Below are 72,089 nucleotides of genomic sequence, written 5' to 3'. Positions count from 1 at the left end.
CCATAACACTTCCACGACCTTGGTTCACCGGTGGTGTCAGGTTCTTCAGATGGAACACTCTCTTTGGTTTCCGCCAAGCATGTCTTCAGGAACTGAGGCCAAATAACTGTTTACCGCGTCAATCCAGAGCACATTGTCCCCGAGGTCAATTTTAGTCTTGACCTGATGATCTTTTGGGATGGTAAAATTGTCCTCCTGGCACCTCCCATGTAGATGTAACTTATGCAGCGTCTTTCTAATGGTAGACTCATGGACTTAGACATCAATAGTGGTGAGATCTCCCTGTAGGACTCGTTAAGAAATTCTAACGTTCTTGAGTTCTGCTCTTGGGCTGAACTCGCTGGAATGGCATTGGCATTTATTGGAAATCTCCTCACATGTAGAGATATTCTTCCAGACAGTGGAATGGTTCATTTCTAATTGTTTGGTGTTCTTATTAAATCCCTTTCCAAGCTCATAGACAGTGAAGTACATAGAAGAGAGCGGGCCCATAGCAAAGATCAAAAATGGATCCCCCATTATGGTGCCGGTTTTGCCACTCAGGACAAGGGGGTTAATGTTTCCGCGTCACGTCCTTTATGACCTGTGGGCTGGTTCCCCACCCCCTTATTTGCTATAAATCCACTGATGACGGGAGTGCTGCACAGGTTCTCGCCCCTCCGTAACAAAGAAGATGAGACCAAGTTGGGCTTGGTCTGCCCCTGTGGTAGGTATGCCCTTGCCCATAGGCATCTATAACATTCTTCCTGAAGCCTTAGAGAGATCTTTGGATCTAGGTCTAATGTTTAAATTAGAGACATCCCTCAAAGTCCCTCTGTAAGGGTGTATCAAGGCATGCCGGTGTTGTGCTGTTTTTGGGTTTTATTGTAGCAATGTGTGGAAAATTGTGGCAAAAAAACAAAAACAGCACAAAATGGGCACTAGTAAATACACCCTAACCATGTTATACCTGATCTGGTGTATGTCATCTTTTTTTGTTTAACCTTTTAGTGACCAGCCTATTTTGGCCCGTAAAGGAATTATCCAGGACTTCGTAAAATTGGCAGCTGGGCAGGGGTTGGCACAACATAATAAACTAGCAGATACCCAGCTCCAGCGATGAGGTCCCGCTTCGGTCCCAAATGCCCCTGCAGCTGTAACTCTATCCATTACTTTTTTATTTTTCCTGTCGATTTAGCCATATTAGGACTCGTTTTTTGCAGTACGGGGTGTATTTTTTAATGGCACCATTTTGGGGTACATGTCATCGGCACCATTTTAACCCTAACCGATTGTGACAAAGGGGGACCCTGTTCCTCCTCACTGTTCGACCACATGGAAGAGAGATGCAGTCAAGCATGCTATATGGGTCGTTCTTTTCAGATCTGGTGCTCAGCCCAATACAGTTGCTCGGGCGAGCCCGATAAATGCTCTGAGAGCTCCAGGTCGGAGATGGCTTCACTCGGGTTCAAATTTTCCATCAAATCTATTACACTACCTCTCAATTGTTTAAGATGGGCAGACTTGCCTCCCCTATTTGCCATTGGTGTCTTAGGGTGGACGGCTCTTTTTTGCCTGTTTTCGGACTCACCATGTGTTTTGGTTACTCAGATCTTAATAAAAATTACCTTTGGACAAAATTTATTGTTTATTGTTACTATGCACGCACAGGACACATAATTAATAAGGTGTCGTAGGTTCTTTGTGAATCATCCCATAAGAAATAGACCATCCTTCCAGATTAATCGGCAACACTTTGGCTCCAGGAGGGTTCTACTCCAGGAGGAGCCCCTGACGTCACTGTCCATATATAGACAGTGACATCAGGGGGTTCCCCGGGCTCAGTGCTCAGTATCCGGGAATCCTCTTGCGAGGGCCAGGATCAATTTATAACGGCCGTCACAAGGATTGATCCCTGAAAAACCTCTGTTAAAAACTGATCCATTGAGTTCTATGGGGGCCGTCTGGCCATTAAACTGAATAGAACTCTATTGTTCTGAAAATGGCCGTTAAAAAAACAGCAGTTACACGGCCATTTTTCCCTGTCGTGTGAACGTAGCCTAAAGTGGTACAAGAAAAAACACCCAATAAAACGCGGATTTAGATATTATGGAGGAATATATATTTTTCCACTTTGTGTTGTAGTTCGAGTTTCTTGTGTTTATTATTTTAGACGCCATTTGCGCATCTCCAGAAATCAGGTGGTACCCGCTCTGCCGGCCTACCGAAGACTCTGAGTGACCTCCGAGCTTGGTTGGTCCTAGCTCCGACCCCGGTCTTTCTTGTGTTTTTGCACGCCATACCTGGGAACATTATGTGCTTCTCGTACGTTAGATAATCCCTGAGGTAACATTGAAGGCAAACGGTATTTCACTTATACAAATGCAGACGGCAAATAGTAGAAGGGATTTCCATGGTGCCGCGTGTTTTCCTTTCCTACGCCCGTGTAGAATTTAGTAAATATAGCTTGTAAAGTAAATGTACAGATCTTCAGGTGCGTCCGTGCGCTCGTGTATTACATACCGGGATCTGTACATAGCAATGATACCAAACAAGAAGATGTATTATCTAAACCCATGCAGAATATTTTAAGTATTAGGACTGCATTACGGCACCGTGATTTGGGTCTCTTACGAGAAAACCGCGTTATTCTATGTTGTTTTATTGTTATAACGATACTGGCATTGTATGGCAGTATACATTTTTTGTCCCCCTTAAGCTCCTTTTACACAGCCCGACATAGGCCGTGAAAATGATTCCCGCTTGACGAGACAGCTCGTCGATCGTTTGGTCCAGTCTCGATGATCAGTGATATATGGGAACCAACGATTGTTACTACGATCGCTCATTCCTTTTCATCAAATCGGAAGCACATCCCCTGTTTACACAGGGAGATGTGCTGTCGACTAGCGACCGTTTATAGGCCGAGTAACGAGCAGATCAGCCGATGAACGAGCGGCAGATCGTTACCCAGTTTACACAGATCTATGATCGGGAACGATCAGGAAGATCAAACAGGATCAGCTGCCCCCAGGCTGGCTGTTTCATACATTTATTATCTCCACCCTTACATGTGATATTTACAAACTATTAGCCGATGACCATAGGTATTCTATTTGTTATGTATTAAGGAAAACCTACACTGGCACGTCTCAGCGGCAATTAAAGGTACAGGTCCTCCGGTCAAGAGCCCCCAAGCTCATACACCCAGTGGGCTCAAAAGTACTGAAGCTATTATGGCACATAACGTCATATACCCCATCTATCTGCCTAACTAAGCACTGACTCTGAGACAACCGCTGTGATCGTCGGGGATATCGGATATTTCTTCTTAGGTCCCCAGTAAAGTTATGATCCTTGTATGATACTTGATGGTTAGTTAATCATTTAGTAACACCAGTCCCTGACTCAGTTGATCAGTAGTACATCACATGTCCTGTGTACTGCAATTTAAGGGGCAGTACACACTGAGTATGTTGACGCTGTTTTTGACACGAAAACAGCGCCAAAAAACACCCAAAATTGCCTCCCGTTGATTTAAGTGGGAGGCGGATGCGTTTTTTTCCGCGAACGGTAAAAAACGCGCGTGGGCAAAACAGGTGTCATTCCCTATCTTCAGCCATTTAACTCTGACGTCAATGGGAGGCGTATTTCGTGGCGTTTTTTGCCCACGGCGCTCAATGGCCATGGCTGAAAAACGCAGCGAAATAAAGCAACGAAAAAAAACGGCAAACTGCATTCCTGAAGGAATTTTGAGGCAGATTTTTCCGCCTGCAAAAAACACTCAGTGTGAACAGAGCTTAAGGCTTCTCAAGCTTTATTTTCTGAAGATTCACTAGTAGAACCATAGAGTCGCACATCCAAAACTTTATTACAATATAGAAGAGAAAGTACAAAGAGCAGAAGTCAAAAGGGAAAAAACATCTAAAAACAATTAAAATCGAAGAAAAAAAAGAGACCACACGTCCCCAGCCTGAATAATTGCCCAGGTGACCCCCCCACCCCCTGTTACCCTATTATAATGCAAAGACAATGCATATAAATAAAGACAGTGAGCAGGATAGGAAAAGACGCGATCACCGCACCACGCTGGCGGAATAAAAGACTGGGTGCTGCGAGGGCTGAGACCCCCACGTATCGCTGCTGGTGCGGCCTCATCAGGGGTAACTCTCTTTGGACATAACGCTGTATATTATATCCCTAATGGATACATAGAATTGACAAAGGAACGGAACTAGTGGTGGCTGTGATATATATGGACAAGACGCCCCTCAGCCCAAAGGACTCCACGCCTGGTTTACAAAAAGCACTCTCCATCCCATACAGTTTAGGTGCCAAATCTAAACAGGAACCAGGATGTTAACACAGTCACATGACACACTGCCCCACTTCCTGTTACAGAGATAGACACACTGCCCCACTTCCTGTTTCAGGGTTAGACACTGACCCACTTCCTGTTTCAGGCACACTCACTGCCCCACTTCCTGTTTCAGACACACACACACACACGCGCACACACGCACTGCCCACTTCCTGTTTCAGGCACACACACACTGCCCCACTTCCTGTTTCAAGAACACACACACACACACTGCCCCACTTCCTGTTTCAGGGACACACACACCCACACTGCCCAACTTCCTGTTTATGGGGGACACACTGCCCCACTTCCTGTCTATAGGGGACACTCTGCCCCATTTACTGTTTCAGGGCCACACACACTGTCCCACTTCCTGTTTCAGGAACACACACACACACACACTGTCCCACTTCCTGTTTCAGGGACACACACTGCCCAACTTCCTGTTTATGGGGGACACACTGCCCCACTTCCTGTTTATGGGGGACACACTGCCCCACTTCCTGTTTATACGCCAACTAACAGCAAGGCAATCGCTAGTAAATAATGGAAAATAGTATGCGCAAATGAGTTGTCTCCCCGATAAGGAGTCAAACTCACAGAGACAAACGGGATCACGTCCCAATAGTGACGTGCCCAGGTCTCGCTCTCGGGAAGTCACCAAAAGAGGCTTCAAGGAGTGGCGATATAGCGGATAGAGCGCATGCAAACAAGATAAATGCATATGTCCTTTGAATCTACAGTGCAGCCACAGTGCCCTCATGGTGCCTAAGAGAAAACGAAACACGGCGCCACATGGTGCAAGTTACCCAAAGGGATATGGATAATTGAAGAAGAGAGATGCTCACCTTGAAGCAATGAAAAATAAGCGATGGAGAGATATGGTGCTGCTGCTGCCGGGACTCGAAGCCGGTGATCCAAGATGAACGACCGCAAACGTTAAGCCGGGTGAGCTGGAAAAAAGAGTCTGCAAAGGCGCTGCTGCACACAGATGAAAACGAAGTTGCAACTTCGAAATGATATGATAAATCAATGATGGATTGATAATGGTTGAATAAAATATTGATTTATTTGTATGACTACGCGTTTCGATGCCGCACCGGCATCTTCATCAGGTCATAAATGAGAACAAAACAACACTGTTTAAATAGGAAACTAAAGTCAGAAAAACCCGCCAATGTGAACGAGGCCAGAACGCCCTGCCCTCGTTCACATTGGCGGGTTTTTCTGACTTTAGTTTCCTATTTAAACAGTGTTGTTTTGTTCTCATTTATGACCTGATGAAGATGCCGGTGCGGCATCGAAACGCGTAGTCATACAAATAAATCAATATTTTATTCAACCATTATCAATCCATCATTGATTTATCATATCATTTCGAAGTTGCAACTTCGTTTTCATCTGTGTGCAGCAGCGCCTTTGCAGACTCTTTTTTCCAGCTCACCCGGCTTTATGGTGCCTAAGAGTAAGCCACCATCCCCCCAGTACTAGCCACAACCACCGAATAGCATCTTGTACTGGGACAGCAGGACTGACCTTTTAAAGCCTCCTCAAGAGCTGTGGGGCACCTCACCAGTGGGGCACCTGACAGTTTTCAGTGCTGTAAATGGTGGTTAACCATAGAGTTTAGGTTATGTTCTCGTCTACATTGCAGACTCCATCATATTTGACAGGAAAAGGAACACTCAAGCATTGCTATTTTTTCCGATAAAATGGCTGACACAATTAAAAGTCAATGGGGTGCGCCAAGTGCAGGTGGTATCCAGGGTACGTAGGATCGGGCAGAAGATTTTGACTTCCGTTATGAAAGGAAAGCCACAACGCAAATGTGAACGGTGCCGAATGTAAGGAAACGAGCGGGAAGTTTGATGAACTATGGAGCAGTAGCTGGGGATAGAGAGAAAAGTGACTTGTTTGACCCTAATCCTCAGGTGGGAGTTTGGAGGGCGTTCTCATGACTCCTGTTGCAGATGGGCCCCTTTGGGTTCTAATTGTGCCATGGGGCTTTGTTGAGGCTGAATAAAACACGTATTAATAACTCACTGCGTCACAGCCATTTTTGTTTTTGGTACCTGACCCACCGGCACCCCAGAAAGTCAGGTCAAAATTGGCTGGTGATAAGAAAAAGTGAAGCACCTTGTATGGACTGTACAATGGTCCCAATCTTGTATACGCAATGGACAATGACCACAGATGATATGGATCAAAATAAAAGATCGCACAACTCTTGGCAATCCTTATCGGCAAAGCTCCCAAGCTCAACGTCTGGGCGGTCAGAACCCGTGCTGGACTCCCCTCACCAGAGGAACTAAATTCTAAGCAAACAAGGCAGCGGGGAACCGGCCCGAGGATCATTAAAAGGGCATGGAGAAGGAAACAAACACCAGGCCATTCTGTTCTAGGAGGCAAAACTTGGCACCATATTTGAGACCCATTTCCATCTCTCAAGAAGTTCCACAGCCATGTCTTGGCCCATGAAATAGTTGCCTCCCTGCTTCTCTAATGGTCCTCTTCTTGGTCATATCCACATTGGTCCCTCAAGCACTTAGATTATAACTAAGACATAGTCTTGTCTCCCTTTTCTATTATTTGACCCATTGCCACATTTTTGCGTAAATCTACGCTCTTTTTTGGGGGTATTTACCCCAACTGGACAGACAAGTGATGACTAGTGGGAGGAACTCCTGCTCTGATGGCCATAGTCTTGACCATTACCCCTCAAAACACAGCGATCGATAATGATCACAGTGTCAACAAAAGGAGGATGCCAACCCAGTGAACCTTGGCATCACGATTATTGGGGTTCATGGTTTTCTAGTGACAGTACAGGGCCTAAGTTAGACCCCCGGGGCTTTCCTGTGGTAACGCCCGTTAGGGTCTATAGATACTGTCTTTTTTTCATTGTAAATCTCTTCAAACTATGCTGGCGCCATATATATGGAATCAACACGTATTAAATAAGGCATTAAATTTCCCTAAGTGCCCTAGTAAAATCTATCAAAACATTGATAGCATTTGGCCGGCCCATCTGTCGGCCTCATGTACGTGTAGTATCACATTTTTAATGGCCCTTTCACTAATGATTAAACATTGCAGCTATTTCCTCCATGTTTGTTCTGCTCACCGCTTGCAAAAATACTAATCTGGAAGAGGGGAATCGAGATAAGAATGGCGGTCGTGTCCCGGAACAAACCGAGGCCTCACAATAAGGAGTCGTTATTACATGGAGAGTCTTTTGTGTGAGTTGAATGCCCAGTTGGAGCCGTTTCTCGCTGCGCTGGGTTCTGTCTCTTCACGTACTCCATGTTTACTGTGGAACGCAATGCTCCAGCCAGAAAATATTTACTCTGCTATGGAAACAAGTATAATAGTCTGCACAACTTCTATGTGTACGCTGCCATGTGATAAAATAAGTACACCCCATGTCGAGTTTTTCATTTGTTAACATTGAATATTTGATCTTCATTGACACAGTATATGAAGGTGACGGAGACGGAATTGAATGAAGAATACTAATACATTGACGATAGAATAATTTATTAAGCCCTTAAGGGGGTTTTCCCATAATCAATATTTATCACCTATTTATAAATATCTGATCAGTGAGGGTCTGACCACTGGGACCCCCACCGATCGCGAGAACGGGCTTACTGTGCCGTTCCTGGGAGCTCTATAGGAATCGAGAGGTAGTGCGCATGCTCGGCCACCACTCCATTCATTTCTATGGGGCTGACAAATATAGCTTGATAGGCGGTCGTGCATGCGCGGTGCCGCTCCTTTCAATATCCATGGGAATAACGAAAAAAGAAGAGCGCTGTACTTGGCTGTTCACTCATTCTCATAGTCTTTGAATGGAGCGCAGCGCACAAGCTCGAGCGCTGCTCCATTCAATGTCCTTCTCACATGGCCGAGCAGTGAGGAGGAACAGGGGGTTCGGTAAACCCGTTCTTACATTCAATGGGGGTCCCAGCGATCAGAAAATGGTCACTTATCTTGTGGATATGTGATACAGTCGTCAATTCTGGGAATACCCTTTTGAAGACCACAATATATATATATATTTTTTTGGCTCCCTGTATTCTCTTAGCAATAACTTTTCTATTTTAAAGTTAATTTGACTATTTTTGGGTCTTGTATTTTGCGGAACGAGTTGGAAACTTTTTAGCATTTTCAGATGCCTATAAGTTACAGCTAATGGGGTATTTGCAACTTAGTCATTTATGGCATGTCCACAGGATAGGCCAAAAATGTCTGATAGACGCGGGACCCCGCTCTGGAATCAGCACCTATATAAGAGAACGGGGTTCGCCTCATTCCAGTTTTACCTGGTGCGGCGGACCAGCTTCAGATTCCAGACGGGGACTAGCAGAGAGAGGACCATGCATGCCCGCAGCTCTTTCCATTCTGGTGTAAGGGAGTTACGGAAACAGCCAAGCAACACTTTCTTAACTGTTTCCGTAACACCCATAAAACAGCAGCCACCACACCAGGGGAAATGGGGTCGGCTGACCACCAATGTCAATATAGGAGTTGGGACCTGCATCTATCAGACATGTATGGCATATCCTAATGAATGTCTAAGATGGGAAAACCCCTTTATTTGTGAATTTTATGATTTTTTTTATAATGGCAAAATGAAAAAACATTTACCCTTTGTTGGCCTCCAGACTCTTCGTAAATCCACCAAGGAATGGCTGGGAAAAAAAAGGAGGGTTCTTGAATGGTCAAGTCAAAGCCAAGATCTAAATCCTATCGAGATGCTGCGGGGAATAGGAAATGGGCTTTACACACAATAAACATCGGCGTGAAAACGGATCTGGCGTAGCTGTCATGGCTTCATTACGGACAGAAGCCATGGTGCTAATGTGAACAGAACCAATATGCATCCGTTTTTAATAGAAATATATACTGTCAGACTTGGATATCACACGTTGACTCCCTATCTGGAAGTCTTACTTTTGACCCAATAGTCCACCTCACGACTGATGTCTGAATTTATTTTAAACCTTGAGACCCCTCCAGTAGAGCTCCCCATTGGGAGGACCGCCTCTCATCTAGGCCAAACTTTCCATTCCCTTATATCCTATGTACAGTGACAATTCTTCGAGACTATGAAATTTAAGTGAAAATTTTATTCCGGAAGGGTGGTCCTCTCGAAGAACAAGAGAAAATCCATCACATATGACTTGGGTTTAGATGGGGGTGGTCTTCTTAAAGAGGTGAACTTTTTTCCAAAGTTCCACTGTATATTGGCGCTTTTCTTTGAGAAGACCACCCCTCCTGAAGATCAATTTCCACCAATTTTAGGCAGTCCTGTAAAATAAATGTCACCATATATGAAAACACGAGATATTTTGTGGTAGGAAGAAGGTTCATGGAGCAATGTAGTAAGATGACAATATAGGTCACTCGATGGACAACCTTTTCCTTACTTGGATAGCACCAATTCTTCTCTCCATTATCAAGACTATCAAGTAGATTAAGAAGCACGAGGATTAATGGCAATCAGACAGGGATTTCTCATTCGACCAGTCCGTGCTGCCAATACAGCAAGAACTAGATAAGCCCAGGAAAAAAAATCTAGTCGACCATACATAGACCAATTTCTAAAGGAGACACAGCAGAGGAAAATGTAAAAGACCTTTCTACTTAATTGATAAGGACTTAGCAGTTATTTTTGTCTCACTGAATCCCGACAACTTTTTTATTTTTTCCATTGACATTTAAATTGGCTACTGATGGGGTGACAAAGAGGGCCAACCCCCTGGCTTAAACTCTTGGGTACTACAATCACTGTTGACTGCCTATCACTACCTTCGGATCCCACAAAGGATGATCCTTCTGAGCCTGTGCCATACATGTACGGCACTGTGTTGGAAGGGGTTAAAAATATAAACCATATACAGGATACATTTGAAGCCCTCAGCAGGAAAAGTACTGGTGTGTATCTCACATAGTTTGTTAAGCAGGGTGAGATCAAGGAATTTGCAAAAGCTGGGCTTCTAGGACTAGATTTCTATGGAATGACAGGTGGGATTGGTAGTAGGACCTGTCATTCCCTCCCCCACTCTAGTAGGGACATTACCCCTAGTCCATTTAGCTCGGGTGAAGTTACTGAACCATAAAAACTCTGCAGTTAGTGGAGAGGGTCAGAGCTTGGGAATCCACACAAGGATAGTACCCATGGTTTACCATAGGTGAGGAAACCTGCTGTTTAGTTAGCGCCCAGACGGGCAAGGTTATATAGTTACATAGTTAGTACGGCTGAAAAAAGACACATGTCCATCTAGTTCAACCAAGGGACGGGAAAAGGGAAGGGAACAATTTTTACTCATATGAGCTAATATTTTTTTGTTCTAGGAAATTATCGAACCCTTTTTTAAAGCCATCTACTGTCCCTGCTGTGAAGGCTCCTGCGGTGTCTACTGTCCCTGCTGTGACGGCTCCTGCGGTGTCTACTGTCCCTGCTGTGACGGCTCCTGCGGTGGCTATTCCATAAATTCACAGTTCTCACGGTAAAGAAGCCTTGTCGCCTCAGCAGGTTGAACCTTTTCTCCAGACGGAGGGAGTGCCCCCTTGTTTTTTGAGGGGGTTTTACATGGAACAGGATTTCACCATATTTTTTGTATGCGCCATTCATATATTTATATAAGTTAATCATGTCCCCCCTTAGTCGTCTTTTTTCAAGGCTAAATAGGTTTAGTTCTTTTAATCTTTCCTCATAACTTAGATTCTCCGCGCCCCTAATTAGCTTCATTGCTCTTCTTTGTATTTTTCCTCCTTTCTATGAACTGGAGCCCAGAACTGGACTGCATATTCTAGATGAGGCCTCACTAATGCTTTGTAAAGTGGTAATATTACATCCCTGTCCCGCGAGTCCATGCCTCTTTTAATAGCTCCCCCTAGGACATATGATGCTGCAGGTTGTTGGTACCCAGATGCATAACTTTACATTTATCTACATTAAACTTCATTTGCCAAGTTGACGCCCAAACACTCAGTTTGTTTAAATCTGCCTGCAATTCACAAACATCTTCCATAGACTGAACTATATTGCATAGCTTGGTGTCGTCTGCAAAAATAGAAATCGTGCTATTAATCCCATCCTCTATATCATTAATAAATAAGTTGAATAATAGTGGTCCCAGCACTGAACCCTGGGGTACACCACTTAGTACCGGGGACCATTCAGAGTAGGAATCATTGACCACAACTCTCTGGATACGTCCTTGAGCCAATTCTCAATCCAATTACAAACTCTACTGTCTAAACCTATAGTCCTTAATTTATCCATTAGACGTCTATGAGGGACAGTGTCAAATGCCTTTGCAAAGTCCAAAAACACTATATCCACAGCGGCCCCTCTGTCTAGGCTTCTCCTCACCCCTCATATGAACACTATATCCACAGCGGCCCCTCTGTCTAGGCTTCTGCTCACCTCTCATATAATCACTATATCCACAGCGGCCCCTCTGTCTAGGCTTCTGCTCACCCCTCATATAATCATTATATACACAGCGGCCTCTCTGTCCAGACTTCTCCTCACCTCTCATATAAACATTATATACACAGTGACCCCTCTGTCCAGACTTCTCCTCACCTCTCATATATCATTATATACACAGCGACCTCTCTGTCCAGACTTCTCCTCACCCCTCATATAATCATTATATACACAGCGGCCTCTCTGTCCAGACTTCTCCTCACCTCTCATATAAACATTATATACACAGTGACCCCTCTGTCCAGACTTCTCCTCACCTCTCATATAAACACTATATCCACAGTGGCCCCTCTGTCTAGGCTTCCCCTCACCTCTCATATAAACACTATATCCACAGTGGCCCCTCTGTCTAGACTTCTCCTCACCTCTCATATAATCATTAGATCCACAGGGGCCCCTCTGTCTAGGCTTCTCCTCACCCCTCATATAAACACTATATTCACAGCGGCCCCTCTCTCTAGGCTTCTGCTCACCTCTTCATAAAAACAAATCAGGTTGGTTTGACAACTTCTGTCCTTGGTAAAACCAAGCTGGCTGACACTTATAATATTATTTATTGTCACATAATCCTGTATATAGTCCCTCAATAGCCTCTCAAACATTTTCCCCACGATGGATGTTAAGCTTACTGGTCTATAATTACCCGGGGAAGACCTAGAGCCCTTTTTGAAAATAGGCACCACATTTGCCCTGCGCCAGTCCCTTGGCACTATACCAGTCATGAGAGACTCTCTAAATATTATGAAGAGGGGGACAGAAATAACTGAACTAAGCTCCTTAAGAACTCTAGGGTGTAGCCCATCTGGTCCCGGCGCCTTGTGTACGTTTATTTTATTTTATTTAACTTGCACCATATCTACATTCATCCAATTCAGTATATCAACTGATATATTAACAGCACCGGCAGCGGCTACATCAGCTCCTCAGCACTGGCACCGGCTACATCAGCTGCTCTTTCTTCTGTTGTATATACAGAGCGGAAGAACCCATTTAGTAACTCTGCCTTCTCTTGATCCCCTGTGACCAACTCCCCATTACCACTATCTAGGGGTCCTACATGTTTAGACCTTGGCTTTTTAGCATTTATATACTTGAAGAATTTTTGGGGATTTGTTTTACTATCCATGGCCACCTGCCTTTCATATTGTATTTTTGCTAATTTTATTACATTTAAACAGATTTTATTACGCTCTTTATAATTTAAAAAGGCTACAGCTGTACTGTAATGACGGGGGTAGGGAAACAGACAAGTGAGCCCTAATCTACCCGCCACTCAGTCCCTGCCTACTTGCAACGACCCGCCCTAGGTGACGGGGTACAACTGGGCGACGGTCCCTACGCTCAATAAGTGCACGACAGACAAACAGACAAGGGTACACAGAAGCAAAGGGAAATGGGGAAGTTGCCCACGGAAACACCGTGAGCAACAAGAGTGGTGAACGAGCCGAGTCAAACCAGGAGTGTACGAGGTACCAAACGCAGAGCAGGAGAGTAGTGAACAAGCCGAGTCAAACCAGGAGAGTACAAGGTACCAAACGCAGAGCAGGAGAGTAGTCAGTAAGCCAGGGTCAATATGAAGCAGGGTCAAATAGTTCAGAAGCTGCAGCAGGGCCAGGAAACCAAACGAGAAGAATCACAAGCCAGGAGGAACAGGAAAGGCAGGTATAAACAGACAGAGGGCGGGAGCTAGCTCCATCTGGCCAGGCTGTGATAGGCTCTCCCACTCCTAAGCCTGCCATCCTGAGTGGTGGAAGATGGAGTCAGTCTCACAGACATAGAAGCAGGTGCAGACTGATTACCTATGGGCGTTGACACAGAAGCTGTGCCTGGCAGATCCTTTACAGTACCCCCCCCTTTTATGAGGGGCCACCGGACCCTTTCTAGGTGGACCTGGTTTATTGGGGAAACGAAGGTTTGAACCTCCTGACCAATACCCCAGCGTGAACATCCCGGGCGGGTACCCAAGTCCTCTCCTCAGGCCCGTATCCTCTCCAATGGACCAGGTACTGGAGGGAGCCTTGGACCATCTTGCGGTCCACAATCTTGGCCACCTCGAATTTCACCCCCTCAGGGGTGAGAACGGGGACAGGAGGTTTCCTCGAGGGAGCCAAGGACGGGGAGCAGCATTTAAGGAGGGAGGCATGAAACACGTCGTGTACTCGAAAAGATGGGGGCAACTCCAGTCGGAAGGAGACAGGATTGAGGTCTTCAATGACCTTGTACGGCCCTATAAACCCGGGAGCAAACTTCTTGGACGGGACTTTAAGGCGCAAGTTCTTTGACGAAAGCCACACCAGATCCCCGACCATAAACAAGGGGTTAGCAGAATGTCTTCTATCTGCCTGAGTTTTTTGTATGCTCTGGGACGCCTCTAGGTTCTTCTAAACCTGGGCCCAGACTGTGCACAGTTCCCGATGAACGACCTCTACCTCGGGATTGTTGGAACTACCAGGTGAAACGGAGGAGAACCGTGGATTAAACCCAAAATTACAGAAAAAGGGGGAGACCCCTGACGAGTTACTGACCCGGTTATTAAGGGAAAATTCGGCGAGGGGAATGAATGAGACCCAATCATATTGACAGTCAGAGATAAAACACCTTAAATATTGTTCTAGAGACTGATTAGTCCTCTCAGTTTGGCCATTAGTTTCAGGATGGAAGGCAGAGGAGAAGGACAGATCAATCTCCAACTTTTTACAGAAGGCTCTCCAAAACAATGAAACAAATTGTACCCCTCTGTCAGAAACAATATTGACAGGGACCCCATGGAGACGCAGGATGTTTGACAAACAAGGTAGCTAACGTCTTAGCATTGGGTCGTTTCTTGAGGGGCACAAAGTCGCACATCTTACTGAAGCGGTCTACTACGACCCACACCACCGACTTGCCTTGAGATGGAGGCAAATCGGTGATAAAATCCATGGAGATATGGGTCCAAGGTCTCTGGGGAATGGGAAAAGAATGTAGTAAGCCCGCTGGTCGGGACCTGGGAGTCTTGGACCTAGCACAAACCTCACAAGCGGCGACGTAGGCCTTAACGTTTTTAGGCAACCCAGGCCACCAATAGTTTCTGGCAATGAGGTGCTTGGTACCCAGGATGCCTGGATGACCAGATAGTGCAGAGTCATGATTTTCCCTAAGTACCCTTAGCCGGAATTGCAGGGGAACAAACAGCTTGTTCTCAGGAAGGTTCCCGGGAGCTGAACCTTGATCAGCCGCAATTTCAAAGACTAAATCAGAATCAATAGAGGAAATGATTATACCTGGAGGCAAAATACAAGCAGGATCTTCCTCCGAAGGAGGGCTGGCCATGAAGCTACGCGACAGTGCATCAGCCTTAATATTTTTAGACCCAGCCCTATAGGTAACCAAAAAGTTGAATCTGGTAAAAAATAACGCCCATCGAGCTTGTCTCGGGTTTAGCCTCCGGGCAGATTCTAGGAAAACTAGATTCTTGTGGTCGGTAAGGACCGTTACCTGGTGCCTAGCCCCCTGAACCTGATTAAAGAGATCAGGAATCAAAGGAAGGGGATACTGGTTCCTTACAGTGACCTTATTCAAGTTACGGTAGTCAATGCATGGCCTAAGACCACCATCCTTCTTCCCTACGAAGAAGAAGCCAGCACTTACCGGAGAAGTAGAGGGGTGAATGTAACCCTTGGCCAGGCATTCCTGGATATACTCTCTCATGGCTTCACGTTCGGGACAAGAGAGATTAAATATCCTACCCTTAGGGAGCTTAGCTCCTGGTACCAAATCGATAGTGCAATCGTATTCTCTATGAGGAGGTAACACTTCGGAGGCCTCCTTAGAGAAAACATCAGCGAAGTCCTGAACAAACTCAGGTAGCGTGTTCACCTCCTCAGGGGGAGAAATAGAATTAACAGAAAAACATGACGTCAAGCATTCATTACCCCATTTGGTAAGATCCCCAGTATTCCAGTCAAACGTGGGATTATGCAACTGCAACCAGGGAAGGCCTAAAACCAAATCAGACGATAATCCCTGCATCAACAGTACAGAGCACTGCTCCAAATGCATGGAGCCAACAAGGAGTTCAAAAACAGGGGTATGCTGTGTAAAATAACCATTAGCCAGAGGAGTGGAGTCGATACCCACTACCGGGACAGGTTTAGGCAAATCAATCAAAGGCATAGCTAGAGACATAGCAAATTCCACAGACATGATATTAGCAGAAGACCCTGAATCCACGAAGGCACTGTCGGTAGCAGACCTACCACCAAAAGTTTCATATTTACGGGAAATACCTGTGCGCCCAAGTGACCTCCCCGATGATCACTTAGGCGCAGAAGTTTTCCGGCTGCTTATTCTTACGCCTAGGACAGGTGTTCACTTGATGCTTGTCATCCCCACAATAGAAGCAGGACCATTCTTCCTGCGGAACTCTCTACGTTGTCGGGGGGACACGGAGGCCCCGAGTTGCATAGGTACCTCCGAGTCTTTCGTGGAAGAGCGAAGCAACGGAACCTCGGGAGGCATCATGAGGGAGTCAGAGGGGAAAACACAAAAACGTTCAAGTTGTCATTCCCTGAGACGTCGGTCAAGTCGTACCGCTAAAGCCATAACCTGGTCTAGGGAGTCAGAAGAGGGATAGCTAAATAGCAGGTCTTTCAGGGCGTTCGACAGACCCAACCTAAACTGGCACCTTAAGGCAGGGTCATTCCACCGAGAAGCTACGCACCACTTCCTAAAGTCAGAACAATACTCCTCAACAGGTCTCTTACCCTGACGTAAGGTCACCAGCTGACTCTCGGCAAAGGCAGTCCTGTCAGTCTCGTCATAAATGAGTCCGAGAGCAGAAAAGAAAAGATCAACGGAGGAAAGTTCAGGGGCGTCAGGAGCAAAGGAGAAGGCCCATTCTTGGGGCCCTTCCTGGAGCCGGGACATAATTATACCCACCCGCTGGCTCTCAGAGCCTGAGGAGTGGGGCTTTAAGCTAAAATAGAGCCTACAACTCTCCCGAAAGGAGAGAAAAGTCTTCCGGTCCCCTGAGAACCGGTCAGGCAGCTTGAGGTGGGGTTCAAGAGGTGAGGTGAGGGGCACTACCATGGTAGCATCAGGTTGGTTGACCCTATGAGCCAGGGCCTGGACCTGTAGGGAGAGACCCTGCATTTGCTGAGCCAGGGTCTCAAGGGGGTCCATAGTAGTGTGAGGGACCAGGGTAGACTAGGTATATGGCTTGTGATTATAATGACGGGGGTAGGGAAACAGACAAGTGAGCCCTAATCTACCCGCTACTCAGTCCCTGCTTACTTGCAACGACCCGCCCTAGGTGACGGGGTACAACTGGGCGACGGTCCCTACACTCAATAAGTGCACGACAGACAAACAGACAAGGGTACACAGAAGCAAAGGGAAATGGGGCAGTTGCCCACGGAAACACAGTGAGCAACAAGAGTGGTGAACGAGCCGAGTCAAACCAGGAGTGTACGAGGTACCAAACGCAGAGCAGGAGAGTAGTGAACAAGCCGAGTCAAACCAGGAGAGTACGAGGTACCAAACGCAGAGCAGGAGAGTAGTCAGTAAGCCAGGGTCAATATGAAGCAGGGTCAAATAGTTCAGAAGCTGCAGCAGGGCCAGGAAACCAAACGAGAAGAATCACAAGCCAGGAGGAACAGGAAAGGCAGGTATAAATAGACAGAGGGTGGGAGCTAGCTCCGTCTGGCCAGGCTGTGATAGGCTCTCCCACTCCTAAGCCTGCCATCCTGGGTGGTGGAAGATGGAGTCAGTCTCACAGACATAGAAGCAGGTGCAGACTGATTACCTATGGGCGGAGATACAGAAGCTGTGCCTGGCAGATCCTTTACATGTACCCTCAGATTTGTATTTGTTTGTTTTGTTTGTATGCTGCAAGTCTTGTACATGCTCGATAATAACTTTTTACGTTTTGGACTTCAATGAAGCCAAGCGTGGACTTTAAACTTAAATGCTAACTTAATTTTCATTGTTGACCGCAACCCCCCTGTGTCTGTTATTGACAGTAATAGACCACTAAAGGCAGTAGCATTATCGCTCCATCTATTGTATATACAGAGATCATTGAGCGCTGTGTATAATAATGAATAATAATGAAGTCCCTGAACCTTGCCGTAAGAACTTGGCGTGTGTTCTTTAAGGAGTTAATTACAGGGGTTGTGGAACCGTATGTGAGGAATTCTTCCAATAATAATTATGTTTTGGTGACATCATCACACATCCAGTCTCTGGGGATTATTTAGGCGGGGTGGGTGCTGTATGAAGGTCAGAGCTGTGCACGTCACAATTTATTGATCAAAAAAGCATATACAGGTCCCAACTGACTGACTACACTTACTTGTTCTCTGACACTTCATTGCTAAAAACGGGGCTCTGATTTTGAAGAATGCAAAAAACTTTTTTTAAATAAATTGCCTATTTATACCATAAAAGTAGGAGTGGGCTGGTTCTGAATCTCAAGGTCACCTTAACATTGAGTGATTGCGCTTGTGCCACCAAATAATACAGCGGGTCAAGGGAGCTCTAGGCTCCCTGCTCTGACATTAACTTTAGACCCCAAAAGCACATTGCCACAATATGATGATGTCATTGCACCAACAGGAGTTGGGCTGCGGAGGCTGAACAGCCAGCTCACAGACTAAGGAGGGGTGAGGCCTGCACCCGACTGTTTTATACCACTTGGGAATAGATAGGTGAGTATATTTGCACTATTATTTTGGGGGCAGTGATTGTGGCACTATTATTTTTGGGGCAGTGACTGTTTCACTATTATTTTGGGGCAGTGAGTGTGGCACTATTATTTTGGGAGGTATTATGTGTGTGGGGGCACGGAGTGTGGCACTAAAATTTTAGGGGGCACATAATGTGGCACTATTTATTTGAAGTAAACTATCTGGCCCTATTATTTTTGGTCACAGTATGTTAGTGACATTATATTTTATCTTTTTCTGTTTGGGTCTGAATTCATCCTGGACCTGCACCTGATTTGTGCAGCAACATCTCTGCTGGAAAGCATTGGAACCTATGGCTAGATACCTGGAGGAATCGGATATGTTCAGAGGCATTCAAGTGGGATCTTGTGCAGTGAAATTAGCCCTGTTCGCTGATGATGTCATACTTTTTATGTCGAATCCTCAAGAGCATTTAGGGAAGGTTTTTAAATTTTTACAGGAATTTGGGCAATGCTCGGGATATAAAGTCAACATAGCTAAGAGCGAACTGCTGGAGTTGGGCAGGCCATTGCCTAAGACCTTTTGGCAATCATTGGGTTGCGGGATATCACCGGTTGAGCACTGCATTACCTATCTGGGTATCAAAATAGGGAGGGCACCAGACACTCTGTATGGCCTAAATTATCCCCCGTTAATTAAAAAAATACAAGCGGAACTCACTAGATGGGGCCAATTGCCGTTGTCCCTCTTGGGAAGGTGCCACCTGATTAAGATGGTTAGTTTCCCCAGATTGCTATACCCCTTTCAACCACTTCCTCTATTATTGAAGCATGTGGATGTCTCGAAACTGACGGCTTCATTCACTAAATTTATATGGGCAGGAAAAAGGCCGCGCATAGCACTTACCAAGCTCATGATGGGTAAACAAGAAGGGGGTGTGAACTTTCCGAATGTCGGGTTATAACGTGGTCTGTCTTTTTCGCCATGTAGTAGATTGGCTTCATGAGACAAGCAATTATTCCAACTTAGATCTGGAGGGGGAGTATGCCTCAACCCTGGAACCTAAAAGCTTTGTTATATTGTAGAGTTGCTTCTCTTCCGTGCCGTCTCAAAACCTCCATTGTATTGAGAGATACAGTTCTAGCTTGGAAAGTGGTACGCAAACAGTTTGGGCTACCTCGCCTGGTCTCGAAACATATGCCGTTAAGCGGACATCCAGAGTTCTTACCGGGAATAGACAAGGGGGACGGAATTGCCTCATGGGGGAGGGTAGGCATGGGCAATGCAGGGGATCTTATGCACACAGAGGAAAAGAGGTGGTTAACTGGGGAGGAAATCACCACTAAACTCAGACACATAGCAGGGAGGGTCAATTTTTTGCAAGTACTTCAGGTACGAACATTTTGTACCTCCAGGCTCAGGGATGTGAGTAAGGAAGCTACCTCGCACACTCTGGATGAGGTCATGGGTCCAACAACTGGGCGGGTGACCATTTCTGGACTGTATGGAGCATTGAGAGATGGTTTTGTTCGGCCGCAATCAAGGATTAGTTTTAAAATCTGGGAACGGTGGACTCAGGATCCAGGTATAGGAGAGATCATACTGGGGGGTTGGGAGACGGTACGGAAGAGTGTGATAAATGAGAGCTGGAGGGAAACCTATTTTAAGTTGATGCATGCAGCTATATATGGCTTTAATATTCTGCCTTCACAATCTTTCCCTGACCGCATTACAAGTTGTCCCAAGTGCAATACACCACTGACGAATTTGTGGCATGGGGTGTGGGGGTGTGTACACACGAAACGATTTTGGGGGATGGTACAGAAGTATATTGAGGACCATTGGAAAACGAATCTCCCAATGACGCCGCAAGCGCTACTTTTCCATCAGGCGCGGCCGCCGGAGGAAGAGGGTGCTCAAGGAGTGAGATCACCTCCCGTGCTGGTGCACACGATTCTACTGGTAGCCTTGAGATGCCTCCTGAGTAAATGGCTAGAGGCAGACATGCCGGGTTTAGAAATGATTGTGTCGCGGCTGAAACAGTTGTTGGTTCTTGAGAGGGTGGAGGTGGAAAGGAGAAAGGAAACGGGAACCAAGAAGCTATTTGATAAGTGGCAAACATTTATAGAATTGCAATGTACAGCAGCCGAAATAGCGGAAATTGTTAGGCCCTTCCAGTACACAAAGTGGTATTGTACACAGCTCTTGGCAGGCACTTTAGGGGGGTTGCAACTCTGAATCAGCTGGGGGAAAAAGTAGAAACTTATTGATGACCTAGGTCGTGTCGGGGTTGGGGGAAGTCATGCTTTCGGTCCATCTGAAGATAGACAATTATGCCATGTTCATGTGTTTATATGTTTATGTGTTATGTTGAAGTTAATTCAAAGTTAATTCCATGACAGTAGAGTGCTGCGCACTCATGATGTAACTGTTACGTGAAATGTTTGTAAGAAAATGTGAAAACTGATAATAAAAAAGATATTTAAAAAAAAAAAAGAATGTTGTGCACCGGATGATAAAACAGTATTCACATTCGTGTTTCTATCCTGTGCCGGTCTTAGGTTACATAGTACTCTCCGCACCACCTTGTTTTGGTGACCTCCTTCAGGCAAAGTGGTAAGCTGGCGTTTTGGCTTAGACGTTGTATCAGAGATTTACTGTGGGTAGATGGCGAATGGGTTTAAAATACGACCTCCCCCGGTGAATAGATAATACTGCCATAAAGTGCACAGATAACAGTGCCATACGGAACCCAAATATTCTCACCATGCAAAATCCACATGAAAGTACAACGTAGTGCCCAAATAATACCACCATGTAGTGCCAAATTAAGACTTAAACAAAGTCCAGCTACCAGTGTGGCACAAACTGTGCCCAAATATGATGCCTTCCTACGATGTTGCATGACACGTCAATAAGATGGGTCATGAAGCATCGATTGTAAGGGTCTGACCATTGGGAACACATGGCCTCTCCCCAATTAAATAAATGTGGCTTCCCATTCTTTAAATAAATCGTTACTAGTATATTTTCCCCCTTATCACCACTAGTAAAGGAAGTCTAACTAACTATAAGACCTCATTTACTTATGGTGGTAGTGGTGTAGACGAGAGGAACACAACAGCTTCTAAACATCGAATGATACCTCCCCGATATTTGGTCAAGTCTATGGCACCTCATTGAAAGCATTTTATACTAGGTGGTGCCCGAAGGCTCTTAAATACGTTCTAAAGTTGACTCTTCAAGGGACTTGGCTTCAACATGCCCAACGGTCCAGATGCTTGAAAGCTTTGATCCTAACCTGTAACTCAGATAGAAACCATACCCCCTTTGAGTCTTTATGAACCCAATTTACTCCCCCTTGTAATTTTGTGTCATTGCTCTATGGGCTACTCCTGGGAAATAAAGAGACGGTGATGCCTTTGGTTACGGTTTGGGAAATGGGGTTGGGACAGTCTTTCGACTGGATGAAAGCCAAATCTGCCAGAGAAGCCTTCCATTCTGGCCGGTAATGCATAGAAGCGCGAAGTCAGTGAGGTCTCACAGGGCGGCTCTCCATTCTGGATAACAAAGAGGGTCCCGAGCTAAAGGGTCAATGGATAGTGGAGTGCTGTGAGGAAGAGGTGGGTACTCATCAGTACATATGGTGGAGATGCCAGCTTATCACCATGTTCGGAGGAGCTCTTAATCAATTGCACAATCAGTGGGCACTATGCTCTGTACCTTACCGGGATCCATGGCTAAACAAAAGAAGGACCTACTACAGTTGTATCTACAGGTACCTCATCCAGATACTGGAAATCTTGGGTTCCACCATCGCTATCAGAGTAGTTCTCTGTTTTTACTATAATCCATTGTATGGAGTGACTTGTGGCTTTAGACACTGGACGGTATGACAAATACCACATAATATGGTGACAACCCTTCCGTTGCCTCCAGAGTAATACCAAGAGCAGAGACATCCGTCTATTCTGGGGCATAAATGGTGCAAGTTACAGTATGAAATACTATGCAAGCCCAAGGAAGTGCATGGTTTTAAGGTAATGTTCACTTCATCTGGATGTCCACTTGCTGCTCTCGCTCTTAAGAGTAGACTGTGATAGTCCCTCAATTGCCCTCAACCATTTTTGTGCCTGCTGCCCCGATTGCTCCACGGTTTGTTCTCCTGGATTCCTATCCCATCTCACTGCCACCCTGAAGTTCACGACTCAGATATTTCACCTTCATAGCTTCTTGGGCTCCAGGTTCTGTCCTGTGCCACCCTAGAAGGTCGTCTTAACGGCTCCAAGGTCCATACCTAACTACGAAAAAATATATATTATCACGCAATAAATTTCATGTAAAAAGTTGCATCATTCTACAGGTTACTTCACAAACGTTCACTTTACAATCACTCATAAATTGTGTAAATTGCTACGACAGTCCTGCATCCACGACTGTGGAATTTCTGGAAGTATTCATCAATGACGATGGCCTACAAAAGTTCTGCACCATTTGTTTGTGGGATATTGGGACGTTTGTAAAGCCATCATTTTGTCCGGGTTAGAGGGAGTACAGGGGTTGTCCAGATTAGAAAAAAAAGGTCTATTTCCAGAAGCAGCGCCACACTTGGGCTGTAAACTAGGAAAGAGTAAAAGAGACACGGCGCCACATAGTGCAAATAAAAGAGGGATAAATGTAGAGCTACTAATATAGTAAAAAGTGCTCACCTTAGGTTGTAGACACTGGCAGGTGTCACAACGGTTTAAATAGCTGCTGCCGGGTCCGTAACACAACAAAACAGTGTTTGCTGTCAAGTATTAGTAATAAAAGGAGAGCAAAAAAGGGGACCAAGGGCGCTGCTATTAATGGAAGGCTAGGCAAACATATAGTTCTATGTTTATTAGTAAAGTAGACAGGCTACGCGTTTCAACGCCGGACCAGCGTCTTCATCAGGCCAATCAATAAAGACGCCGGTCCGGCATTGAAACGCGTAGCCTAGCCTTCCATTAATAGCAGCGCCCTTGGTCCCCTTTTTTGCTCTCCTTTTTATTACTAACACTTGGGCTGTGTCTGGTATTGCAGCTCACTCCTATTTAAGTAAATGGGGCTGAGCTTCAATACCAGAGGCCACCCATGGTCAAGAGTCAAATATGGACTCTTTTTCTTTCTAACCCTAGACGACTCTGTTATGATGTAATTGCCTAATATGACCAATCATGGTACTAACACTGTACTTTACGCCTTGACCAAAATAAAACGGAATATCAAAGATATCATTGGGATCACTAAAGGCCCCATGGAATAAAAAATTGGTGGCGTGCACGGTACCCAGTAACAGTGTCATATAATGCATATACAACTTATACGGGACTTAAATATTAGATAATTGCCAGCAAACTCTGCTCCATCTAATGTGTATGAGGGCAGCTCCACTGTCCTCTGACCATTGTGAACCTGAATGGAGAGCCGCCCTGTGAGACTGTCACGGAGTCCATGAGATTTTCAGTCAAGGGTCCAACAGAGGCTGGCGTGAACCCACTTTATAACCAAGGGATTTGACTGGGGCTAAACAGTGGAGCGGAGTCTAAGGGGACCCCTGGTCTTCACTTTTTAACCCCGGTAGAGGGATCTGGACTTTGCTGCAGGAGAATCCCAGGTCTCTATCCCAAGTGTAGTCTCCCTTGGATAATGGCCAACATAACATGTGTAGTGTCAAAAGGTGTTGCATGGCATAGCAAAAGATCAAGGTATGTAATGGGTCACGTAGATAATGGTCAGGGCAGGTCACAGTAATACGTCACGGGTAACTAAGCAAAAGGTCAGGAGAGGTGGCAGGCATGGATAGTCAGGGTAAGGGCTGAGGTCAAAAACACGGGAAATCCAATAAATGAGATAGCTGAGACTCTATGAACACTGGGAATACTAGAAGAACCAAATTGCTCTGGCAAAGAGCAAGAAAAAACGAGGAACTTAAATGCTCAGGGAAGCTGCGTTAAAATTATTTTTGCGCTAGGACCCAGCCTAGAGCGTCGGCGGCAAGAGCAGCCGCCAAACGCTGAGCAGTGGAGGAACAGCGTGCACCGGGACGCCTTGAGAAGGTAAGTACAACGCGGGAAGCGGGGGACATCACAGAGACCTTGTGGACCTCGTGCATCTTTGCATTTGGTACATCGGTGCATTAAATTGATGGCCATTCATTTGATGCCAGACCTAGCTCCTTCTAGCGATAACAGTTAATCATTGGAAAGTAGAGAAGTCAGTTGGTCACCGTACCCGCTTCCTTTGTAAAAGGGAACCAACCCCTTTTCACGCTTAATCTTTGGTCAATTAGGAAACAAGCATTGCCAGAGGTAGCTTATCCCCCTTCAACTATGGCAGTGGACATGCATGCTAGACCGTCGAAATGTTTGGAGCTCCGACCCTTAGTAATAAATACGGCATAATCACCTCTTCTGCCACATTGTTGTAGATACAAATTTCTACGTGAAACTCCAATATGCTGCTTCTCGAAGTGTCTGAAAGGGCTGGAGTGAGGTTGATAGTGGAGTCCCCTAGAGGGTGGAGGCCCGTAGTCAATTGCCCCTTTTGCCCTCCCTATAATCCAACCATGGGAATCACATTATTCCGTTTGTATGAATTCAGCGACCCTATATCTAGACCTATATTATCTTTGACAAATGGCTTCTTTATGACCGGCACTAAAAATATTATTTACTGTTTACTTATCTCAGACTTCCTCTTTATACTGAAAACTATTGTGTCATGAGACACGGCAGATTGACCTCTACAGTATAAACAGAGTTCGTGTATGAACTTCAGCTGGAAACAATTTGTAGAGATGGATGATCTCCTCTCTGCCCAATGGGAATTACATGGTACAGTATGTTCCCTCTGAAACCCAATGACTCTTCCCATGGTCTAGAGTGGCTGAAGATGACGATCCCCCATTTAAGACATAGAATACAAGCTGAACATTCCCACGAAAAGTAGCATGAGAGACAAAAACAATGGGTCTCATTCATCAAAACCTAACAAAAAAACTGTCCTTGTTGCCCACGGCAAATGAAAGAAGTCAACGTTTATTGCCACGGTCCCCACCACACAACTTCGGAATCTCACTGATGACATTTTCCCATCATCATCTAAAGCAGGGGCTTAGCTATCGAAGGTGCAGCGGTTGCGGCGGATCAGCCAGGCTTTGGTACCTGAGCCCTTCTGCCGCATGAGAATACAGCAGTACTATAAATGGCATGTGATCTACGTGGGCAGGGGTATAGATTGGGTACTGGGGCCAGGGAGCTTCAGGTGAAGATCACAATTGTCCAAATTAGTTTTCTGTGGTTCTTTATTGATCTAAAAGCTGGACAATAAATATGTGAGACCGGAAAGATTTGATGTCATGAACGGACTTGTTGGCATAAAACCTCTTTGAGGCGACCACCAAAATTGCAAAATAAATGTTTTTTCAGAGGGGGGGTCCTCTTAAAGTGTCAATCCAAACTTACTCTCTCGCTCGATCTGATATCGGTAGTAGAGAGCCGTAACTGAAAGCTTGACGGTAGAGTTGACAAAGCAACCGCGCGGCGCCCAGAATATTTATTAAAATAGGACCCGTGCATGATACTCGCTGGGCATCGTACAGGGACTTTGGCAACTGTACCACCCAGTATGCAGTTACGGCTTTCCACGCCTGATGTCAGATTTGGCGGGAGAGTAACTTTAGGGGAACACTTTTAGTAAGAGGGACAATAAAGACAGAGGGAACAGAAAATCTGTCGTAGAAAAATTTGGTCTAAATCGAGGGTGGTCTTCTCAAAGAGGTCGGCTTTTGGAGAGGTGTTATACAAATACCTGTAGTTGGATGCTACGATGCTTTGGCAAATGTTGCTGTAGAGCAGATCATCACTTTAATATTGTCTCCAGCGTGGAAAAAAAAAACTAGACGACAATTCAATTTAAAAGATTGTGTTGTATTTTGCCATTACAAAACGCCAACAAGGCCAATGATTAGATGGTCGAGCACATTTGAAGATAACCCTACGTAAATTACTCCAGTCATGTCATGTTCTGCTCATGGTTTCAATATCTTTAGAAAATAATATACTGTATGTAGGTTGGAACAAATGTTCTTGGGTTGTCCTATACACCAGATGTTTTGCATGGACAACCAGCTACGGAAGCATAAACGACCTATCTCATGTCTACACCCATTATGGCAATCAATACCTACTCTTTTAAGTAGGTGATGATGTGTTTTCCAGGGATAGAGTTAAAAACCTTTTGGTTTCTTGAAGGCGTTGTGCACCCAATGATATTAGGGCTCTGTACAATCTCCGAGCTGTAATATGGTGCCCATAGACTCCTACAGAGCTCTACTATACCTCCATATGCCTCTGATTTCATAATCATGCTGTATTTTGGAGCTATTCTAGCCTAGAATGCTTTCAGGGCAGAAGAGCTCCATAATACATCATTGTACTGAGCACCATATGGCGGCACACTGAGTGCCACCGGTTCTGTTCACACCTGCGTTCTATATTTCCATAGTTCTGCATGATGGAAACCAATGGCATTCAACAGACCCCATTGACTATAAGGGAGTCCGTTGGGTCTCCATCACGGTGTCCAGCATTTTTGCTGATGCCCTACACCGACTAACCCATATATTTTTTGGGCTATGTTGTTTTCTGAAACTGGCCTAAAGTTATATGTGTAGTTAAACTTCCAAATCACTCGTACAAAGACACAATGAAGAGAAAGTGTAATATATAATATAAATACACAATATGTTGAACTTGTCAATTAAAACTGTATTTTACATCCAAACTGTACAGAGTGTAATTCATATGTCCATATTATCCTCAGTGCTGGAGAGTACAAGTAACATTACTGAAGTCCTGTGCCCCATACTTGTTTACATTCCCATAGTTTGACGGAAAATCTTCAAATATTTGTTTTCACTCGGGGTGAAAGGAAGTTTCCAGTTATTTCGACTCGTCATTGAGACAATGTTATGATTTCCAGATGTTTCTGCTGTAACTCAGAATGCCTATTATGCCCACAACAGATCCTCGATAACGCACAGTTGTGTAGATCTTGACAAACAGGTTTATGCTCCAGTAACCATTCTACGGCATTTTGATCATCTTTTTGACCCGTCATGTAGATCAACCAGCTTAGTATCCAAGAGTCTTGGTCTTCTATAAATATGCTGCGACTTGAGGAGAAGTCAACGAGAGGCTCCAATGACCAAACCAACTATATGAGGCCATAAGATTTTTCGTTTTTATGGACAGTAATGTACAAAGAAGAGAGGGTCCCTCACAGTACAGATGGACCCTGCACAAGATGCCGGCTTTTCCACACCCATTCTGTGACCCTTGGGCCATTCCGTCATACCCATGTTAGGAAGTTCCTCTAGAGAGGTTTTCGCCATCCAGTAGTAAAGAGGATGGAACCAACCAGGGATGGACTCACTCTCTAAGGGCCCCATAGCACCTGAATTTTCTGTCTCCATGATATCTACGACCTTGAGTTTGAATAAGATGTTATATGACTATAAAGCACAAGTCTACTGTTCTTATGTGCTACGTTGGAAAGTCTTTGAGGGAAATGGTAGCCCATGAAAGTCTTATCTTGTCTGTCCCCTCTCAAAATGTGCCTTGTTCAGGTTCTGAACATGGTGACCCTGGCAAAATGGTGCCAGTGGTAGAGGGTTTGATCGATAATGGATGTTTTTCGGACTCGTCTAATATATATGGTCCCTTCTTTCTCCGGCCTTTGCATCTCTGGACCAATATCTTGACTTCTTGTTTTACATTGGTGTTGAGCAGGCCATATATGACTGGATTAATGCAGGTGGAAATCATGGCAAGTAGGTGACAAAATGAGAAGATAAGATTGTGGTAACAAACAGAGATCAGTTGGTGGTTCCATTCCACAATAATGTTAAAAATTTGAAGTGGCAAGTAGCATACTGAAAATGCCCCAAGCATTGATGCTAACATAAGATTCACTCTTCTCATATGAGTATAGCTTCTTCCAAATAGACCTTCCCTGCGACGCAGGTGTACAGATATACGAAGATAGCAACAGAATATAAAACAGAGGGGTACAACAAATTGCAGAAGTAGAAGAGTAACTGTGTAAGCCCTTCCCTGTTGGCTTGATGTCCAATACTCGACACATACAGACTTGTTGGCAAGAAAGTCTAAGACCTTCAAGTCTACAGCATAGACCAACGGTAAAGCCAGAAGGGAGGCCAGTCCCCAGACAAGGAGTACAGCCGTGTAAGCTTGAGGGACATTGGGCTTCCAACCAGTGGGATGCACAATAAGTTGGTGTCTCTCTAATGCAATTAGGACTAAGATCATGACAGAAACAGTAACTGATGCACATCCAACGAAATTGGTGATCTTACACAAGCATCGACCAAACACCCAATAATCCATAATAGTGTAGACCACTGAGAAAGGCAAGCAAAAAATTCCAACCAGTAAATCCGAGAAGGCCAAGTTGGCAATCAGAATGTGTGTTACGTTTCCCTTCTCCTTCCTCCGGCAGATCACATATATCAGAGAGCTGTTCCCAAGCAAGCAGAAAAATATCAACAGACTATACGAAGTCCCAAGGAACGGAGTTATATCTGGGGAATGTCTACAGTTATTCATGATTGAATTCTGAAAAAGCAGAGCACTAGACGATTTGTTTCCAAAAACTGTGTGGTTCATCTTGTCTTGAGGACTATTCAGAAATGAAAAAAAAAATGCGTTAGTTACGAGGTAATAAATCAGTTTTTAATATTAGCCTATTGACATTGTCCTACAATCAATCTTATCTCCAGGTTGTCTGTACACCCTCAAGGGTAAGTTCACCTTTGAATTACTTTTTGCACTTTATATAGGCATAATCTACATTGAGATACTTTTAAAATGCATTATTTATTGAGCTGAATTCACATTTCTTCTAATTGTTCTTGGAAACAGTCAACGAGCTTGTCGACAGACACACCCCTAACAGCTGAGCTTGGTTGCCATATACTAGTGGTTTTTGTGGTCTCTATCAAGAGGCAATAACAAGTTTTGACTGCCCTGTGCCATCTAAGGTTTCAGACGTGAGCAGGTCCTACCCAAGTTTCATTCCTGTTTGGCCATATAATGGTGGCGAGGAGGTGCGTAGGGTATGGTATGGGTAAATAAATATCCCTTAGATGGTAGGGAAACGTCTCCTAGCAAAGGTGGTAAATCTACACAATTTTTTAGGGTTACAATGGACAGATACCAGGCCATTGCCAAAAAGGGACATGTAAAAGTTTTTGATTTGGAGGTAATAAGACTATGAGGTAAATGATAAATTACCCTGAACGTCTCAAAAGGGGTTCCCTTACACTTCGATTATGCCAGACATGGAAAACCACCTGAATAATAGGGTTAGTAATCCCTACAGAGCTATTATTTTTTTGGGCTAACCAATGGGTTGGAATAGGATGGGTGATAGGGCTGAAGACGTGGTCTTGTTGGCGTTTTGAAGAAAGCCGGGGTCTGTACCAAGCCAAACATGGAGAAGAAAGTGGTTGATAATTTTGAGAGAGATTTTACTTTCTCTGAAAATCTAAAAGTTCAACCTATAAGGGGATCAAGGGTCTCCACATTAACTCCTAAATATTTACGTGTGGTATGGTGACAAGGCCACTAGAGGATTTGGCGATTTGTTATCTAACTACACAGGTCCCAGTTACCCTTCTCCTCTTCACTGACCATTGTTGATTATAAATGGAGATGGGTAAGAGTCATTAATAAGAAGAGTGGCCGTGAACAATACGTCAGGTAGACCTACACAAGGTCTGTGATAAAAAAAAAAACAGTCCATCCTCTCAAAGGCCTTATCATCATCTCTGCCGAGAAGGACCAGTGGTGTAGACGCTTGTCTAGCGTGGTGGATCAGATGAACATGTCTAACCATGTTGGGATGAGCTTCCCTACCTGGGACAAACTCCATTTGCTCCTCATTAATCGGATAGGGGAGGAGAGGTTCTGCTTTTGGGCTATCAGTTTAGTATCCTTGCTCTCTCATGTCTAACGTCCCATATATCTCATCCCACTAGAAGAAAAATATGTTCAAATAAAATGACCGGGGTAAGGGTAGACCTGAGAGAAACTGCTTAATATTCTTGAAGCCGTTACAATAGTGAATAGGGAGACCATCTGGTACAGGATTTTTGCCCATTGTTGTAGATTCGAGCAGAGCTGTAGGTAGGTTTTTCGTCACTCGGACATCCTAGGACAAGGGTTCAGTTTCCTGCCCACATCCCGGTATCTAAATATCCTGACCACAGCAAGTAGCTTGTTGGCACTTCTTCCTCCCCGGCACCCCGCAACCGGTAGCTGCCCTAGATTTCCGGACTTTTTCAAGCTCTTGCAAGAAAAATGAGATCTGTATCCTAGGCTTGTGTCTTAGGCTCTGTTCTGATTCGGGGGCTCCGTCAGTGGGGTCGATGCGGTCTGTCATCCGACGGATCCACCACTTGGTCAATTTTGTGTTTCTGTTCCTATGACGGAACAAGAAAACAGAACTGATGACGCAGACAAGATGGGGTATGAGAGTTCAGGGGGTCCTGACCATAGAGGTCAAAAGATATATCAATTGGCCTCCCGGGGGACTACCATTGGCTTTGCCACACAACCCAGCTCAGATGTTTGTATAACTTCATCCAATACTATTCATATCAGATACATCTCCATGTGTATTACCTAACAGCGGGGTGATGGCCAAATGATTGGAATCGGTGTTTGGATGTGTGCGCGTGCCAGGATTTCCTTCCAATAAAGCAGCAATAGCTTCACTATCAGCCATTGAGTAATGCACCTAAATTGATTGTTGACACTGTAATCTTCTCGCATTAATTGTTTTATTCTGTTATCGGGTAGAACATGTTCCCATGCACTCGGTACAAACTCATAGATTACACTGCCCCAATCCTCTGTCAGGTGGATGACTCACATCATCATCCATTGTAATCATACTATTTCGCTGGTCCGTCTTCCTCTGGAACATTATAACTAAAAATAAATATTGTGAAGGACGTTCAATGGTTAATAAATTGGATTTGGAATAAGAAAACAAAAAACAAGTGTCAAAACTGAACTTTTTGATCTTGCCCCCCCCATCATTCATGCTGCCATATAAAGCCCACTGTACGTAGACACATAATTGTGCCATACACAGCTGATGTAGTACCATAGTATACAACCCATGTAATATCACCAACCATAGACTATGTAGTACCATTGTACACAGCGCTCATAATACCGCCATACACAGCCCCCAAAATAAAGCTGTACACTGCCAACATAATACCGCCATACACAGCCCCCAAAATAAAGCTGTACACTGCCAACGTAATACCGCCATACACAGCCCCCAAAATAAAGCTATACACTGCCAACATAATACCACCATACACAGCCCCCAAAATAAAGCTGTACACTGCCAACATAATACCGCCATACACAGCCCCCAAAATAAAGCTGCACACTGCCAACGTAATACCGCCATATACAGCCCCCAAAATAAAGCTGCACACTGCCAACGTAATACAGCCATATACAGCCCCCAAAATAAAGCTGCACACTGCCAACGTAATACCGCCATATACAGCCCCCAAAATAAAGCTGTACACTGCCAACGTAATACCGCCATACACAGCCCCCAAAATAAAGCTGCACACTGCCAACGTAATACCGCCATATACAGCCCCCAAAATAAAGCTGTACACTGCCAACGTAATACAGCCATATACAGCCCCCAAAATAAAGCTGTACACTGCCAACGTAATACCGCCATATACAGCCCCCAAAATAAAGCTGTACACTGCCAACGTAATACCGCCATACACAGCCCCCAAAATAAAGCTGTACACTGCCAATGTAATACCGCCATATACAGCCCCCAAAATAAAGCTGTACACTGCCAACGTAATACCGCCATATACAGCCCCCAAAATAAAGCTGTACACTGCCAACGTAATACCGCCATATACAGCCCCCAAAATAAAGCTGTACACTGCCAATGTAATACCGCCATATACAGCCCCCAAAATAAAGCTGTACACTGCCAACGTAATACCGCCATACACAGCCCTCAAAATAAAGCTGTACACTGCCAATGTAATACCGCCATATACAGCCCCCAAAATAAAGCTGTACACTGCCAACGTAATACCGCCATATACAGCCCCCAAAATAAAGCTGTACACTGCCAACGTAATACCGCCATATACAGCCCCCAAAATAAAGCTGTACACTGCCAACGTAATGCAGCCATATATACAGCCACCAAAATAAAGCTGTACACTGCCAACGTAATACCGCCATATACAGCCCCCAAAATAAAGCTGTACACTGCCAACGTAATACCGCCATATACAGCCCCCAAAATAAAGCTGTACACTGCCAACGTAATGCAGCCATATATACAGCCACCAAAATAAAGCTGTACACTGCCAACGTAATACAGCCATATACAGCCACCAAAATAAAGCTGTACACTGCCAACGTAATACCGCCATACACAGCCCTCAAAATAAAGCTGTACACTGCCAACGTAATACAGCCATATACAGCCCCCAAAATAAAGCTGTACACTGCCAATGTAATACCGCCATATACAGCCCCCAAAATAAAGCTGTACACTGCCAACGTAATACCGCCATACACAGCCCCCAAAATAAAGCTGCACACTGCCAACGTAATACCGCCATACACAGCCCTCAAAATAAAGCTGTACACTGCCAACGTAATACCGCCATACACAGCCTGCTTAATATTACGTACACACGTAATACCGCTATATACAGCCGTACACACGTAATACCGCCATATACAGGCTGACAACAGGCTTACATCTAGTTACACAGAAGCACGCCGCACCTAGGGGGGCAGATCTCACAGACTTAGCGGATCCCCCTCCCGCCACGTGACGCAAGGGTGACCCACAGCTAGGTACATTTTCCGCATTTATATGGGACCGCACTGGAGCTACCAATGCTTTGGGGGCTGTGATTATGGATAGAATAGAAAGTGTAAATTGACATGACGATATCTGCGTTCTCCTCATCCATAGGTTCCTGCGCTACATGTTCATTTTCATTTTCAAGAAGTTTAAACTAAACGTTCAAAAATGTTCCGACATGTCATAGGTTTTGATCGGTGGGGGTCCGATCACTGAGACCCCACTGATCGCTAAAAATAAGCGGCAGAAGTGATTGGGTGAGCGCTCAGCCGCTTCTTTTCTGATCGGCTTTCCTCGGAACAGGATAAAAAGTTTATGAGGCTGTACCCCTTCCAATAAAAGCCGAGCTGAGACGAAGTGGCGCAGAGCTCACCTGAGCGCTTCTCAGTGGGGGTCTCAGTGCTCGGACCCTCACAGATCAAAACTTCTGACATGTTAGAAGATTTTTGAACGTTTAATTACCTTTTAATTAATATTTATTTCAATTGTAAAGCTACGAGGGGGAGAGAGCGAGAGAAAAAATATGATAGATAGATATGAGATAGATAGATAGATAGATAGATAGATAGATAGATAGATAGATAGATAGATAGATAGATAGATAGATAGATAGATAGATAGATAGATAGATAATAACTGATGGTAACATTTTGGGCACATATAATAACACCTCATTATTTCACACTTTCCCGTGCTGCTCCCCTGCACCCCTCTCTGCTCCCCTCTCTGCTCCCTTCTCTGTGCTCCTCTCTGCTCCCCTGCGCCCCTCTCTGCTCCCCTCTCTGCTCCCCTGCTCCCCTCTCTGCTCCCCTCTCTGCTCCCTTCAATGCGCCCCTCTCTGCTCCCCTGCTCCTTTCTCTGCTCCCCTTTCTGCTCCCCTCTCTGCCCCCCTGTGCCCCTCTCTGTGCCCCTCTCTGCTCCCCTGCGCCCCTCTCTGCTCCCCTGCGCCCCTCTCTGCTCCCCTGCGACCCTCTCTGCGCCCCTCTCTGCTCCCCTCTCTGCTCCCCTCTCTGCTCCCCTTGCGCCCCTCTCTGCTCCCCTCTCTGCTCCCCTGCTCCCCTCTCTGCTCCACTCTCTGCTCCCCTGCTCCCCTCTCTGCTCCCCTCTCTGCTCCCCTGCGCCCCTCTCTGCTCCCCTCTCTGCCCCCTGTGCCCCTCTCTGCGCCCATCTCTGCTCCCCTGCGCCCCTCTCTGCTCCCCTGCGCCCCTCTCTGCTCCCCTCTCTGCTCCCCTGCGCCCCTCTCTGCTCCCCTCTCTGCTCCCCTGCGCCCCTCTCTGCTCCCCTCTCTGCTCCCCTCTCTGCTACCCTGCTCCCCTGCGCCCCACTCTGCTCCCCTCTCTGCTCCCCTGCTCCCCTGCTCCCCTCTCTGCTCCACTCTCTGCTCCCCAGCTCCCCTCTCTGCTCCCCTCTCTGCTCCCCTCTCTGCTCCCCATGCGCCCCTCTCTGCTTCCCTCTCTGCTCCCCTGCTCCCCTCTCTGCTCCCCTCATTGCTCCTCTCTCTGCTCCCCTCTCTGCTCCCCGGCGCCCCTCTCTGCTCCCCTCTCTGCTCCCCTGCTCCCCTCTCTGCTCCCCTCTCTGCTCCCCTGCTCCCCTCTCTGCTCCCCTCTCTGCTCCCCTGCCTGCTCCCCTGCGCCCCTCTCTGCTCCCCTCTCTGCTCCCCTCTCTGCGCCCCTCTCTGCTCCCCTCTCTGCTCCCCTGTGCCCCTCTCTGCTCCCCTCTCTGCTCCCCTGCGCCCCTCTCTGCTCCCCTCATTGCTCCCCTCTCTGCTCCCCTCATTGCTCCCCTCTCTGCTCCCCTCTCTGCTCCCCTGTGCCCCTCTCTGCTCCCCTCTCTGCTCCCCTGCGCCCCTCTCTGCTCCCCTCATTGCTCCCCTCTCTGCTCCCCTCATTGCTCCCCTCTCTGCTCCCCTCTCTGCTCCCCTCATTGCTCCCCTCTCTGCTCCCCTCTCTGCTCCCCTCTCTGCTCCCCTCTCTGCTCCCCTCATTGCTCCCCTCTCTGCTCCCCTCATTGCTCCCCTCTCTGCTCCCCTCTCTGCTCCCCTCTCTGCTCCCCTCACATCTTCATACACATGTCACTCCTCATGGATGTCCTTACCTTGGCAGGAGGTGGATATCTGGAGAGTGCTGGGTGAGATTGCTAACTCTCTGCTTGTGTGTTTGTTTATACGGTACATGTGGGCGTAGTGATCGTGCTACTACCACCCCCATTCTCCTCTCCACAGTCCCACAGCTCTCTCTGTTGGTGGAGTCCATGCTCTGTAGCCATCATATCCATGTGTAAGTATTCAGGGGTGAGCTGCCCCTTGTGTGGGTGGCAGGCAGTACCTCTCCCGGATTTCCGAGCAGCTGCATACACAATATTGATCGTCAGGATGAAGGTAAAGAATATTCTACACACGGTCAAACAATGGCGCTCGTTACCGGAGCGTTAACCCCTAAGACATTGATAAAAAACATTGTAAACATCCAAAATATCCTGTCACATTGTAACATCGGGGACTGAATCCCCAAAATAAAAGGGAAAGTAGCGTGGCCTCGAAATGCCTTTAGTGGCGACCATGGGCTTATATATATATATATATATGTTGGCGACATATAAAGACGTGTTCTGCACCTCTGAGCGCTATTGTCCCGCTGTTTTTTGTGCGGTTGTTTTCTTACTCCCTCCTTGTACATTGGTGAAATTGTCGGACAAGTCGGGAGAAGCGCATCCACGTCGTTCAGCACTGGAGGAGACTGGTTGACTAGTTGGGGCAGGTGCTTGGCTTGTAAATGTCCAGGATGTACGGCGTGATAGCAGACACATGAACGTACGTGTGTCATCGCGCCTGGGGGTGGCACTTAGTGTATAAAATGGCGGTCAGCATATCTCTTCATTTTGAAGCATTGTAAAGAGGAACAACTGATGCGGGGTGGCACATTTTTTTAACATTAACCCCACCCAGTATCCTGACTTCATACTGCCCCCCCTCAAAATATCAAGCCCCCATAGGGCCTTTCCACACAGTATAATGCCCCAGCGTCTCTCCACAGTATAATGCTCCCATATTGCCCCCACACACAGTATAATACCCCCATAGTGCCCCATATGCAATATAATGCCCCATAGTGCCACCCCACACTATAATGCCCCATAGTGCCCACACACAGTATAATGCCCCATATGCAATATAATGCCCCAGACTGCCTCCCCCCACATAATTCCTCCATAGTGCCCACCCACACAGTATAATGCCCCTATTGTGACCCACATACACACACACACACACACACACAGTATAATGCAACAATGTGCCTCCTAAAAAAAATACTCCCCTAGCCCAGTTCCCTTGACGATTGGAGAAGATCTCTCTGCTCCTCCGGTCTGTGTCTAAATGGCTTGGCACAGACCGGACCCAAAGATGTTACTGCATGGTGGGAAGCGCAATGATGTATTGGCACTGTATCCCGACAGGACATGTACAATGTATACACAGAACCGCACATGTGATAAGAGGACATGTACAATGTATACACGCAGAACCGCACATGTGATAAGAGGACATGTACAATGTATACACCCAGAACTGCACATGTGATAAGAGGACATGTACATTGTATACACACAGAACCGCACATGTGATAAGAGGACATGTACAATGTATACACACAGAACCACACATGTGATAAGAGGACATGTACAATGTATACACACAGAACCGCACATGTGATAAGAGGACATGTACAATATATACACACAGAACCGCACATGTGATAAGAGGACATGTACATTGTATACACACAGAACCGCACATGTGATAAGACGACATGTACATTGTATACACACAGAACCGCACATGTGATAAGAGAACATGTACAATGTATACACAGAACCGCACATGTGATAAGAGAACATGTACAATGTATACACACAGAACCGCACATGTGATAAGAGGACATGTACAATGTATACACGCAGAACCGCACATGTGATAAGAGGACATGCACAATGTATACACACAGAACCGCACATGTGATAAGAGGACATGTACAATGTATACACCCAGAACTGCACATGTGATAAGAGGACATGTACAATGTATACACACAGAACCGCACATGTGATAAGAGGACATGTACAATGTATACACGCAGAACCGCACATGTGATAAGAGGACATTCACTATGTATACACACAGAACCGCACATGTGATAAGAGGACATGTACAATGTATACACGCAGAACCACACATGTGATAAGAGGACATGTACAATGTATACACCCAGAACCGCACATGTGATAAGAGGACATGTACAATGTATACACACAGAATCGCACATGTGATAAGAGGACATGTACAATGTATACACACAGAACCGCACATGTGATAAGAGGACATGTACAATGTATACACACAGAACCGCACATGTGATAAGAGGACATGTACAATGTATACACACAGAACCGCACATGTGATAAGAGGACATGTACAATGTATACACACAGAACCGCACATGTGATAAGAGGACATGTACAATGTATACACCCAGAACCGCACATGTGATAAGAGGACATGTACAATGTATACACCCAGAACCGCACATGTGATAAGAGGACATGTACAATGTATATACGCAGAACCGCACATGTTATAAGAGGACATGTACATTGTATACACCCAGAACCACACATGTGATAAGAGGACATGTACAATGTATACACAGAACCGCACGTGATAAGAGTACATGTACAATGTATACACGCAGAACCACACATGTGATAAGAGGACATGTACAATGTATACACCCAGAACCGCACATGTGATAAGAGGACATGTACAATGTATACACGCAGAACTGCACATGTGATAAGAGGACATGTACAATGTATACACACAGAACCGCACATGTGATAAGAGGACATGTACATTGTATACACACAGAACCGCACATGTGATAAGAGGACATGTACAATGTATACACGCAGAACCGCACATGTGATAAGAGGACATGTACTATGTATACACACAGAACCGCACATGTGATAAGAGGACATGTACAATGTATACACACAGAACCGCACATGTGATAAGAGGACATGTACATTGTATACACACAGAACCGCACATGTGATAAGAGGACATGTACAATATATACACACAGAACCGCACATGTGATAAGAGGACATTTACAATGTATACACCCAGAACCGCACATGTGATGAGGACATGTACAATGTATACACACAGGACCGCACATGTGATAAGAGAACATGCACAATGTATACACACAGAACCACACATGTGATAAGAGGACATGCACAATGTATACACACAGAACCACACATGTGATAAGAGGACATGCACAATGTATACACACAGAACCACACATGTGATAAGAGGACATGTACAATGTATACACACAGAACCGCACATGTGATAAGAGGACATGTACAATGTATACACACAGAACCGCACATGTGATAAGAGGACATGTACAATGTATACACACAGAACCGCACATGTGATAAGAGGACATGTACAATGTATACACGCAGAACCGCACATGTGATAAGAGGACATACACAATGTATACACACAGAACCGCACATGTGATAAGAGGACATACACAATGTATACACACAGAACCGCACATGTGATAAGAGGACATGTACAATGTATACACACAGAACCGCACATGTGATAAGAGGACATGTACAATGTATACACACAGAACCGCACATGTGATAAGAGGACATGTACAATGTATACACACAGAACCGCACATGTGATAAGAGGACATGTACAATGTATACACACAGAACTGCACATGTGATAAGAGGACATGTACAATGTATACACACAGAACCGCACATGTGATAATAGGACATACACAATGTATACACACAGAACCGCACATGTGATAAGAGGACATGTACAATGTATACACGCAGAACCGCACATGTGATAAGAGGACATGTACAATGTATACACACAGAACCGCACATGTGATAAGAGGACATACACAATGTATACACACAGAACCGCACATGTGATAAGAGGACATGTACAATGTATGCACACAGAACCGCACGTGATAAGAGGACATGTACAATGTATACACACAGAACCGCACATGTGATAAGAGGACATGTACAATGTATACACACAGAACTGCACATGTGATAAGAGAACATGTACAATGTATACACACAGAACCGCACATGTGATAAGAGGACATGTACAATGTATACACACAGAACCGCACATGTGATAAGAGGACATGTACAATGTATACACACAGAACCGCACATGTGATAAGAAGACATGTACAATGTATACACACAGAACCTCACATGGGATAAGAGAACATGTACAATGTATACACACAGAACCCCACATGTGATAAGAGGACATGTACAATGTATACACACAGAACCGCACATGTCATAAGAGAACATGTACAATGTATACACACAGAACCGCACATGTCATAAGAGAACATGTACAATGTATACACACAGAACCGCACATGTGATAAGAGGACATGTACAATGTATACACGCAGAACCGCACATGTGATAAGAGGACATGTACAATGTATACACACAGAACCGCACATGTGATAAGAGGACATGTACAATGTATACACACAGAACCGCACATGTGATAAGAGGACATGTACAATGTATACACACAGAACCGCACATGTGATAAGAGGACATGTACAATGTATACACACAGAACCACACATGTGATAAGAGGACATGTACAATGTATACACAGAACCGCACATGTGATAAGAGGACATGTACAATGTATACACCCAGAACCGCACATGTGATAAGAAGACATGTACAATGTATACACACAGAACCACACATGTGATAAGAAGACATGTACAATGTATACACCCAGAACCGCACATGTGATAAGAAGACATGTACAATGTATACACACAGAACCGCACATGTGATAAGAGGACATATACAATGTATACACAGAACCGCACATGTGATAAGAGAACATGTACAATGTATACACACAGAACCGCACATGTGATAAGAGGACATGTACAATGTATACACGCAGAACCGCACATGTGATAAGAGGACATGCACAATGTATACACACAGAACCGCACATGTGATAAGAGGACATGTACAATGTATACACACAGAACCGCACATGTGATAAGAGGACATGTACAATGTATACACACAGAACCGCACATGTGATAAGAGAACATGTACAATGTATACACACAGAACCGCACATGTGATAAGAGGACATGTACATTGTATACACACAGGACCGCACATGTGATAAGAGGACATGTACAATGTATACACGCAGAACCGCACATGTGATGATGACATGTACAATGTATATACGCAGAACTGCACATGTGATAAGAGGACATGTACAATGTATACACGCAGAACCGCACATGTGATAAGAGGACATGTACAATGTATACACAGAACCGCACATGTGATAAGAGGACATGTACAATGTCTACACGCAGAACCGCACATGTGATAAGAGGACATGTACAATGTATACACACAGAACCGCACATGTGATAAGAGGACATGTACAATGTATACACGCAGAACCGCACATGTGATAAGAGGACATGTACAATATATACACACAGAACCGCACATGTGATAAGAGGACATGTACATTGTATACACACAGAACCGCACATGTGATAAGAGGACATGTACAATGTATACACCCAGAACCGCACATGTGATAAGAGAACATGTACAATGTATACACACAGAACTGCACATGTGATAAGAGGACATGTACAATGTATACACACAGAACCGCACATGTGATAAGAGGACATGTACAATGTATACACACAGAACTGCACATGTGATAAGAGGACATGTACAATGTATACACAGAACTACACATGTGATAAGAGGACATGTACAATGTATACACAGAACCGCACATGTGATAAGAGGACATGTTGTAATGGCGGATGGAGGTGAAGGGAACAAGTGAGCCCTAATCTACCCACCGCCCTGTCCCTGCCTACTTGCAACGACCCGCCCTAGGCGACGGGGTACAACTGGGCGGCGGTCCCTACGCTGTCTAAGTGCAAGGGGGTACAAACAGGGAACACGCAAGGGAATACAGTAGCCCACGGAACGCCGCGAGGAAACGGAGCGTGAAAGAGCCAGTCAGGATCAGGAAGTAGTGGGGTATACAAACGGGAGCACGGAGCAGGAGCAAGCCAGGGGCAGAGCAACGCAGGATAAACGGAACTGAAGCAAGGCAGAAGCACGGCAGAAGCAGGCTGGAGCAAGGCAGCAGTGGGGCCAGGAATCCAAGAGAATAACAAGCAAGGAGGAAGAGAAAACGGCAGGTATAAATGGACAGGGGGCGGAGCTAACTCTGACTGACCAGGCCGCGATAGGCTCTCCCACTCCTGAGCCTGCCACCCTGATTGGTGGGAGCAGGTGTCAGTCTCAGAGGTCTGGCCTCAGGTGTCGACTGATTAATCCTGGGAGTATACCCAGACATAGTGCCTGGCAGATCCTTTACAGTACTCCCCCCTTTATGAGGGGCCACCGGACCCTTACTAAGAGGACCCGGTTTAGTGGGGAAGAGAAGGTGGAACCTCCTGATCAATACCCCAGCGTGAACATCTCGAGCAGGGACCCAAGTCCTCTCCTCCGGCCCGTATCCTCTCCAATGGACCAGGTACTGGAGGGAGCCCTGGATCATCCTACTGTCCACAATCTTGGCCACCTCGAATTCCACCCCCTCAGGGGTGAGAACGGGAACAGGAGGTTTCCTCGAGGGGGACCAGGACGGGGAGCAGCGTTTCAGGAGGGAGGCATGGAAGACGTCGTGTATACGAAAGGATGGGGGCAGCTCCAGACGGAAGGAAACAGGGTTGAGGACTTCAATGACCTTATAAGGTCCAATAAATCGGGGAGCAAACTTCCTGGACGGGACCTTAAGGCGCAAGTTCCTCGACGACAACCACACAAGATCCCCGACGACAAACCGGGGGTTAGCAGAACGTCTACAATCAGCCTGAATCTTTTGTACGCTCTGGGACGCCTCTAGGTTCTTCTGAACCTGGGCCCAGACTGTGCACAGTTCCCGATGAACGTCCTCTACCTCGGGATTATTGGAACCACCAGGGGAAACGGAGGAGAACCTAGGATTAAACCCGAAATTACAGAAAAACGGGGAGACCCCTGACGAGTTACTGACCCGGTTATTCAGGGAAAATTCGGCGAGGGGAAGGAATGAGACCCAATCAAATTGACAGTCAGAAATGAAACACCTTAAATATTGTTCCAGGGATTGGTTAGTCCTTTCCGTTTGGCCATTAGTTTCGGGATGGAAGGCGGAGGAGAAGGACAGATCAATCTCCAATTTTTTACAAAAAGCTCTCCAAAATAAGGAAACAAATTGTACCCCTCTGTCCGAAACGATATTGACTGGGGCCCCATGGAGACGCAAAATGTGTTTCACAAACAAAGAAGCTAACGTCTTGGCGTTAGGTAGTTTCTTAAGGGGCACAAAGTGGCACATCTTGCTGAAGCGGTCTACTACCACCCACACCACCGACTTGCCCTGAGATGGAGGCAAATCGGTGATAAAATCCATGGAGATATGGGTCCAAGGTCTCTGGGGAATGGGCAAGGAACGTAGTAAGCCCGCAGGTCGGGACCTAGGGGTCTTGGACCTAGCACAGACCTCACAAGCGGCGACGTAGGCCCTAACGTCTTTAGGCAACCCAGGCCACCAATAGTTTCTGGTAATGAGGAGTTTGGTACCCAAGATGCCAGGATGACCAGATAGAGCGGAGTCATGGTTTTCCCTGAGCACCCTTAGCCGGTATTGCAGGGGGACAAACAGTTTGTCCCCAGGGAGGTTCCCGGGAGCTGAACCTTGATCAGCCGCGATGTCAGAGGCTAAGTCAGAATCAGTGGCAGAAACAATTATACCAGGGGGTAAAATACAAGCAGGATCCTTCTCAGAAGGAGGATTAGCCATGAAACTACGTGACAGTGCATCAGCCTTAATATTTTTGGACCCAGCCCTATAGGTAACCAAGAAATTAAATCTGGTAAAGAATAGTGCCCAACGAGCTTGTCTAGGATTAAGCCTCCGGGCAGATTCTAGGAAAACCAGATTCTTGTGGTCGGTAAGGACCGTTACCTGGTGTCTGGCCCCCTCCAAGAAGTGACGCCACTCTTCAAAAGCCCATTTAATGGCTAAAAGTTCGCGGTTGCCAATATCATAGTTACACTCCGTGGACGAAAACTTCCTAGAGAAGTAAGCACAGGGGCGGAGATGGGTGAGGGAGCTGGTACCCTGGGACAAGACGGCCCCCACTCCCACCTCGGACACGTCAACCTCCACAATAAATGGCTCCCTTTGGTTGGGCTGAACCAGCACGGGGGCCGAGATAAAGCACTTCTTGAGGGTCTCAAAAGCCTGGACGGCCTCAGGGGGCCAATGGAGGACATCAGCACCCTTGCGAGTGAGGTCCGTAAGAGGCTTAGCGACGACCGAGAAGTTGGCAATAAATCTCCTGTAATAGTTAGCGAATCCCAAAAAACACTGTAGCGCCTTCAGGGAGGCAGGTTGGACCCATTCCGCCACAGCCTGAACCTTGGCAGGGTCCATGCGGAATTCATGAGGAGTGAGGATTTGACCTAAAAATGGTATTTCCTGTACCCCAAACACACATTTTTCGGTCTTCGCAAACAGATTATTTTCCCGAAGGACCTGGAGGACCTTCCTGACATGCTCCACGTGCGAGGACCAGTCCTTGGAAAACACCAGTATGTCATCAAGGTACACTACAAGAAAATTACCCAGGTAATCTCTCAGGATTTCATTAATAAAATTCTGGAAGACGGCAGGGGCATTACACAACCCAAAGGGCATGACTAGGTATTCGAAATGACCTTCGGGCGTGTTGAACGCAGTTTTCCACTCATCCCCCTCTTTGATGCGGATAAGGTTATACGCCCCCCGTAGATCGAACTTAGAGAACCATTGGGCCCCCTGAACCTGATTAAAAAGATCCGGAATCAAAGGCAGGGGATACTGGTTCCTTACGGTGACCTTATTCAGGTTACGATAATCAATGCACGGCCTAAGACCACCATCCTTCTTCCCCACGAAGAAGAAGCCAGCACCTACAGGGGAAGTCGAGGGGCGAATGAAACCCTTGGCCAGGCATTCTTGGATATACTCCCTCATAGCTTTACGTTCAGGACATGAAAGATTAAATATCCTCCCCTTAGGAAGCTTGGCATCAGGCACCAAATCGATGGCGCAATCGTAATCTCTATGAGGGGGCAACACCTCGGAGGCCTCCTTAGAAAACACATCAGCGAAGTCCTGAACAAACTCAGGAAGCGTGTTTACCTCCTCCCGGGGAGAAATAGAGTTAACCGAAAGACATGACGTCAGGCATTCACTACCCCATTTGGTGAGATCCCCAGTATTCCAATCAAACGTGGGATTATGCAGCTGCAACCAGGGAAGACCTAATACCAGATCGGACGATAATCCCTGCATCACCAGTACAGAGCACTGCTCCAAATGCATGGAGCCAACACGGAGTTCAAAAACAGGAGTATGCTGAGTAAAATAACAATTAGCAAGAGGAGTGGAGTCGATACCCACTACGGGGATAGGATAAGGTAAATCAATAAAAGGCATCTCTAGAGACATAGCAAATTCCACAGACATGATATTAGCAGATGAGCCCGAATCCACGAAGGCACTGCCAGTGGCAGACCGGCCAGCAAACGAGACCTGAAAGGGAAGCAAAATCTTATTGCGTTTAGTATTAACGGGAAATACCTGTGCGCCCAAGTGACCTCCCCGATGATCACTTAGACGCGGAAGTTTTCCGGCTGCTTATTCTTGCGCCTGGGACAGGTGTTCAGTAGATGCTTGTCGTCCCCACAATAGAAGCAGAGACCATTCTTCCTGCGAAACTCTCTACGTTGTCGAGGGGACATGGAGGCCCCGAGTTGCATAGGTACCTCCGAGTCCTCCGTGGAAGAGCGGGGAGACGGGACCTCGGGGGGAATCGCAGGGCAGTCAGAGGGGAAAACATTGAAACGTTCAAGCTGACGTTCCCTGAGACGTCGGTCAAGTCGTACTGCTAGGGCCATAATCTGGTCTAGGGAGTCAGAAGAGGGGTAGCTAACCAGCAGATCCTTCAGGGCGTCAGATAATCCTAACCTAAACTGGCACTTTAGGGCCGGGTCGTTCCACCGAGAAGCTACGCACCACTTTCTAAAATCAGCACAGTATTCCTCAACAGGTCTCCTACCCTGACGTAAGGTCACCAGCTGACTCTCGGCTAAGGCAGTCCTGTCAGTCTCGTCGTAAATGAGACCGAGGGCAGAGAAAAACCGATCAACGGAGGAAAGTTCAGGGGCGTCAGGAGCCAAGGAGAAGGCCCACTCTTGGGGCCCTTCCTGGAGTCGGGATATAATGATACCCACCCGCTGGTTCTCGGAACCTGAGGAGTGAGGTCTTAGGCGGAAATAAAGTCTGCAACTCTCCCGGAAGGAGAGAAAAGTCTTACGGTCCCCTGAGAACCGGTCAGGTAACTGGAGGTTGGGTTCTAAAGGTGAGGTGAGGGGTACTACAAAGGCAGCGTCAGACTGATTGACCCTCTGAGCCAGGGCCTGGACCTGTAGGGAGAGGCCCTGCATCTGCTGGGTTAGGGTCTCAAGGGGGTCCATTATAGCGTCAGCGTAGAAGAAATGGTAGACTAGGTAAGGGCTTGTTATTATGTAATGGCGGATGGAGGTGAAGGGAACAAGTGAGCCCTAATCTACCCACCGCCCTGTCCCTGCCTACTTGCAACGACCCGCCCTAGGCGACGGGGTACAACTGGGCGGCGGTCCCTACGCTGTCTAAGTGCAAGGGGGTACAAACAGGGAACACGCAAGGGAATACAGTAGCCCACGGAACGCCGCGAGGAAACGGAGCGGGAAAGAGCCAGTCAGGATCAGGAAGTAGTGGGGTATACAAACGGGAGCACGGAGCAGAAGCAAGCCAGGGGCAGAGCAACGCAGGATAAACGGAACTGAAGCAAGGCAGAAGCACGGCAGAAGCAGGCTGGAGCAAGGCAGCAGTGGGGCCAGGAATCCAAGAGAATAACAAGCAAGGAGGAAGAGAAAACGGCAGGTATAAATGGACAGGGGGCGGAGCTAACTCTGACTGACCAGGCCGCGATAGGCTCTCCCACTCCTGAGCCTGCCACCCTGATTGGTGGGAGCAGGTGTCAGTCTCAGAGGTCTGGCCTCAGGTGTCGACTGATTAATCCTGGGAGTATACCCAGACATAGTGCCTGGCAGATCCTTTACACATGTACAATGTATACACGCAGAACTGCACATGTGATAAGAGAACATGTACAATGTATACACACAGAACCGCACATGTGATAAGAGGACATGTACTATGTATACACACAGAACCGCACATGTGATAAGAGAACATGTACAATGTATACACGCAGAACCGCACATGTGATAAGAGGACATGTACAATGTATACACACAGAACCGCACATGTGATAAGAGGACATGTACAATGTATACACGCAGAACTGCACATGTGATAAGAGGACATGTACAATGTATACACACAGAACCGCACATGTGATAAGAGAACATGTACAATGTATACACGCAGAACCGCACATGTGATAAGAGGACATACACAATGTATACACCCAGAACTGCACATGTGATAGAGAACATGTACAATGTATACACCCAGAACTGCACATGTGATAAGAGGACTTGTACAATGTATACACACAGAACCACACATGTGATAAGAGGACATGTACAATGTATACACGCAGAACTGCACATGTGATAAGAGGACATGTACAATGTATACACGCAGAACTACACATGTGATAAGAGAACATGTACAATGTATACACACAGAACCGCACATGTGATAAGAGAACATGTACAATGTATACACCCAGAACCGTACATGTGATAAGAGAACATGTACAATGTATACACACAGAACCGCACATGTGATAAGAGGACATGTACAATGTATACACACAGAACCGCACATGTGATATGAGAACATGTACAATGTATACACACAGAACCGCACATGTGATAAGAGGACATGTACAATGTATACACACAGAACCGCACATGTGATAAGAGGACATGTACAATGTATACACGCAGAACTGCACATGTGATAAGAGGACATGTACAATGTATACACACAGAACTGCACATGTGATAAGAGAACATGTACAATGTATACACACAGAACCGCACATTAGATAAGAGGACATGTACAATGTATACACACAGAACTGCACATGTGATAAGAGAACATGTACAATGTATACACACAGAACCGCACATGTGATAAGAGGACATGTACAATGTATACACACAGAACCGCACATGTGATAAGAGGACATGTACAATGTATACACACAGAACCGCACATGTGATAAGAGAACATGTACAATGTATACACACAGAACCGCACATGTGATAAGAGGACATGTACATTGTATACACACAGAACCGCACATGTGATAAGAGGACATGTACAATGTATACACACAGAACCGCACATGTGATAAGAGAACATGTACAATGTATACACACAGAACCGCACATGTGATAAGAGGACATGTACATTGTATACACACAGAACCGCACATGTAATAAGAGGACATGTACAATGTATACACAGAACTGCACATGTGATAAGAGAACATGTACAATGTATACACACAGAACCGCACATTAGATAAGAGGACATGTACAATGTATACACGCAGAACCGCACATGTGATAAGAGGACATGCACAATGTATACACACAGAACTGCACATGTGATCAGAGAACATGCACAATGTATACACACAGAACCACACATGTGATAAGAGGACATGCACAATGTATACACACAGAACCACACATGTGATAAGAGGACATGTACAATGTATACACGCAGAACCGCACATGTGATAAGAGGACATGTACAATGTATACACCCAGAACTGCACATGTGATAAGAGGACATGTACAATGTATACACGCAGAACTGTACATGTGATAAGAGGACATGTACAATATATACACACAGAACCGCACATGTGATAAGAGGACATGTACAATGTATACACACAGAACCGCACATGTGATAAGAGGACATGCACTATGTATACACACAGAACCGCACATGTGATAAGAGGACATGTACTATGTATACACACAGAACCGCACATGTGATAAGAGGACATGTACAATGTATACACACAGAACCGCACATGTGATAAGAGAACATGTACAATGTATACACACAGAACCACACATGTGAAAAAAGAGGACATGTACAATGTATACACCCAGAACCGCACATGTGATAAGAGGACATGTACAATGTATACACGCAGAACCGCACATGTGATAAGAGGACATGTACAATGTATACACACAGAACCGCACATGTGATAAGAGGACATGTACAATGTATACACACAGAACTGCACATGTGATAAGAGGACATGTACAATGTATACACACAGAACCGCACATGTGATAAGAGGACATGTACAATGTATACACACAGAACCGCTCATGTGATAAGAGGACATGTACAATGTATACACGCAGAACCGCACATGTGATAAGAGGACATGTACATTGTATACACACAGAACCGCACATGTGATAAGAGAACATGTACAATGTATACACACAGAACCGCACATGTGATAAGAAGACATGTACAATGTATACACACAGAACCGCACATGTGATAAGAGGACATGTACAATGTATACACGCAGAACCGCACATGTGATAAGAGGACATGTACAATGTATACACACAGAACCGCACATGTGATAAGAGGACATGTACAATGTATACACACAGAACCGCACATGTGATAAGAGGACATGTACAATGTATACACGCAGAACCGCACATGTGATAAGAGGACATGTACAATGTATACACACAGAACCGCACATGTCATAAGAAGACATGTACAATGTATACACACAGAACTGCACATGTGATAAGAGGACATGTACAATGTATACACACAGAACCGCACATGTCATAAGAGGACATGTACAATGTATACACACAGAACCGCACATGTGATAAGAGAACATGTACAATGTATACACACAGAACCGCACATGTGATAAGAGGACATGTACAATGTATACACACAGAACCGCACATGTCATAAGAAGACATGTACAATGTATACACACAGAACTGCACATGTGATAAGAGGACATGTACAATGTATACACACAGAACCGCACATGTCATAAGAGGACATGTACAATGTATACACACAGAACCGCACATGTGATAAGAGGACATGTACAATGTATACACACAGAACCGCACATGTGATAAGAGGACATGTACAATGTATACACACAGAACCGCACATGTGATAAGAGGACATGTACAATGTATACACACAGAACCGCACATGTGATAAGAGGACATGTACAATGTATACACACAGAACCGCACATGTGATAAGAGGACATGTACAATGTATACACAGAACCGCACATGTGATAAGAGAACATGCACAATGTATACACACAGAACCGCACATGTGATAAGAGGACATGTACAATGTATACACCCAGAACCGCACATGTGATAAGAGAACATGTACAATGTATACACACAGAACCGCACATGTCATAAGAGGACATGTACAATGTATACACGCAGAACCGCACATGTGATAAGAGAACATGTACAATGTATACACACAGAACTGCACATGTGATAAGAGGACATGCACAATGTATACACGCAGAACCGCACATGTGATAAGAGGACATGTACAATGTATACACACAGAACCGCACATGTGATAAGAGAACATGTACAATGTATACACACAGAACCGCACATGTGATAAGAGAACATGTACAATGTATACATGCAGAACCGCACATGTGATAAGAGGACATGTACAATGTATACACACAGAACCGCACATGTGATAAGAGGACATGTACAATGTATACACACAGAACTACACATGTGATAATAGAACATGTACAATGTATACATGCAGAACTGCACATGTGATAAGAGGACATGTACAATGTATACACACACAGAACCGCACATGTCATAAGAGGACATGTACAATGTATACACCCAGAACTGCACATGTGATAAGAGGACATGTACAATGTATACACGCAGAACCGCACATGTGATAAGAGGACATGTACAATGTATACACACAGAACCGCACATGTGATAAGAGGACATGTACAATGTATACACGCAGAACCGCACATGTGATAAGAGGACATGCACAATGTATACACACAGAACTGCACATGTGATAAGAGAACATGCACAATGTATACACACAGAACCACACATGTGATAAGAGGACATGCACAATGTATACACACAGAACCACACATGTGATAAGAGGACATGTACAATGTATACACGCAGAACCGCACATGTGATAAGAGGACATGTACAATGTATACACCCAGAACTGCACATGTGATAAGAGGACATGTACAATGTATACACGCAGAACTGTACATGTGATAAGAGGACATGTACAATATATACACACAGAACCGCACATGTGATAAGAGGACATGTACAATGTATACACACAGAACCGCACATGTGATAAGAGGACATGTACAACGTATACACACAGAACCGCACATGTGATAAGAGGACATGTACTATGTATACACACAGAACCGCACATGTGATAAGAGGACATGTACAATGTCTACACACAGAACCACACATGTGATAAGAGGACATGCACAATGTATACACACAGAACCGCACATGTGATAAGAGAACATGTACAATGTATACACACAGAACCGCACATGTGATAAGAGGACATGTACAATGTATACACACAGAACCGCACATGTGATAAGAGGACATGCACAATGTATACACACAGAACTGCACATGTGATAAGAGGACATGTACAATGTATACACACAGAACCGCACATGTGATAAGAGGACATGTACTATGTATACACACAGAACCGCACATGTGATAAGAGGACATGTACAATGTATACACACAGAACCGCACATGTGATAAGAGAACATGTACAATGTATACACACAGAACCACACATGTGAAAAAAGAGGACATGTACAATGTATACACCCAGAACCGCACATGTGATAAGAGGACATGCACATTGTATACACGCAGAACCGCACATGTGATAAGAGGACATGTACAATGTATACACACAGAACCTCACATGGGATAAGAGGACATGTACAATGTATACACCCAGAAATGCACATGTGATAAGAGGACATGTACAATGTATACACGCAGAACTGCACATGTGATAAGAGGACATGTACAATATATACACGCAGAACCGCACATGTGATAAGAGGACATGTACAATGTATACACGCAGAACCGCACATGTGATAAGAGGACATGTACAATGTATACACGCAGAACCGCACATGTGATGAGGACATGTACAATGTATACACACAGAACCGCACATGTGATAAGAGGACATGTACAATGTATACACACAGAACCGCACATGTGATAAGAGGACATGTACAATGTATACACACAGAACCGCACATGTGATAAGAGGACATGTACAATGTATACACACAGAACCGCACATGTGATAAGAGGACATGTACAATGTATACACACAGAACCGCACATGTGATAAGAGGACATGTACAATGTATACACACAGAACCGCACATGTGATAAGAGGACATGCACTATGTATACACACAGAACCGCACATGTGATAAGAGAACATGTACAATGTATACACGCAGAACCGCACATGTGATAAGAGGACATGTACAATGTATACACCCAGAACCGCACATGTGATAAGAGGACATGTACAATGTATACACACAGAACCGCACATGTGATAAGAGGACATGTACAATGTATACACACAGAACCGCACATGTGATAAGAGAACATGCACAATGTATACACACAGAACTGCACATGTGATAAGAGGACATGTACAATGTATACACGCAGAACTGCACATGTGATAAGAGGACATGCACTATGTATACACACAGAACCGCACATGTGATAAGAGGACATGTACAATGTATACACACAGAACCGAACATGTGATAAGAGGACATGTACAATGTATACACACAGAACCGCACATGTGATAAGAGGACATGTACAATGTATACACACAGAACCGCACATGTGATAAGAGGACATGTACAATGTATACACCCAGAACCGCACATGTGATAAGAGGACATGTACAATGTATACACACAGAACCTCACATGTGATAAGAGGACATGTACAATGTATACACCCAGAACCGCACATGTCATAAGAGGACATGCACAATGTATACACCCAGAACCGCACATGTGATAAGAGGACATGTACAATATATACACGCAGAACTGCACATGTGATAAGAGGACATGCACTATGTATACACACAGAACCGCACATGTGATAAGAGGACATGTACAATGTATACACACAGAACCACACATGTGATAAGAGGACATGTACAATGTATACACACAGAACCGCACATGTGATAAGAGGACATTCACTATGTATACACACAGAACCGCACATGTGATAAGAGGACATGTACAATGTATACACGCAGAACCGCACATGTGGCATATAATGTGGAACATGCCAAAATTCCGGATCCTCGTGCCAAGGGGCCACCAACCTAACAGTGACAGCCACCATGTCCCTATAACAGTGACAACCACCATGCCCCCATAACAGTGACAGCCCCCATGTCCCCATAACAGTGACAGCCATCATGTCCCATAACAGTGACAGCCATAATGACACATAACAGTAACAGCCACCATATTCCCTCTCCTGACATGTCTGTTATAGTAAATCCTAGTATTTCTAATGAGATAACACGTTTTAACTATAGAGCTACAGCTACAGCTAGTTTTGATGACAGATCCTGCGTAATTGTTATATATTTTGCTGCGTCTGATTTGTTCTGTATTCTCTTAAATGGTCTGTAGGGTGATAATACTCTGCAGAGTGCTGTGTAGTACTGGTATCTGACCACTATATGATCACTGTATGGTCTGCCGGGTGATAATATTCTACAGAGTGCTGTGTAGTACCGGTATCTGACCACTATATAATCACTGTATGGTCTGTAGTGTGATAATACTCTGCAGAGCGCTGTGTAGTACCGGTATCTGACCACTATATGATCACTGTATGGTCTGCAGGGTGATAATCCTCTGCAGAGTGCTGTGTAGTACTGGTATCTGACCACTATATAATCACTGTATGGTCTGTAGTGTGATAATACTCTGCAGAGCGCTGTGTAGTACTGGTTCTGGCCACTATATGATTATTGTATGGTCTGCGGGGTGATAATACTCTGCAGAGCGCTGTGTAGTACCGGTATCTGACCACTATATGATCGCTGTATGGTCTGTAGTGTGATAATACTCTGCAGAGCGCTGTGTAGACCTGGTGTACTGTACTGTACTGTACCTGGTGTGTACTGGTGTCTGACCACTATATGATCACTGTATGGCTGCGGGGTGATAATACTCTGCAAAGCGCTGTGTAGTACTGGTATCTGATACTATATGATAACTGTATGGTCTGTAACGTGATAATACTCTGCAGAGCGCTGTGTAGTACTGGTATCTGTCCACTATATAATCACTGTATAGTCTGCAGGGTGATAATACTCTGCAGAGCGCTGTGTAGTACCGGTGTCTGATCACTATATGATCACTGTATGGTCTGCAGGGTGATAATACTCTTCAGAGCGCTTTGTAGTACTGGTATCTGACCACTATATGATCACTTTATGGTCTGCAGCGTAATAATATTCTACAGAGCGCTGTGTAGTACCGGTATCTGACCACTATATAATCACTGTATAGTCTGAAGGAAGATAATACTCTGCAGAGCGCTGTGTAGTACTGGTATCTGACCACTATATGATCACTTTATGGTCTGCAGCATAATAATGTTCTACAGAGCGCTGTGTAGTACTGGTATCTGACCACTATATAATCACTGTATAGTCTGCAGGGTGATAATACTCTGCAGAGCGCTGTGTAGTACTGGTATCTGTCCACTATATGATCACTGTATAGTCTACAGGGTGATAATACTCTGCAGAGTGCTGTGTATTACCGGTGTCTGATCACTATATGATCACTGTATGGTCTGCAGGGTGATGATACTCTGCAGAGCGCTGTGTAGTACTGGTATCTGTCCACTATATGATCACTGTATAGTCTACAGGGTGATAATACTCTGCAGAGTGCTGTGTAGTACCGGTGTCTGATCACTATATGATCACTGTATGGTCTGCGGGGTGATAGTACTCTGCAGAGCGCTGTGTAGTACTGGTATCTGACCACTATATGATCACTGTATGGTCTGCAGCGTGATAATACTCTGCAGAGTGCTGTGTAGTACCGGTGTCTGACCTCTATATGATCACTGTATGGTCTGCAGTTGATAATACTCTGCAGAGCATTGTGTAGTACTGGTATCTGACCACTATATGATCATTGTATGGTCTGCAGGGTGATAATACTCTGCAGAGCGCTGTGTAGTACTGGTATCTGTCCACTATATGATCATTGTATGGTCTGCCGGGTGATAATACACTGCAGAGTGCTGTGTAGTACTGGTTTCTGACTAATATATGATCATTGCATGGTCTGTAGGGTGATAATACTCTGCAGTGCTGTGTAGTATTGGTATCTGACCACTATATGATCACTGTATGGTCTGTAGGGTGATAATACTCTGCAGAACGCTGTGTAGTACCGGTATCTGACCACTATATGATCACTGTATGGTCTGCAGGGTGGTAAGACTCTGCATAGTGCTGTGTAGTACCGGTATCTGACCACTATATAATCACTGTATAGTCTGCAGGATGATAAGACTCTGCATAGTGCTGTGTAGTACCGGTATCTGACCACTATATGATCACTGTATAGTCTGCAGGGTGATAATACTCTGCATAGTGCTGTGTAGTACCGGTATCTGACCACTATATGATCACTGTATGGTCTGCAGGGTGATAATACTCTGCAGAGCGCTGTGTAGACCTGGCATCTGACAACTATATGATCACTGTATGGTCTGTAGGGTGATAATACTCTGCAGAGTGCTGTGTAGTACTGGTATCTGACCACTATATGATCACTGTATAGTCTGCAGGGTGATAATACTCTGCAGAACGCTGTGTAGTACCGGTATCTGACCACTATATGATCACTGTATGGTCTGCAGCGTGATAATACTCTGCAGAGCGCTGTGTAAACCTGGTATCTGACCACTATATGATAACTGTATAGTCTGCAGGGTGGTAAGACTCTGCATAGTGCTGTGTAGTACCGGTATCTGACCACTATATAATCACTGTATAGTCTGCAGGATGATAAGACTCTGCATAGTGCTGTGTAGTACCGGTATCTGACCACTATATGATCACTGTATAGTCTGCAGGGTGATAATACTCTGCATAGTGCTGTGTAGTACCGGTATCTGACCACTATATGATCACTGTATGGTCTGCAGGGTGATAATACTCTGCAGAGCGCTGTGTAGACCTGGCATCTGACAACTATATGATCACTGTATAGTCTGCAGGGTGATAATACTCTGCATAGTGCTGTGTAGTACTGGTATCTGACCACTTTATGATCACTGTATGGTCTGTAGGGTGATAATACTCTGCAGAGCGCTGTGTAGTACCGGTATCTGACCACTATATGATCACTGTATGGTTTGCAGGGTGATAATACTCTGCATAGCGCTGTTTAGTACTGGTATCTGACCACTATATGATCACTGTATGGTCTGCAGCGTGATAATACTCTGCAGAGCGCTGTGTAGTACTGGTATCTGACCACTATATGATCACTGTATGGTCTGCAGTGTGATAATACTCTGCAGAGCGCTGTGTAGTACTGGTATCTGACCACTATATGATCACTGTATAGTCTGCAGGGTGGTAAGACTCTGCATAGTGCTGTGTAGTACCGGTATCTGACCACTATATGATCACTGTATAGTCTGCAGGGTGATAATACTCTGCATAGTGCTGTGTAGTACCGGTATCTGACCACTATATGATCACTGTATAGTCTGCAGGGTGATAATACTCTGCATAGTGCTGTGTAGTACCGGTGTCTGACCACTATATGATCACTGTATGGTCTGCAGGGTGATAATACTCTGCAGAGTGCTGTGTAGACCTGGTATCTGACCACTATATTATCACTGTATGGCCTGCAGCGTGATAATACTCTGCAGAGTGCTGTGTAGTACTGGTATCTGTCCACTATATTGTCACTGTATAGTCTGCAGGGTGGTAAGACTCTGCATAGTGCTGTGTAGTACCGGTATCTGACCACTATATGATCACTGTATAGTCTGCAGGGTGATAAGACTCTGCATAGTGCTATGTAGCACCGGTATCTGACCACTATATGATCACTGTATAGTCTGCAGGGTGATAATACTCTGCATAGTGCTGTGTAGTACCGGTGTCTGACCACTATATGATCACTGTATGGTCTGCAGGGTGATAATACTCTGCAGAGTGCTGTGTAGACCTGGTATCTGACCACTATATGATCACTGTATGGCCTGCAGCGTGATAATACTCTGCAGAGTGCTGTGTAGTACCGGTATCTGACCACTATATGATCGCTGTATGGTTTGCAGGGTGATAATACTCTGCATAGCGCTGTGTAGTACTGGTATCTGACCACTATATGATCACTGTATAGTCTGCAGGGTGATAATACTCTGCAGAGCGCTGTGTAGTACTGGTATCTGACCACTATATGATCACTGTATGGCCTGCAGCGTGATAATACTCTGCAGAGTGCTGTGTAGTACTGGTATCTGTCCACTATATGATCACTGTATAGTCTGCAGGGTGATAATACTCTGCAGAACACTGTGTAGTACCGGTGTCTGACCTCTATATGATCACTGTATGGTCTGTAGTGTGATAATACTCTGCAGAGCGCTGTGTAGTACTGGTATCTGTCCACTATATGATCACTGTATAGTCTGCAGGGTGATAATACTGAGTCTTCTCAGCTTGTTTTTAATGGTCAGGGAAACGTGAGTGAATCACAACATAAATATAAAGGGTTACTCCACCGTCGTATGAAAATATGGTGGAATAAAATATTCCTGGAGAATTACTTACAGAGGAAATTGATTCCCAGAGGTCTCAGAGTCCAGATCTTTCCATCCTTTCCCATCGATGATGTCATCTTTATTACCCAATGGGAGGATGCATGCGATCAAAGCTCATTTAGATTCATGGAGCTTCTCGTCAATCTAAATCAAGTAACGTTCGACCAACTTGATGTAGAGATTGAGGAAATACAGTCTCATTTGAACCAAAGAATGACATCAGAAGGTCTTGTTATCTTTAATCGCACATTAGAGGAACAGTTCATAGACTGGGAGAAGGAAATTAAAGAAATGAAGTCAAAAAAATTCTCTCGTGATACTAATGACTACGCCCAGAAAAGAGTATATAAATGGAGAAAAAGTCACCCTCCCGCACAGAGCAATCGTTTCATGTCCGTAACATCAGTATCATCCCATAGTGAATCTGATGGTGGGTTGTGTCAACGACCCTACCATACATATGGGACAAGACAGAAAAGGAAAGTAACATACAGACAAGCATCTAATAAAAGGAAACCTGGGATGGATGAACCATCAAATCCTCTCAAGGTAATCAATCTATCCACACATGCTTTATCCGCCTCAGATATGGAGGTTTTAGAAAAGGGTTTAACCTTCTCCCCATGTGCTCGCTTTGACACATTTTCCGCAATTAAGGACTTACATATATTCGGTCGGTCTCTAATATATAAAAAATTCTTTCACAGGCCCGAGTTTGATGTAAATTTTCCCACTGATATTGAACGGCAAACTCTATGCGACTTGGAAGAATTGCTAAAGGAACAGGAGTATGATCCAACAGGTACAATCCCCTCATCCTTAAGGGTTAAATCTAAACGATTTCCCACAATGACGATGTGCCCAGCAGTGGACACATTCGTTAAGTCGGTTAGCCGTGAATTTGAAAGAATTTCTAACAACATTAGCAATGATAACCTGTCTAAAGTGCAACGACAGAGTTTGAAGAAACGAACCAAATTGAGTGATGTCGTAATCAAGGCAGCCGATAAAGGCGGCAACATTGTAATCTGGCCATGTACAATGTACGAGACAGAGGCCTATAGACAATTACATCAGAAAAATTGTTACAAAAAACTAACATATAACCCTTTGTGTACTTTTAAAATAGAATTGGAAAAAATTCTGATGAAGGCTTTACTTAACAACACTATTACTAAAGAGCTGTATGAAGCTCTTATTTCAGCTGAACCTACGATATCGACATTCTACTTGCTTCCAAAAGTCCATAAAGACCCCAAAACCCCACCAGGAAGACCTATTATTTCAGGTAAGGGCAACCTGACCGAGAAAATTTGTAGATTTATTGATCATCACTTAAAGGGTTTTGTGGAATGTCTGCCATCATATATCCGCGATACGGCAGACCTTCTACAAAAGGTTGATGGCATCAATGTGGAGGAAGACATGCTGTTGGTGACATGTGACGTGGAGTCACTCTACACCAGCATCCGACACACTGATGGCCTCAAAGCGGTTTCCTTTTTTCTGACTACAGGGAGTATGGAGAATGGTTTTTCAAACTTCATACTTACCTTGTTGGAGTTTGCACTCACGCACAATTTTTTTCATTTTCAACGAGTCATTTTACCTACAGCTCCAAGGAACGGCAATGGGGGCAGCCTGTGCCCCGTCGTATGCCAATTTGTTCCTGGGGCTGTGGGAGAGGGACCTGTTCCAGGGGGGGCAGGATGTCTCTATGGACCAGGTCATTTTCTGGGCCAGGTACATAGATGACATCCTCCTCATCTGGAAGGGCACATCAGAATCATTTGAGACTTTCATAGGTGACTTGAACAAAAATAATTTAAACATAAAATTGACATACCATTATGATAAATACCAGGCAGAGTTCCTGGACATTAAGTTATGCAGAGACTTAAATGGTTTTCTCCAGTCGGATGTTTTCCGCAAAGCAACTGCGGTTAATTCTCTTCTCCTTGCTTCCTCTTCTCATCCCATACAGACTGTTCGGGCCGTTCCAATAGGCCAATTTTTAAGAATCAGAAGGATTTGTTCCTCTCTGGAAGGGTTTGAGAAACAGGCATACGATCTTACGAACCGCTTCCTCGCGCGTGGATATAGCAAACGCTCAATAAAGAAGGCGTATCACCGCGCTAAAAATACCTCTAGAGAAACCCTCTTATTCCCCAAACCGAAAAATAAATCTGCAACACAGGTAAGATTCACCACTGAGTATCACTCACGCTGGCATCAAATGCAAGGAATTTTAAAACAATTCTGGCCTATTTTGCTTACAGACTCCACCATTGCAAAATACATTCCCAAATACCCAAGTGTTTCAGCAAGACGCTCTAAAAATATCAAAGACTATCTTGTTAGAAGTCATTATTACAACAAAAGCCTAAAGTTCCCCTTTGGCACTAAGGGTCCAAAATGGGGGTGTAAGGCCTGTGGCCATTGTGTGGCATGCCCCAACATCGAGCAAGCAACATCTTTTACTGATTCAGCGGGTATACGTACCTTTAAGATAACACACCCAATTACTTGTTCAACTAAGGCAGTTGTCTACTTTGCCACATGCCCTTGCCCCATGATATATGTTGGTCTGACCACCAGGGAACTAAAAGTTCGGGTCAGGGAGCATGTCCGTGACATCATAAATGCTAATGAGATAGAGACCCCTGAATTATTGAAGCCCATTGCTAGACATTTTAAAGCCTATCACTCTTGCGACCCAACAAAATTAAAAATAAAAGGGATTGATTGTATCAAACAGAATATTCGCAAAGGTGATATTTCAAAAAATCTGGCAAATTGTGAGTCAAAGTGGATCTGGACTCTGGGAACAATGCGTCCTATGGGACTCAATGAAAATCTGATTTTCGCTCCGTTTCTCTGATCATTGACCTCCAGCGGGTCAAGTTTTAAAGTATATGTTCTATTTTAAATCTGTTTTTCTATGTTTGTCTAACTATTTTCCTTTTATTATAGAATCAACCAATTAGATTATGCGTGGAGAAAATTGAGACATGAGAACTGCGATATGAATAAATTGTTTCCCTATAAGAAATGTTTTGTACATTTTATTGTATAAACGGCATGTATACGAATTGCGATAATTAATCGCTTTTTTTGTTGTATACTTACATGAATTCATCACTGTATGTACACTTTTTAGATGTATTCACATATTTTTTTTTAGGTATTTATATATTTTTCTCTTTATATATATATATGTTATTATTATTCTTAATATATTAAATATCTGTATATTTGTTTATGGTATATATTTGTATGAGTTATTTTATTGCACTCACTATTTTTTATATATATTTTTTTGCACATTTGCAGTTTTTACACATATAATCTATGTTCAATACTATACACTCAATACCTATACACACATACATTCCACTTCCCCCTCCCTCCCGCCCCCCCTTTTTTTCACATCACAGTATATTTATATATCCTCTTAATTTATTTATTTTGTAATGTTTAGTGCACAACTTATTTGATATATATATATACAATATATCCTTCTACACCTCGTTCATTATTTATTTTTTACATTTTTTATTTATTTATTTTTATATAATTTTATTATTTATTTATTTTTATACATTATTTTTCATTCACTATTTTTTCATTTGCTTTCATACTATATGCAATGATGTGTTTTTTTTTATCTAATCTCCATTGTGCATTATATTACCCCAGGGTTCACTTTGAATATTTATACATGTATATAGAGTCCATTATGGACTGTTCTATTTTTGTATCGTATATACCACATGGAATGTCCACCTATGACTTATATGAGTGCCGATATCCACCTGGGAATAACAATTTAATGTAATTAGATCTAAAATGTCTCCACGGCATGAATCTGTCCAGTCCTGTGCCTCCTGTATATGTTTATTATTTACCTTACTTTGGGATTTCCCTCTGTGCGCTTACGGCAAGCGAGGGGGCATTGCTGTCTTCCGATTGGTGCGGCTCCATCGAGGTGGGCGTGTTTTTCCGAGGTCAGACGCCGCCAAGCCACTCCCATGTAGATGACGCGCAGCCGGAAGTACAATTGCGGCCACCCTCTGACCTGGAGCATGACGCCGTCATTCTAAATATGAGATTATACAACCCTCTACGGTGCACATGATTGGACAGAAGTTTCTTTTAAAAGGATGACCTCAGCTGGAGAGACGCCACCCCCGGACGAAGGCATCCTGCCGAAACGCGCGTCGGGTTTGACGGTCTCTCTGCAGAGGTATCATCATGGGTATGTTACTGTCTCTATTTCTTTCAGGCTGATCCATTTAAACTTCATTGAGAACAGTGCTATGTGCATTTCTGTTTGATATATAATACTACAGTGTGCCCTCCAGCAATGAGGTGCTGTTGTTTGTGATACTCTAAACTTTACCACATCATTATTTTCTTAGCTCTCTTTGTATACAGTATTATACTGTTCATGGCATTGCTTGTACCATAGCTCTTATTGATTATTTATCTAGCCAGCCTGGTTGTAACAGTTAGACAAATACACACTGTCTCTGTTTGTTACCTTACCCATCATGTTTACATTCCCTCTGCATATGATGAACGTCTCCATTTCATGCTTTGCATTACTCATCTTTTAACTCTTGTGATTATGTTGAATAAAGATTATATTTTTGTATCAGATATGTTTTGTGTTAATTGTACCCTACTCTTTATAGGCTATATAATAGTGCTGTGTAGTACCGGTGTCTGATCACTATATGATCACTGTATGGTCTGCGGGGTGATAATACTCTGCATAGTGCTGTGTAGTACTGGTATCTGACCACTATATGATCACTGTATGGTCTGCAGGGTGATAATACTCTGCAGAGCGCTGTGTAGTACTGGTATCTGACCACTATATGATCACTGTATGGTCTGCAGGGTGATAATACTGTGCAGAGCGTTGTGTAGTACTGGTATCTGACCACTATGTGATCACTGTATGGTCTGCGGGGTGATAATACTCTGCAGAGCGCTGTGTAGTACTGGTATCTGACCACTATATGATCACTGTATGGTCTGCAGGGTGATAATACTCAGCAGAGCGCTGTGTAGTACCGGTATCTGACCACTATATGATCACTGTATAGTCTGAAGGATGATAATACTCTACAGAGCGCTGTATAGTACTGGTGTCTGATCTCTATATGATCACTGTATGGTCTGCAGGGTGATAATACTCTGCAGAGCGCTGTGTAGTACTGGTATCTGACCACTATATGATCACTGTATAGTCTGCAGGGTGATAATACTCTGCATAGTGCTGTGTAGATCTGTTATCTGACCACTATATCATCACTGTATAGTATGCAGGGTGATAATACTCTGCAGAGTGCTGTGTAGTACTGGTATCTGACCACTATATAATCACTGTATAGTCTGCAGGGTGATAATACTCTGCAGAGCGCTGTGTAGTACTGGTATCTGACCACTATATGATCACTGTATGGTCTGCAGGGTGATAATACTCTGCATAGCGCTGTGTAGTACTGGTATCTGACCACTATATGATCACTGTATAGTCTGCAGGGTGATAATACTCTGCAGAGCGCTGTGTAGTACTGGTATCTGACCACTATATGATCACTGTATGGTCTTCAGCGTGATAATACTCTGCAGAGCGCTGTGTAGTACCGGTATCTGACCACTATATGGTCACTGTATAGAATGCAGGGTGATAATACTCTGCAGAGCGCTGTGTAGTACTGGTATCTGACCACTATATGATCACTGTATGGTCTGCGGGGTGATAATACTCTGCAGAGCGCAGTGTAGTACTGGTATCTGACCACTATATGATCACTGTATGGTCTGCAGGGTGATAATACTCTGCAGAGCGCTGTGTAGACCTGGCATCTGACAACTATATAGAGTATTATCACCCTACAGACCATACAGTGATCATATGATCACTGTATGGTCTGTAGGGTGATAATACTCTGCAGAGTGCTGTGTAGTACTGGCATCTGACCACTATATGATAACTGTATGGTCTGTAACGTGATAATACTCTGCAGAGTGCTGTGTAGTACTGGTATCTGACCACTATATGATCACTGTATGGTCTGCAGGGTGATAATACTCTGCAGAGCGCTGTGTAGTATTGGTATCTGACCACTATATGATCACTGTATGGTCTGCAGGGTGATAATACTCTGCAGAGCGCTGTGTAGTACTGGTATCTGACCACTATATGATCACTGTATGGTCTATAGCGTGATAATACTCCGCAGAGTGCTGTGTAGTACTGGTATCTGACCACTATATGATCACTGTATGGTCTGTAGGGTGATAATACTCTGCAGAGCGCTGTGTAGTACCGGTATCTGACCACTATATGATCACTGTATAGTCTGCAGGGTGATAATACTCTGCAGAGTGCTGTGTAGTACTGGCATCTGACCACTATATGATAACTGTATGGTCTGTAACGTGATAATACTCTGCAGAGTGCTGTGTAGTACTGGTATCTGACCACTATATGATCACTGTATGGTCTATAGCGTGATAAAACTCCGCAGAGTGCTGTGTAGTACTGGTATCTGACAACTATATGATCACTGTATAGTCTGCAGGATGATAATACTCTGCAGAGTGCTGTGTAGTACTGGTATCTGACTACTATATGATCACTGTATCGTCTGCAGGGTGATAATACTCTGCAGAGTGCTGTGTAGTACCAGTATCTGACCACTATATGATCACTGTATCGTCTGAAGGGTGATAATACTCTGCAGAGCGCTGTGTTGTACTGGTATCTGACCACTATATAATCACTGTATGGTCTGCAGCGTGATAATACTCTGCAGAGCGCTGTGTAGTACTGGTATCTGACCACTATATGATCACTGTATGGTCTGCAGGGTGATAATACTCTGCAGAGTGCTGTGTAGTACTGGTATCTGACCACTGTATGATCACTGTATAGTCTGCAGGGTGATAATACACTGCAGAGTGCTGCGTAGTACTGGTATCTGACCACTGTATGATCACTGTATAGTCTGCAGGGTGATAATACTCTTCAGTGCTGTGTAGTATTGGTATCTGACTACTATATGATCACTGTATAGTCTGAAGGATGATAATACTTTGCAGAGCGCTGTGTAGTACTGGTGTCTGATCTCTATATGATCACTGTATGGTCTGCAGGGTGATAATACTCTGCAGAGCGCTGTGTAGTACTGGTATCTGACCACTATATGATCACTGTATAGTCTGCAGGGTGATAATACTCTGCATAGTGCTGTGTAGATCTGGTATCTGACCACTATATCGTCACTGTATAGTATGCAGGGTGATAATACTCTGCAGAGTGCTGTGTAGTACTGGTATCTGACCACTATATGATCACTGTATGGTCTGTAGGGTGATAATACTCTGCATAGTGCTGTGTAGATCTGGTATCTGACCACTATATCGTCACTGTATAGTATGCAGGGTGATAATACTCTGCAGAGCGCTGTGTAGTATTGGTATCTGACCACTATATGATCACTGTATGGTCTTCAGCGTGATAATACTCTGCAAAGCGCTGTGTAGTACCGGTATCTGACCACTATATGGTCACTGTATAGAATGCGGGGTGATAATACTCTGCAGAGCGCTGTGTAGTACTGGTATCTGACCACTATATGATCACAGTATGGTCTGCAGGGTGATAATACTCTGCAGAGCGCTGTGTAGTACTGGTATCTGACCACTATATGATCACTGTATAGTCTGCAGGGTGATAATACACTGCAGAGCTCTGAGTAGTACTGGTATCTGACCACTATATGATCACTGTATGGTCTGCAGGGTGATAATACTCTGCAGAGTGCTGTGTAGTACTGATATCTGACCACTTTATGATCACTGTATGGTCTGCAGTGTGATAATACTCTGCAGAGTGCTGTGTAGTACTGGTTTCTGACTACTATATGATCACTGTATGGTCTGCAGCGTGATAATACTCTGCAGAATGCTGTGTAATACTGGTATCTGACCACTATATGATCACTGTATAGCCTGCAGGGTGATAATACTCTGCAGAGTGTTGTGTAGTACTGGTATCTGACCACTATATGATCACTGTATGGTCTGCAGGGTGATAATACTGTGCAGAGCGCTGTGTAGTACTGGTATCTGACCACTATATGATCACTGTATGGTCTGCGGGGTGATAATACTCTGCAGAGCGCTGTGTAGTACTGGTATCTGACCACTATATGATCACTGTATGGTCTGCAGGGTGATAATACTCAGCAGAGCGCTGTGTAGTACCGGTATCTGACCACTATATGATCACTGTATGGTCTGTAGGGTGATAATACTCTGCATAGTGCTGTGTAGATCTGGTATCTGACCACTATATCGTCACTGTATAGTATGCAGAGTGATAATACTCTGCAGAGCGCTGTGTAGTACTGGTATCTGACCACTATATGATCACTGTATGGTCTGCAGCGTGATAATACTCTGCAGAGCGCTGTGAAGTACCGGTATCTGACCACTATATGGTCACTGTATAGTATGCAGGGTGATAATACTCTGCAGAGCGCTGTGTAGTACTGGTATCTGACCACTATATGATCACAGTATGGTCTGCAGGGTGATAATACTCTGCAGAGCGCTGTGTAGTACTGGTATTTGACCACTATATGATCACTGTATAGTCTGCAGGGTGATAATACACTGCAGAGCGCTGTGTAGTACTGGTTTCTGACCACTATATGATCACTGTATGGTCTGCAGGGTGACAATACTCTGCAGAGCGCTGTGTAGTACTGGTATCTGACCACTATATGATCACTGTATGGTCTGCAGGGTGACAATACTCTGCAGAGCGCTGTGTAGTACTGGTATCTGACCACTATATGATCACTGTATAGTCTGCAGGGTGATAATACTCTGCAGAGTGCTGTGTAATACTGGAATCTGACCACTTTATGATCACTGTATAGTCTGCAGGGTGATAATACTATGCAGAGCGCTGTGTAGTACTGGTATCTGACCACTATATGATCACTGTATGGTCTGCAGGGTGATAATACTCTGCAGAGCGCTGTGTAGTACTGGTATCTGACCACTATATGATCACTGTATGGTCTGTAGGGTAATAATACTCTGCAGAGCGCTGTGTAGTACTGGTTTCTGACAACTATATGATCATTGTATGGTCTACAGGGTGATAATACTCTGCAGTGCTGTGTAGTATTGGTATCTGACCACTATATGATCACTGTATAGTCTGAAGGATGAAAATACTCTGCAGAGCGCTGTGTAGTACCGGTATCTGACCACTATATGATCACTGTATGGACTGCAGGGTGATAATACTTTGCATAATGCTGTGTAGATCTGGTATCTGACCACGATATCGTCACTGTATAGTATGCAGGGTGATAATACTCTGCAGAGTGCTGTGTAGTACCGTTATCTGACCACTATATTATAACTGTATGGTCTGCAGCGTGATAATACTCAGCAGAGTGCTGTGTAGTACCGGTATCTGACCACTATATGATGACTGTATGGTCTGTAGGGTGATAATACTCTGCAGAGCGCTGTGTAGTACTGGTATCTGACCACTATATGATCACTGTATAGTCTGCAGGGTGATAATACTCTGCAGAGTGCTGTGTAGACCTGGTATCTGACTACTATATAATCACTGTATGGCCTGCAGCATGATAATACTTTTCAGAGCGCTGTGTAGTACTGGTATCTGACCACTATATGATCACTGTATAGTCTGTAGGGTGATAATACACTGCAGAGCGCTGTGTAGTACTGGTATCTGACCACTATATGATCACTGTATGGTCTGCAGGGTGATAATACTCTGCAGAGCGCTGTGTAGTACTGATATCTGACCACTATATGATCACTGTATGGTCTGTAGGATGATAATACTCTGCAGAGTGCTGTGTAGTACTGGTGTCTGACCACTATATGATCACTGTATGGTCTGTAGGGTGATAATACTCTGCAGAGCGCTGTGTAGTACTGGTTTCTGACAACTATATGATCATTGTATGGTCTACAGGGTGATAATACTCTGCAGAGTGCTGTGTAGTACTGGTATCTGACCACTCTATGATCACTGTATAGTCTGCAGGGTGATAATACTCTGCAGAGCGCTGTATAGTACCGGTGTCTGACCACTATATGATCACTGTATAGTCTGCAGGGTGATAATACTCTGCAGTGCTGTGTAGTATTGGTATCTGGCCACTATATGATCACTGTATAGTCTGAAGGATGATAATACTCTGCAGAGCGCTGTGTAGTACCGGTGTCTGACCTCTATATGATCACTGTATGGTCTGCAGGGTGATAATACTCTGCATAGTGCTGTGTAGATCTGGTATCTGACCACTATATCGTCACTGTATAGTATGCAGGGTGATAATACTCTGCAGAGTGCTGTGTAGTACCGTTATCTGACCACTATATTATCACTGTATGGTCTGTAGGGTCATCATACTCTGCAGAGCGCTGTGTAGTACTGGTATCTGACCACTATATGATCACTGTATGGTCTGCAGCGTGATAATACTCAGCAGAGCGCTGTGTAGTACCGGTATCTGACCACTATATGGTCACTGTATAGTATGCAGGGTGATAATACTCTGCAGAGCGCTGTGTAGTACTGGTATCTGACCACTCTATGATCACTGTATATTCTGCAGGGTGATAATACTCTGCAGAGCGCTGTGTAGTACTGGTATCTGACCACTCTATGATCACTGTATAGTCTGCAGGGTGATAATACTCTGCAGAGCGCTGTGTAGTACTGGTATCTGACCACTATATGATCACTGTGTAGTCTGCAGGGTGATAATACCCTGCAGAGTGCTGTGTAGTACTGGTTCTGGCCACTATATGATTATTGTATGGTCTGCCGGGTGATAATACTCTGCAGAGTGCTGTGTAGTACTGGTATCTGACCACTGTATGATCACTGTATAGTCTGCAGGGTGGTAATACTCAGCAGAGCACTCTGTAGTACTGGTATCTTCTGTCTACTATATGATCACTGTATGGTCTGCAGGGTGATAATACTCTGCAGAACACTGTGTAGTACCGGTGTCTGACCACTATATGATCATTGTATAGTCTGCAGGGTGATAATACTCTGCAGAATGCTGTGTAGACCTGGTATCTGACCACTATATTATCACTGTATGGTCTGTAACGTGATAATACTCTGCAGAGCGCTGTGTAGTACTGGTATCTGACCACTATATGATCACTGTACAGTCTGCAGGGTGATAATACTCTGCAGAGCGCTGTATAGTACCGGTGTCTGACCACTATATGACCACTGTATGGTCTGCAGGGTGATAATACTCTGCAGAGCGCTGTGTAGTACTGGTATCTGACCACTATATGATCACTGTATGGTCTGCAGGGTGATAATACTCTGCAGAACGCTGTGTAGTACCGGTATCTGACCACTATATGATCACTGTATAGTCTGCAGGGTGATAATACTCTGCAGAGTGCTGTGTAGTACTGGCATCTGACCACTATATGATAACTGTATGGTCTGTAACGTGATAATACTCTGCAGAGTGCTGTGTAGTACTGGTATCTGACCACTATATGATCACTGTATGGTCTATAGCGTGATAAAACTCCGCAGAGTGCTGTGTAGTACTGGTATCTGACAACTATATGATCACTGTATAGTCTGCAGGATGATAATACTCTGCAGAGTGCTGTGTAGTACTGGTATCTGACCACTATATGATCACTGTATCGTCTGCAGGGTGATAATACTCTGCAGAGTGCTGTGTAGTACTGGTATCTGACCACTATATGATCACTGTATCGTCTGAAGGGTGATAATACTCTGCAGAGCGCTGTGTTGTACTGGTATCTGACCACTATATAATCACTGTATGGTCTGTAGGGTGATAATACTCTGCAGAGCGCTGTGTAGTACCGGTATCTGACCACTATATGATCACTGTATGGTCTGCAGGGTGATAATACTCTGCATAGCGCTGTGTAGTACTGGTATCTGACCACTATATGATCACTGTATGGTCTGCAGCGTGATAATACTCTGCAGAGCGCTGTGTAGTACTGGTATCTGACCACTATATGATCACTGTATGGTCTGCAGGGTGATAATACTCTGCAGAGTGCTGTGTAGTACTGGTATCTGACCACTGTATGATCACTGTATAGTCTGCAGGGTGATAATACACTGCAGAGTGCTGCGTAGTACTGGTATCTGACCACTGTATGATCACTGTATAGTCTGCAGGGTGATAATACTCTTCAGTGCTGTGTAGTATTGGTATCTGACTACTATATGATCACTGTATAGTCTGAAGGATGATAATACTTTGCAGAGCGCTGTGTAGTACTGGTGTCTGATCTCTATATGATCACTGTATGGTCTGCAGGGTGATAATACTCTGCAGAGCGCTGTGTAGTACTGGTATCTGACCACTATATGATCACTGTATAGTCTGCAGGGTGATAATACTCTGCATAGTGCTGTGTAGATCTGGTATCTGACCACTATATCGTCACTGTATAGTATGCAGGGTGATAATACTCTGCAGAGTGCTGTGTAGTACCGTTATCTGACCACTATATGATCACTGTATGGTCTGTAGGGTGATAATACTCTGCATAGTGCTGTGTAGATCTGGTATCTGACCACTATATCATCACTGTATAGTATGCAGGGTGATAATACTCTGCAGAGCGCTGTGTAGTATTGGTATCTGACCACTATATGATCACTGTATGGTCTTCAGCGTGATAATACTCTGCAAAGCGCTGTGTAGTACCGGTATCTGACCACTATATGGTCACTGTATAGAATGCAGGGTGATAATACTCTGCAGAGCGCTGTGTAGTACTGGTATCTGACCACTATATGATCACAGTATGGTCTGCAGGGTGATAATACTCTGCAGAGCGCTGTGTAGTACTGGTATCTGACCACTATATGATCACTGTATAGTCTGCAGGGTGATAATACACTGCAGAGCTCTGAGTAGTACTGGTATCTGACCACTATATGATCACTGTATGGTCTGCAGGGTGATAATACTCTGCAGAGCGCTGTGTAGTACTGATATCTGACCACTTTATGATCACTGTATGGTCTGCAGTGTGATAATACTCTGCAGAGTGCTGTGTAGTACTGGTTTCTGACTACTATATGATCACTGTATGGTCTGCAGCGTGATAATACTCTGCAGAATGCTGTGTAATACTGGTATATGACCACTATATGATCACTGTATAGTCTGCAGGGTGATAATACTCTGCAGAGTGTTGTGTAGTACTGGTATCTGACCACTATATGATCACTGTATGGTCTGCAGGGTGATAATACTGTGTGTAGAGCGCTGTGTAGTACTGGTATCTGACCACTATATGATCACTGTATGGTCTGCGGGGTGATAATACTCTGCAGAGCGCTGTGTAGTACTGGTATCTGACCACTATATGATCACTGTATGGTCTGCAGGGTGATAATACTCAGCAGAGCGCTGTGTAGTACCGGTATCTGACCACTATATGATCACTGTATGGTCTGTAGGGTGATAATACTCTGCATAGTGCTGTGTAGATCTGGTATCTGACCACTATATCGTCACTGTATAGTATGCAGAGTGATAATACTCTGCAGAGCGCTGTGTAGTACTGGTATCTGACCACTATATGATCACTGTATGGTCTGCAGCGTGATAATACTCTGCAGAGCGCTGTGAAGTACCGGTATCTGACCACTATATGGTCACTGTATAGTATGCAGGGTGATAATACTCTGCAGAGCGCTGTGTAGTACTGGTATCTGACCACTATATGATCACAGTATGGTCTGCAGGGTGATAATACTCTGCAGAGCGCTGTGTAGTACTGGTATTTGACCACTATATGATCACTGTATAGTCTGCAGGGTGATAATACACTGCAGAGCGCTGTGTAGTACTGGTTTCTGACCACTATATGATCACTGTATGGTCTGCAGGGTGACAATACTCTGCAGAGCGCTGTGTAGTACTGGTATCTGACCACTATATGATTACTGTATGGTCTACAGGGTGACAATACTCTGCAGAGCGCTGTGTAGTACTGATATCTGACCACTATATGATCACTGTATGGTCTGTAGGGTAATAATACTCTGCAGAGCGCTGTGTAGTACTGGTTTCTGACAACTATATGATCATTGTATGGTCTACAGGGTGATAATACTCTGCAGTGCTGTGTAGTATTGGTATCTGACCACTATATGATCACTGTATAGTCT

The 72,089-nt window shown here is 44.7% G+C and overlaps 1 protein-coding gene across 1 annotated transcript; it reads right to left on the bottom strand.

Moving 5' to 3' along the window:
* Positions 1-26,532: 26,532 nt before the first annotated feature.
* On the bottom strand, positions 26,533-35,762 carry LOC142663521 (neuropeptide Y receptor type 4-2-like). Its single transcript, XM_075842243.1, has 2 exons — positions 35,597-35,762; positions 26,533-29,236 (listed from the first exon to the last, which is right to left on the bottom strand). The coding sequence occupies exons 1-2, from the start codon at positions 35,752-35,754 to the stop codon at positions 28,144-28,146; spliced, it is 1,251 nt and encodes a 416-aa protein (XP_075698358.1). The 5' UTR covers positions 35,755-35,762; the 3' UTR covers positions 26,533-28,143.
* Between the last annotated feature and the right edge of the window lie 36,327 nt (positions 35,763-72,089).

Source organism: Rhinoderma darwinii, chromosome 11, assembly GCF_050947455.1.
Source record: "Rhinoderma darwinii isolate aRhiDar2 chromosome 11, aRhiDar2.hap1, whole genome shotgun sequence".
Lineage (NCBI taxonomy): Eukaryota > Metazoa > Chordata > Amphibia > Anura > Rhinodermatidae > Rhinoderma > Rhinoderma darwinii.
Note: the sequence above shows the minus strand (reverse complement) of the source record. Positions and strands in the feature narration are given on the sequence as shown.

What these genes read in the sequence shown, in the direction of transcription:
- LOC142663521 (XM_075842243.1), bottom strand. Translation starts at nt 35,754, where the DNA reads ATGGACTCCACCAACAGAGAGAGCTGTGGGACTGTGGAGAGGAGAATG. An exon ending in GATATCCACCTCCTGCCAAG is followed by an intron (nt 29,237 to 35,596) that starts GTAAGGACATCC and finishes ATTTCTGAATAG; the next exon opens with TCCTCAAGACAAGATGAACC.